Source organism: Pipistrellus kuhlii, unplaced genomic scaffold (assembly GCF_014108245.1).
Source record: "Pipistrellus kuhlii isolate mPipKuh1 unplaced genomic scaffold, mPipKuh1.p scaffold_m20_p_6, whole genome shotgun sequence".
In the NCBI taxonomy this organism is placed as follows: Eukaryota; Metazoa; Chordata; class Mammalia; order Chiroptera; family Vespertilionidae; genus Pipistrellus; species Pipistrellus kuhlii.
In genome coordinates, this window is record NW_023425562.1 from 59,339,673 (window position 1) to 59,411,761 (window position 72,089).

At 42.1% G+C, this 72,089-nt stretch overlaps 1 protein-coding gene across 4 annotated transcripts; it reads right to left on the bottom strand.

The window, feature by feature from the left end:
* Positions 1 to 13,324: 13,324 nt before the first annotated feature.
* FERMT1 (FERM domain containing kindlin 1) lies at positions 13,325 to 50,043 on the bottom strand. Of its 4 annotated transcripts, none has more exons than XM_036419493.2 (15): positions 50,026 to 50,043; positions 46,121 to 46,323; positions 44,468 to 44,701; positions 39,986 to 40,132; positions 38,534 to 38,747; positions 36,560 to 36,662; positions 32,313 to 32,420; positions 31,775 to 31,906; positions 29,698 to 29,747; positions 23,785 to 23,909; positions 22,903 to 23,009; positions 20,748 to 20,969; positions 19,466 to 19,590; positions 18,141 to 18,282; positions 13,325 to 16,115 (listed from the first exon to the last, which is right to left on the bottom strand). In XM_036419493.2, exons 2-15 carry the CDS (start codon positions 46,269 to 46,271, stop codon positions 15,942 to 15,944), a joined length of 2,034 nt encoding a protein of 677 aa, XP_036275386.1. In that variant the 5' UTR covers positions 46,272 to 46,323; positions 50,026 to 50,043; the 3' UTR covers positions 13,325 to 15,941. The 4 variants fall into 4 exon arrangements, with proteins under 4 accessions (XP_036275386.1, XP_036275388.1, XP_036275385.1 ...); XM_036419495.2 differs by lacking the exon at positions 50,026 to 50,043 and adding an exon at positions 49,284 to 49,444 and having other exon boundaries at positions 46,121 to 46,289; XM_036419492.2 differs by lacking the exon at positions 50,026 to 50,043 and adding an exon at positions 49,284 to 49,444.
* Positions 50,044 to 72,089: the final 22,046 nt, after the last annotated feature.

Here is a 72,089-nt window from a genome sequence, read left to right on the forward strand (position 1 = left end):
GGCTCAGTGAAAGTGATTTCAAAATCTCTAATAGTCCTAGCCAGTTGATAGAGGCTCAGTGGATAGAGACTCGGCCTGTGAACTGCAGGATCCTGGGTTTGATTCCGGTCAAGGGCATGTACCTTGGTTGCAGGCCGAATCCCCATGAGGAGGTAACCAATCAATGTGTCTCGCACATTGATGTTTCTCTCTCTGTCTCTCCCCCTCTTTTCCACTTTTTAAAAATCAATGGAAAAATATCCTCCAGTGAAGATTAAAAAACCACACAAAACAAAACTCTGAGAGAATAAATGTTTACTCTTGTTTTAATTGTGGCAAAACATACATAACATAATATTTAACCATTCATTAAGTTGACAATTCAGTGGTATGAAAAACATTTACAATATTTGTAAAAATCACCATTATCAATGCCTAAAATATTTTCATCATCTGCAACAAAAACTCTGTACCCAATAAATAATAACTCCCCATACCCATATCCCACCCTCAACTCCTGGTAACCTCTATTCTTCATTGTCTCTATTTTTGTGTATTGTAGGTACCTTTTAAGAGTGGAATCATATGAGATTTGTCCATCTGTGTCTGGCTTACTTCACTAAGCATAATGCATTCAAAGTTCACCAAATATCATTTCATTCCTTCTTATGGCTGACTAATATTGTATGTTGTTTTAATTGTATGTGACCAAATTGTGGTAATTTTGTTACAGCAGCCATAGGAAACTAATACACAAGGGAAGAGAAAAAAGAAAATCTCAAGGATATCCCTAGGCTCTTGGGCCTGAGAACTGGATAGATGGAGATGCCATTTACTAGGGTAGAAAAGTCTAAGAAAGCAACAGATTTGAGGTAGGAAAAGCACAGGCTCTGCTTTGGCTATTTTAAGTGTAGGTGCCTTTAAGCCTCCAAAGGAGATGTTGAAGAGACAACTGGTTATCAAACTCTGGAATTCTGGGGAGAGGTCAGAGCTGGAGAGCTACATTTGGAGGCATCACCATGTAGATGGCGCTTAAAATCAATAGATTGGTTAAGGACATTTAGGGAAAGTGTGTAGAGAGAGAAGAGAAAGGTCTGAAATCAACATTTGAAGGTGAAGCAGAGGAGAAGGAATCAGTCTAGCAGGCTGAGAAGGAGTAGCCAGGGAGGTAGGAGAAAACCAGGAAAGTCTGGAGTCATGAAAGTTGAGAAGTTGAGAGAGAATGGTATTTCATTAAGGAAGGTACAGGTTTCAAGAGGCTAAATAATGGAGGATATTTATGACCTGGACAAAAGTAGGGTCTAGTGATGGGTCGGGACAGAACCAGGAATGAGTGAGTTAAGGATTGGAGAAAGTATGTCTTATAGCTTCTTAACTCTTTGAAGAAATTTTACTATAAGAACGAGCAGAAAAATAGACTAAGGCGGTTTAAAATCTTTTTTAAGGTGGGAGATATTGCTGTAGTTATTTATGTAGTTATTAGAGGCCTGATCATGAAGATTCATGCAAGAATAGGCCTTCCTTCCCCTGGCTGCTGGCACCGCCTTTGCTCTGGCTCAGAGCTGCCTTTCTGCCTTCCCACACTGCCCAGAAGCCCCAAGCGGCTGGGACAGTGCAGGACGCCTGCGTCATTGCCATGGCCGTTTGTTGCCTGCATATGCAAATTAACCCACCATCTTTGTTGGGTTAATTTAAATACTTACTCCTAATTGGCTGGTGGGTGTCACAAAAGTACTCTCAAGTTGCATTTTTCTCTTTTATTAGTGTAGATCATGTGGCTCAGAACTTAGTGGCTTAAAGCAACAGTCATTAGATTCTATTTTTAATTTTGTGGGTTAGGAATTTGGTCAGAGCTGGGAAGAAAGACTGTGAGGACAGATGCAGAGTGAAAAGATAAGGCTGTTCCCATCCGCTGACTTCACTCTGCTCAGTAATGTACAGGTGAGCTCTTCAGCCGAGGGCAGGTGTTGAGGAGGGTTAAGAAAAAAAGAAGATACAACAGAGTGATTTCAGAGACTTGGAATGTTAAGTATTTTTTTTTTTTTAAAGTAGGTTTTATCCTGGCCAGTGTGGCTCAGTGGTTGAGCATCGACTTATGAACCAAGAGGTTGCAGTTTGATTCCAGGTCAGCACACATGCCCGGGTTGTGAACTCTATCCCCAGTGTGGGGCGTGCAGAGGCAGCTGCAATGATTCTCTCTCATCATTGATGTTTCTATCTCTCTCTCTCCCTTTCCCTTCCTCTCTGAAATCAAATTTTAAAAAAAAGAAAAATTTTAACAGTATGGCTTTCTGTCATTACTGAAAATAACAGATTTAGGAGTACATGGTTATTAATCCTTAGTAATATATGAAGAGCAAAAATACTTTATTAATGATTATTAATTCGTAGTATTTATGGAACCTATAAGAGAGACTCTAAATTCTAGGACATTGCTAACCAATTTTTGTTTACTATGCTCCTTTTATGTTATATTTCCAGTTTATTTCTGGAGGAAACTAAGATTAGTTTCACAAAGTAAGTCTGAGGAAGAATCCAGAATGAGAACTCCGAGACCATTTCCTTTTTTAGGCATATTGAGAACATGAACAATACCTGTATATTTTTCCTGAGAGGACATTTGAATCACTAACCCTGAAAGTAATTTACAAAAAATTATCTGGCAAGAGTTGGTGTTGAGCAAAGTTCCTTGGTAGGTGATCTCCTTTTGCAAACTAAGTTTTTAGTGTTGAAAATATGCTTGTAATTCTTGTTCTGGAATTACTTACTGGAAGGAGTTTATGATTCACACACACATACATACACAGAAAACAATTACATACACAGAAAACAAGATTAGTTATTTATGAAATCATTTACCACAAGATTTTATTTATCACAGTCTCATGACTCACTGTATTTAGCCTTGAATATTTCAAAAGAATTGAATCCCCGTGATAGTAATAAAGATTTAACAATAAGGATATCCAAAATAAAGTGCATCAGTGTTTGCCAAGAATTTCCTAAGGGGAGTTCTCAGGATGTTTTGAGCAGCACTACTGCAAAGATCTACACATGCTTCATAGAATCACATCATGTCAGGAGTGATTGCTGATGTATTGCCAGGCATCACTTCCACATTCAAGGCAGAACGAATGCAGAAGGGGGAAGAGGAAACACATCCCTTTTGTCAGGATAGAAAAATCTTCCCCAGAAATCTTCATAGCCTACTCCCCCTTAGGCCTCATTGGTCAAAACTGGGTCACATGGCCACCCTTACCTGCAAAGGAAGTGGGATGTTGGGGAATAGGATTGTCATGATTGGTGTAAACCATAACGAGATATCACTGGAGCCAAAATCAAGTTCTGTTAGCAAGGAAGAAGGGTTTGGTAAACAATAGTGTTAGCCACAATCACCAACTCTGCTGATTCTAGTTATGAGAGAGCCCTCTATTTGCCCTGCCTCTCTATCCATTGGCTTAGCTCCAGTCCTCAAGTCTTGTAACTCAGTTGCCACAGCGGTCTCTAATCTGACCCTCTAACTTCCAGTGTGGCCTTCATCTATCCTCCATAAGCTACCAGACTCATATTTCTAAAATGTACATCTGATCATGGCACCTCATGGCTTTCTCTCTATTAATGGCCCCTCTGCCAAGCTTGACTTAATTCTCAACCTTCTCCCCACTTGGCAAACCCTTACACATCCTTTAAGGCCAAACCTAAATGTTTCCTCCTAATTCTAACAAAATCACTTATTATTTTTTGGTTGTTGTTCTCATATTTATTTATTAATATATCAAGAATAATACTGCCTGCATGGCTCAGTGGTTGAGCATTGACCTATGAATCAGAAGGTCACAGTTCGATTTATGGTCTGGGCAGATGCCTAGGTTTCAGGCTTGATCCCCAGTATTGGGCATGCAGGAGGCAGATAATATTAATGATTCTCTCTCATAATTGACGTTTCTTTCTCTCCCTTTCTCTCCCTCTCTGAAATCAATAAAAATATGTTTTTAAAAAGAATACTTATCATGTAGCATTATAGAGTTATTTGCTTAGATGTCTGTCTCTTGCTTGATTAAAAACTCTGTTCAACATATATTATACTTAGAAACTAACATAATGCCTGGCACATAGCAAGTGGTTATGCCTGCAGGCATGCTTGTCTCCCAATATCTATTCTCACCCTCTATATCACTAAAAGAACCTTGGTTTTTAGTTGAGCCCATGGCTACTTTGAATGAAGACTAACTATTTCAACCTCCCTTGTAGTTATTTGAAGCCATGTAGTTCATTGGAGACATAATGCCTGAAGCTAAAGCAGCCATGTTGGACCATGAGTTGGCTTGTGAGTAGAAATCATGCATGGCTGAGTGAAAGATAAAAGGATATGGGTTCCTGACATTATATATACAGATGCCTTATTGGCATAGGCTTGCCTTAGGAGTTTTGAGCGGAAGAAAGAAAAACCTCTCTTCTTTGAGCCTCTATTATCTTTTATTTTCTCTCTTGTAGCTAAGCAATTCTAATTGATAGAAATCTCTATATGTATATATTTAATTTATATAACATACTTAAGTACTATAAATTATATAATATGCAATATAAATTACATATATTTATCTGATATAAATTATCATATCATAGAAAAATATTATATATAATATATATGTAAATATGGTTGAGTTATAATTGGCTGAACCCTAGCATGGCTTTATAACTGTAGGTCCATAGGCTACATTAAGTCCTAAGATATATTTATATGCACATACATTTAAATATGTGACTACTAGGCAGGGCATGCCTCATAAACCCCTGTGCCCTTATGTCTGACCAACTGTGCCCATGTACATCACCTACTCCTGGATGCATTTGTGTTTGCAGCTTTTTATCCTAGAGTGAACTTTGCTCAGGTTATAAGCAGTGAATTATTTAACAACTTCTTGCCAACTTCTTGGCTGTCTATTTGCTCCCCTAATGTCTACCTGATTCAAAGGACCATTTATTTATAAAGGGAGAAAAAGGTCAGAATAAGAACATTTCACTCAGAGTCTAAAAAAAGAGCTTAGTCCATGAAGAAAAGTCACCTCTCTGGTGAAATCAACATTAATCATTTATATGCAATAGCAAGACTAGGCCAACCAGTTATGGGGTGAATGGGGATGTCTCTGGCCATAGTCTGGTGTCTGCTCTGTTGGGCAGAAGGCAGAACTCTTTCCTCCCCTCATGAATTCCACCTCTGACCCAGATTTGGAATCAAATGTCATATTTAGACAAGTGGGCCAGCAGTTGGGATCTGAAGATTTTTGTAGTAGAAATTTTTACTCCTTGGGCCTTTGAAATCTGGTATAATATAATTGGAGGCCAAATCTTTGGTAGTCCTTACCCAAATATGTTCTGTGAAAAATCAACTCCAAGGTATTATCAGAAATAAAGACAACTCAGGGCTCTTAGCTCAAGAGCCCCTGCCGTTCATGTGGCACTGTCAAGTGCAGTGTTAAAGAGCATAGCTCAGGTCAGAAGGTCTAAGTTCAAATCCTCACTTCCCACATCCTAGTCTGGTGACCTTGACAAGTTGTTGACTTTTCTGTACACAATTCCGGTGTGTGCTAAAGTTGGCTTGTCCCTGTCAAGCCAGGGCTTGTCCCAGTCAGGCTGGGTGTGTGTTTTTTTGTTTTGTTTTTTTTTTGTTGGTTTTTTTTAAAAAATATATTTTAATTGATATTTCACAGAGAGGAGGAAGGGAGATAGAGAGCTAGAAACGTCAATGAGAGAGAAATATCCACCAGCTGCCAATGTACATGCCCTTGACTGGAATTGAACCTGGGACCTTTCAGTCCGCAGACCAATGCTCTACCATTGAGCCAAACTGGCTTTGGCCAGGCTGGATGTTTTTAATCTCTTTCCAGTTCTGTGTTCTCTGATGGCATGTCAGCTGTGGTGGGAGTATTTATACCAAGGAAAGTGGCAAATTGGTGCACCCGTCCACCAATTTTTATATATATATATATATATATATATATATATATATATATATATATATGCAACTGTTATGACTGAACAACGGAACAAACAGAACTACTGGTTGACCAGTCGCTATGACATGTGCTGACCATTAGGTGGTGATCAGTGGGCTCCCACAGCCAACCTCTCACAGCCCTCAGCCAGCCCCCTGATAGGCCCCAACCTCTCATGGCCCCCCTACCCCTATGCTGGCCAACCTCCCTCAATCCCTCCCCCCAGCTGGATGGCCCTCGATAGGCCTCAATTACTAGTCAGGCCAAGGGACCTCACCTGTGCACAAATTTGTGCACTGGGCTTCTAGTAGCATTATGAAACATTAACCAGCACAGCACTGCATTTTCTTAATTTGTACAATGATACCTACCTTACCCTCAGTTGAGTTGAGAGAACTCATAGAAAGTACAAGTGCTAGATCTTAATACGTTAGCATTCTGATTCTTTTAGCTATGTAACATTAGCTCTATTGTAAGACTGCTCTTTGGGGAGGCAGAAGCCTGATTTCACTTGCTCTAACATTGGTTGGCATGGTCATTTAACCACTTAGTATCTTTTTTACCCCTGGGGCATATTTGAGCGCCTTGGCATCCCGCCAACCTGCCCTAAAATGAAAGTTATAGAACTATGGGGCCTGACTCAGATAGTGTTGCTGAGTTGGTAGAGTGAGGGCAGATTTGGAAGAAAAGCACATACATGGTGTAAAGACCTGGATTGTTATATCCAAGTGGAGAATGTACCTGGATGTACCTGATTGTGGGGCAAATGGACCATAATCAAAGAATGTTGGCATACAAAGGGCTACAAGAAACCATACAACCCAAACCCTTGCTTTGCAGATGAGGAGACACTTACTCTCAAACTGGGGCTTGGATTTTACTCTACTGTTGTTTCAATTTATTTTTGACCAGACTAATGTGCTTAGGTTTGGGCTATGGTGAAAACATGATCAGTTTTAGGATCAATAAGAGAATTTACTAGATTGGGTTAGAAAAACAAGCAAGAAAATATCTTAAAATGGGGATGTAAACTGGTGCAGCCACTATGGAAAACAGTAGAGTGGTTCTTCAAAAAATTATAGAGTTACCAAATGATGCAGCAATTCCACTTCTCGGTACTTATAGAAGGAAATAAAACAATCATCTTGAAGTGGTATCCGCGCCCCCATGTTCATTACCTCATCATTCACTATAGCCGAGACATCCAACCAACCTAAGTGGTCATCAATGGATGAGTGGATAAAGAAAATTCGGTATACATGACAATGCAATATTGTAAAAAAGAAGGAAATCTTGCCATTTGAAGCAACGTGGATGGACCTTGAGGGAATTATACTAAGTGAAATAAGACAGACAGAAAAAAAACAAATAGTCTATAATTCACTTACATGTGGGATCTAAAAAAAACAAATTCATAGAAATGGAGAACAAACTATGTTTGACAGAAATGAGGGCAGCTGATGGGATAAGTGGGTGGAGGTAGGAAAAAAGAAAAAGAAAGAAAATACCTTAAAAGATGTAGCATCATATTATACATCAGAAGTTTTAAGATGCCTTAGGGCAGGATCACAGCCCCATACTTTGTATTCAGCCAGCACTCAAATAGATACTCCCCTCCCCATGGATTAATTAATGAATATTTTATGAATTAATTAATATTCCTGAATCTGAAATGACTTAATGGATATCATATTAAAAGACAAAAACAGCCCAGTTGGCGTGCCTCACTGGTTGAACATCAGCCTATGAACCAGGAGGTCACTGTTTGATTCCTGGTTAGGGCACATGCCCGGGTTATGAGCTGGATCCCCACTGTGAGGTGTGCAGGAGGCAGCCCATGAATGATTATCTCTCATGCTTGATGTTTATATCTCTTTCTCCCTTTCCCTTCCTCTCTGAAATCAATAACAATACAAAAACAAAAACCAGGATACAAGATAGTTCAAAGACTAGAAAGACACACTCCAAAATGCAGACAGTGTGTGTCTTTGAATAGTGTTTGTGTGAATAGATTTTCCCACCCTACTTTTGGTAATATTTTATCATGTGTTAGTCAGCTATTCCACAATAATGCTGCTTAATAAACTATCCTCAAATTCAATGGCTTTCAATGGTAAGAATTTACTGCCATACTAAAAGTCTTCGAGCCAGTTGATCCAGCTAGACTTGCTCCAGGCTGCGGACTGGGTTCAGATCTGCCGCATGTGTCTTATTCTGTGCCCCTGTGTTACCTGGGGACCCTGTTTTCACAGTAATGGCAGGAGTACAAGACGCCAGCCTAACTGTACTAGCACATTGGAGGCCTCTGCTCACATCATACCCACTAGCATCCCACTGGCCAAAGGGAGTCATGTGGCCATGACCACATCAGTGGGGCAGGAATATACACTACGCACAGTGGGAGGGGTGCAAGTATTTGCTGAACAATAATCCCAACTATCACACAACTATAAAAAACTATCATATTTATTTAAAACAACTACAAAAATACTTTTATGTTATCATTCAAAATAAAAATACATTTGTATTACAGTTTATAGTTTTTTTAAAAAGATATTTTTATTGATTTCAGAGAGGAAGGGAGAGGGACAGAGACTTAGAAACATCAATGATAGGAGAGAATCATTGATGGCTGCCTCCCGCACAACCCACATGGGGGATTGAGCCCACAACCTGGACATGTGCCCTGACCAGGAACTGAACCATGACTTCCTGGTTCATAGGTCAACACTCAGCTGGCTGGGCTTGCATTTTATCATTTTAAAAACATCTTTGTACCATTCCCTTAAGTATTTTCCCCAATAGCCCAGTGCCATGGTGGGGAAGGCAGCATCCCCATTTTGAAAATGGTTGTGTGGGCTTTATAACTCCTAGGAAGAAACTCTGATTCTGCTACCTTTATTAAGATAGCATAGGTTATGTGGGCTGGCCTGGTTATTTGGGAACATTTGAGGAAGTTGGGGATAACACAGAGATTCAGAGCTTTTTTTTAAATCCTCACCCAAGGATTTTTTTCCATTGATTTTTTTTTTTAAGATGGAGAGAGAGAGAGAGAGAGAGAGAGAGAGAGAGAGAGAGAGAGAGAGAGAGAGAGAGAGAGATATGATATGATATGTGTGTAAGAGAGAAATGATGTGAGAGAGGCACATCGATTGGTTGCCTCCTGAACGTGCCTGGACAAGGGCCAGGGATGAAGCCTGCAACTGAGGTACGTGTCCTTGATCAGGAATTGACCCTTTAACCCTTTGGTCCGCTAGATGACATTCTAACCACTGAGAAAACTGGTCAGGGCTCCAGGGCTCCTTTGTAAACATTTCATCAGACCTCCATCCTCAAACCTAGTTCCTGGAATACTCTATTGCAGCACTGGCTCCCTGACCTTCCACAGCATTGCCTGGAAGTGTCCTTGCTCTCTCTTTCCTGATAGCCATAGTGGGCACGAGTGGGATGTTCTTTACCAGTCCAAACCAGGTACCCCATCTCCAACACTTGTGCCTATGTGCAGAGCCCTACTCTTTACACACACACACACACACACACACTCCTATATATAGTTTCTACAAATTAATTATTTTTTTGCAGAGAGGAAGGGAGAGAGATAGAGAGCTAGAAACGTCGATGAGAGAGAAACATCGACCAGCTGCCTCCTGCACACTCCCTACCGGGGATGTGCCTGCAACCAATGTACATGCCCTTGACTGGAATCGAACCTGGGACCCTTCAGTACAAGTTATTTATTTTTTTTTTTTGCAACCTCACTTGCCTTCCTGTCCTGGGCCCTGTTCCGGTCACTAAGGCTCCGAATCACAATGTGGGCTGTGAACCCTCCCTCCCTTGAGACTCTGGGCTCTTCTCAAATGATGGTGCCTCCTCCGCAGGGCACACTTTTGCATCCCAGGGATCTCAAGGAGCAGCCAAAGGCCTTCCCCCCTCACCTTTCACTGGCAGAAGAATAGAACTTCTGGTTTTTATTAGCAAAAAACTGAATCAGGTACGATTTGACATCATCATCATTATTGAAATTTTTACCATTCAAGGAGTTTTGTAAAGATCGAAACAAAAAGTAATCAGATGGTGCAAGGTCAGGACTATATGGTGGATGTGGCAAAACATCCCAACCAAGCTCCATTAATTTTTGCCGAGTGACCAAAGATGTGTGTGGCCTTGCATTGTCATGATGGAATACAACACCTTTTCGATTTGTCAATTTGGGCCGCTTTTCTTCAACTGCATTGTTTAATTTCATTAGTTGTTCAATGTAGACATCAGAATTGATCGTTCGGTTGGGTGGTAAGAGTTCAAAGTAGACAATTCCTTTGTAATCCCACCAAACTGATAACAAAACCTTCTTTTGATGAATATCAGCTTTTGATATTGTTTGAGTTGGTTCACCTGGCCTGCTCCACGATCTTTTCCGCTTGATATTGTTGTAAACAACCCATTTTTCATCGCCAGTTATCAGTCGTTTTAAAAATGGATCATTTTCATTACGTTTCTTTAGCAAATCGCAGCTGCTAATGAGTTGCGTTAACTGTGATTCTTTCAGTTCGTGAGGAACCCATGTATCGAGTTTTTGAACATAGCCAAGTTGTTTTAAGTGATTTTCAATGCATGTATGTGATACATGAAGCTTCTCTGCAATCTCACGTGTTGTACTGTGACAGTCCGAATTGATTATTGCTTTGATTAGGGCGTCATCAACTTCAACTGGACAACCAGAGCGTTTTTCATCTTTGAGTGAAAAATCACCAGAACGAAATTTGGCAAACCAATTTTGACACTGCCGTTCTTTTAAGGCTTCGTCACCATAAACAGCACATAACTTTTTATGAGCTTGCGATGCGTTTTTCCCTTTGTGGAAATAAAAAATCAAAATATGACGAAAATGTTCCTTTTGATTTTCCATTTTTCAACGAACGCCAAACGAAAACTACAAAACAGATCAAAAAACTTTTTTTACTGATTAACAGCTGAATAGCCAACTATCAAATAACAAAATGTGTTTTACATTTTTACTACGTCTGCAAACCTAAAAATTCAACTGAAGCCATATATGTGTGAAACCCGCAATTACTTACTTGCCGACCCAATAATATCCTAAGTTTCCAGTCAACATTCATCATTCGAAGATCCCCTGAAGGAAAGTGGTTCTCGGATTTTCCCTCTTTGACAACTGAAGAAACTGAGGCACAAAGGGGAATCATGGGTCTTCAAGGTCACAGAGGAAGGAAGGCTTAGTGAAAAGAATCTTCCCACAGTTGTTAGTGGGGAGCATTAGTGAGCCTACAGATAAACCTTTAATTGCCATTATTTTTGTGTGTTTTAATTCATAGGGGCCCTTCTGAGGTAACTGAGTTGTGATGTGTCATGGGATATGTGGGCAAATGTGGGGAAACTTTTTCTAAATCACCTAATCTGGCATTATCCTGAGTGGCTCCCATGGAACTCTGGGCTCATGGTGGCTTACTAGATCCTGTCCTTCATGCAGCAAGAAGGGTTTGCTTTAAGGAAGTCTGAGAACCTATCATCCCAAGGACAGAGGGACTTCAGGGTCCACACAGGCATTGGTGAGGACAGAGAATGAGAGCAGGCTGGTGTTCTGTCTCTCCTGACAGCACTCAGTGTTTCCACAGCTCCGGTGAGTTCCAGGTGTTGAGAGAGGGGATGGGGACACTTCAACACAAGAAAAGGCCAGGTGCTGTCATTTAGTTTTTCCATCCATGATTTCCAGGGCTCAAAAGCCCCTGGAGGCAGGAAGCTTAAAGAGAAAAGAGGGTGAAATAGCAAAGAGGAATGCTCCCTCCCTCTCTGGCCTTTCTCCAGAGTTTCGGGGTGGAAGAGGAATAGGGGGAACATGAAAATCACAACTGTGTGGGAAAATAATGAAAATGAACGAGATGTTAAATGTACTGAAGTGAAAAAGAACTTATAATTTAAAAAGCTTTTAATGATTTATTTAAAAAAATATTTTTATTGTTTTCACAGAAAGGAGAGGGAGAGATAGATAGGAACGTCAATGATGGGAAAGAATCATGGATCAGCTGCCTCCTGCATGCCCCACACTGGGGATTGAGCCCACAACTTGTGCCCTGACCGGGAATTGAACTGTGACTTCCCGGTCCATAGGTTGGCGATCAACCCCAATTGAACCACTCTGGCAGGGCAAGATTTTAATGATTTTAGAAAAATAAATATTGCCAGATGTCTTGGCTTCTAGTGCCTACAAATAAAAGATGAGTTTTCAAATGAAAGACTCATTAGCTTCCCTTTTTGACCTTGGGATTGAAAACCAAACTTGCCCAGAATCATAAATAAAATACTCTCTAGGGAACTCACTTTTCTGGCTTCCAGACCTTTCTGATCCACCTCCCATTAACTTTGGGGTCAGCCAATCCCCAACACCCAGTGCTTTCTCCTACCAGTGAGGGCCCTGGGGACTGACTCAGAGGAAGCCGGCATGGGGGCTGGGGCTGGGTGCAGGCATTTCAAGGCTGAGCAGTGCTGGGAATGGAAGGGTAGGGTTCCTGGTTTACACTTAGTGGTTTTGGGAGTTAAGCAAACCTGGATTTGAATCAGTTTTACTGCTTGGCAGAAGTCACTGTGGACTGATGAACTGGTGGTTTTCCTTGGGTAAAGTTACTTCACTGTTATTGTTTTTTTTCAATTATAGTTAGCATTCAATATTACCTGTTTCAGGTATAGTGGTTAGACATTTATATAACTTATGAAGGAACCTGCTCCCTCATAAGTCTAGTACCCCCCACCCCCACACACACATGATACAACTGTTATATTATTGACTATATTCCCTGTGCTGTACATTCCCATGACTATTTTGTTCCTGCCAATTTGTACTTCTTAGTTCCTTTACCTTTTCCCTCACTGTACCCCACTCCACCCCCAACCTGGCTGAGCCTGTGTTCTCCTTTGTGAAATAAGAAGGCAAACTGTTCCTGCCCCCTATGGCTTGATGTGAGAAGTTGCATGAAGAGGCCCATGGGCCATATGAACCATCTATTAATGCATCAAAGAAATGCCCTTGACATTTGGTCATCCAATCAGAGGCCCTCTGATGCTCCCCTGCCTCTGGGTATTTCCTTGCTCTCTGGTGCTGTTTCCAAGAGGCAGAGCCAGAACGAAAGAGCCCGGGACATGTCAGATCTGGTGAAGGTCAATGAGAATGGAGTTGAAGCCAACGGATTTCGAAGTCAGTCCCACTGGGGGGAACGAGCTCAAATCTCAGAATTGTGAGGAGAATCACGTTAAACCTGAAAGTTGCACTCCTTTTTCGTAACAGAGAAAAATATTTGTTAGAGACAGCAGACTGGAGAGAACACATGAGACCATACTCAAATCCATATAAACCATTTAATTAGAAAAGTCATAAAAACAAGGGCAGATTTCCCAATGTAGTGTAGATAAGAAAGCAAACGGAGTTGAAAGGCACACATTAATTTAACGTTTTGTCATAAGCAGTCAGATGACGTTTTGTGCCCAAAGCGGGGGGGGGGGATGTCCTCTTTGGAATAGCAGCAGCATTTAAGGTTTTCATGTCACACTTGGTTATTCCTTTAGGATGTGGCTGTGTAATCGTGGGAGAAATGTTCCCCGAAAGTTTGGTTGAAACAGGTTCTTTCAGCGTTTCCATGGCAATGTCTGACAAGCCTGGGGAGCTAAGGAAGAGGGCTGTACTGCAGGTCTGGCCTTGGTAAGTGAGGCAGAGCTGCCCTGGGCTGCAGGCAGGTGACATGTCACATCAAGGAGCATTCTTTTCTTTTTATTTTTTTTGTTAATCCTCTCCCGAGGTTATTTTTTCCATTGACTGTCAGAGAGAGAGAGTGGAAGGCAGGGGGAGGCACAGAGAAACATCAACGTGAGAGAGACACATCGACTGCTTGCCTGCCACATGTGTCCCAACCTTGGCCAGGGGTTGAGCCTGCAACCAAGGTACGTGCCCTTGTCGGAATTCAAACGCGAGACCCTTCAGTCTGCAGGCTGACACTCCATCCACTGAGCCAAACCGGCCAGGGCAAGGAGCATTCTCTTAATGTAGGGCCCACCATCATCTTAAAGACCTCTCTAAGTTCTAAAATAATAGAGCCCAGGACTCTCCAGAAATGACCTACACCAAGCGTAACACAGCACGCGTTTGTATAGAAAACATTTCAAATGAAGTTCTTTTTAAGCACCTAAGCCACCTCGGAGCTTTGCAGGCAGCCCTCAGAGATGAGAAAGAAGCTGCTTGGCAGGAGATGGCCCCAGAGCAGAAGCCTTCAGATGGTGCTCATTCCCGTTCCTCTCTAAAGAGAGGCTGAATTTCCAGTGACAGGACTGGTGTTCCCTATCCAAGGCTGTCTCACTGTGGCTCCTGGAATCCTGTACATCTCTTTTCAAATGGCTGTAGTGGCATCCTGCTGCCATGGCTCAGTGGTTGAGCATTGACCTATGAACCAGGAGGTCCGTGGTTCCATTCCAGGTCAGGGCATATGCCTGGGTTGCGGGCTAGGTCTCATCATTGATGTTTCTATCTCTACCTTCCTCTCTGAAAATAATAATAAAAAAAGGTTGTGCTGGGAAATACAGCAATAGCTGGCTGATATATTCTGGTATCTGAACTCTGGCCAGGCCCTCTGGAGTGAGCATCTTAGCGAATTTCAAAATGGAAACGGAGCCTCTGCCTTCTGTTGGCAACCCAAGTCCTTTGTGTGACTGAAGAACGTTACAGAAAACTAATAAAATACTACCTGATATTTCCCTCTCCCCTTGGTATTGCTTTTTACCTTCTCAAAACCCACTTCTCCCAGTGCTGACAAACCAAACCAGAAAATGACAACTGAGGCAGCTGTTAATGGGCCTACACTCATTTCTTAAGGAGAGAGAAAAGAAGTCTATAATTGGCTTTTGATTTAAGAAAGCCACGGCCCTTAAGGGGAAAGGCCAGAGTCATACAAACAGACACCAAATCCAGGAGGACACTGTGAATGACAAGGGCAAGGCTCCCCTGCCCCCAAGACCAGAAAAGCTGTGCAGGTGGAAGCCAGTGGCCAGGCCTGTGTCCCGCCCTTCTCTGTGACCAGGTGTGTGGGGACCTCACTGGAAGCCCGAATGTGGGGAGGTGGCTTATGAACAGAGAGATTTGGGCCTGTCTTCCTGAGCCTCAACCCAGAGTAGAAGCAGTGGGGACATGGGGCCGAGTTGAGGAATAGGTTCCCTGTACCCGTCACCCATGTCATCAAGGACATAGAGGTGGTCGAGGGAGCCTTAGATTGGAATGGGACTTGTGGGACACAGCAGTAATCTGAGAGGACCAATGTCCAAACCAGATGGGTCAGTGGTCACCTTGGCAGAAGTCACTGTGGACTGAGGGCCACTATTTTGACCCCTTGTCACCAACTGGTATCAGAAATCCTACTCCCATCCCCCATCCCCTCCATGCCTTGACCTTCATGGAAAATGTGTATGTGTGGATTTCCTCCACCCCAAGATGGGAGCTAAAAGCAGGACGACCTATTTCCTTTCACACCTGAGTTTGTGGGATAGATTTGCTCTTGCTACACGTGCTTTTAAAGTTTGCTTTCTACCCTGACTTAGCGATGGAGCAGATAAGCACAGGAACAACTTCTGGCCACTCACTTGCAGGTTCTGTAAGGCACAGAGCTGAAGCTATAGGCTGGGCCTTAGAGTAATCTTAGATTGCTACCCTTTCTCTCACCCTCCCATTTTACAGAAAAGGCAACTGAGGCTCCTCCCACTGCTCATAGCACAGGGCAAAGCAAGCAAAGTTGGGGGGTGGGGTGGTGCTAGGCACTGTGTTTGAAACGAGGTCAGGATCTGAGTGACTGGTGGTGAATAGACGTTGTCTGTCAGTCTGGAATCTATACACAGTGCAAGCCACGGATCCCACCGTCCGGGGAGGACCGCCTTTGGCTCGCCCTCGGTGTGTATGCACAGCAGGCCGGCTTTGCTTCATTCCTGACCGCCGGTCAACTTGTGGAACAGGTCCTCGTCTAGTGTTTCATTCTGGCCCTTGGAGCGGGTGGACAGGAAAATGTAGCCACCGATGTATTCGTGCACCACCTTGCAATCTGCACTCAGGCAGGTGAACGCAATGGAGACGTTCTGGTCAAACTCGATCGCCACCTGGAAGAGAAAGCACAGGGAAGCTTAACCTCTGACAAGGAAAGATGAGAAAGAAGCTGCTTTGCAGGAGATGGCCCCAGAGCAGAAGCCTACTGAGATAGCTGATAGATGGATTTCTCCCAAAAGCCTACAAAAAAACCACTTCCCCTTACAGAAAACATCCTTGCTCTCTGCGCCCTCTTGTGGTGTCAACTTTTGCTGTGAACCTGGCAAAACACTTCTTTTTTTTTTTTTTTTTTAATGTTTTTATTTATTTCAGAGAGGAAAAGAGAGGGAGAGATAGAAACATCAATGATGAGAGAGAATCGTTGATCAGCTTCCCTCCCTTTTACTGGGGATCAAGCCCACAACCTGAGCACATATGGCCTTAACTGGAATTGAACCCGGGACCCTTCAGTCCGCAGGCCAATGCTCTATCCACAGGGCAAAACCAGGTAGGGTGCAAAACACTCTAACTCTCAACACACACACATACTTTCTGTCTGTCTCTTGTTTAGATGTAGGACTTTCTAAGCACGCCTGATGTCAAAGGGAAGGTATTTTACAGACGTTTTAATGGAGAGTAAAAGGTCCACCTGAAATTTCCTCCAGCCCCTGGCCCTCACCCGTTCCCCGCTGAAAATCATAAACTCTTAGCACTAGAACAGCAGTCGGCAAACTGTGGCTCTCGAGCAATATGCACCTCTTTGGCTCCTTGAGTTTTTAGCAAAGGCCAGCTTAGGAGTACTCTAAGTTAATAACAATGTACCTACCTATACAATTTAAGTTTAAAAATTTTGGCTCTCAAAAGAAATTTCAATCGTTGTACCGTTGATATTTGGCTCTGCTGACTAATGAGTTTGCCGACTACTGCATTAGAAGAAACATAAAACCTTTGTAATAGTATGAGCAATAAAGATTGATTTAAGAAAAAAAAAAAGAAGAAGAAACATAAAGAGTTCTCAACCGTAGAGTCCCATTGCAATCACCGGAGGCCCTTTAAAAAGTATTGCTGCCCAGCTACTGCCCTAGACATGCAGCTTTAATTGGTCTTGGGAGTGGCCTGGGCAGTGGTATTTGGCCTGGGCAGTGGTATTTTAAAACTCCCAGGCAATCCTAATATGTAACTCCATTTTAGTGCCACTCCCAAGGAAGTCATCTAATCTCAGACCTTCACGAGTGCCCAGTCAACAATTCTGCTGACAGGAATCCATAACTCTTAAAAAAAAAAAAAAAAAAGTGTGAGTTTCTGAGTATCTATCTCAGTTGGTTTGAGTATCATCCTGATATGCCAAGGTTGTGGGTTCAATCTCCTGTCAGGGCACGTACAAGAAGCAACCAGTGAACGCATAAATAACAAATTGATCTTTCTCTCTCTGTCTCTTTCTCTCCTCAAAAAAAAAAAGTGTGAGTCTTTTACCATATCTCCACATTGAATGTTTTCTGCTGGAAAAATGAGGAAAGGAGGGAAGAGAGATTCCATACCAGCAGGATGCTAAGGTGCTCTAACTTCACCTAGCATTTCCCACGATATAGCCGTGGCCAGAACTTAGCTCCTAGGTGCGGATGATGGGGTGCTGAGAGTTGGAGAATTCCTAAACTTGCTTCTCTAGCAGTTTTTCCCTTTTGGGGCTGGAATGCTCTCCAGGTGGGGAATGGAGCCGCCGAGCCCTCCACCAGTTAGGCATTTTGGCAGCCGGTCAGAGTTTTGGGTTTATTTTGGGTGACAGTTACATCTCATGTAGTTTCTGCTAAGTCTTCTATAATCCCATGGTGAGTTGAAGGAAATGAATCAAACTGCTCAGCAATTTTAGAATCTGTATGGAGACTAAGCCAACTAGTGGGGTAATTCAAAAGCATTTTTGATCTGTACTTGTTAGGAAACTGCCCAGAATTGCCTGTGGTTATTTTAGCAGACAATGGCCACATGCTTGTGGTTTCTGAGTTCTAAATATAAGAACAGCTTTTAAAATCAGAATAATCTGCAATTTTGAGGGCACACATTTATAGGCTCAACACCATATATACTCGAAGCTTTCACTTTACCTGCCGGATTTCCCAATTTACATTCCACTGTTTCATGTTGGCAAATCTCCATGTTGTAATTGGGACCCCAGTGGCTGCATCGATTCTAATCAGCCTATTATATGAAACTCCCAGGATGTCATCTTTCTTGCTTCCTTTAAACCTGAAAAAAAAAAAAATAAGAGAAGTAACTGCTTCTTGTAATATGCTGTTTATTCACAAACAACTTCTTAAAGATAAATAATACCAACATTTCTAAATCATCTATAAAGAATGAACAATGAAGGGTTATCTTTCTACAGAAGGGCATTTTTATTGTAATATAGAGAATATGACAGAATTAAGACTGTCTCAAAGGCATTCTTTTTTAAAAAAATATATTTAATCAATTTTTTTAATATTATACATATGATTTATTGATTGATTGATTGATTTTTTACAGAGAGGAAGGGAGGGAGATAGAGAGCTAGAAATGTCGATGAGAGAGAAACATCAATCAGCTGCCTCTTGCACACCCCCTACTGGGGATATGCCCACAACCAAGGTACATGACCTTGCCCAGAATCGAGCCGGGACCTTTCAGTCCGCAGGCTGACACTCTATCCACTGAGCCAAACCAGTCTCGGCTCAAAGGCATTCTTTAAGTGAAATTGACTTTAGAGGAAAGCAAAATAAAAGGGGGTCAAATTAATTAATTCAAAATTAGCACCAACTGTGTATGCCAGGCACCCTTTTAGGCACTGAGACAATAGCAGTGACCTAAATGGATGGAAAATCCCTGACTTCATGGAGCTTATGTCTAGTGGGGGAAACTTGACCAGAAAGGAGGTCACAGGTTTCATAAAAATCAATGGGTGATTTCTCTCTCTGGTTTTGCAAATATTGTTATTCTAAAAGGACCAAATTTGCTTTCCTACCTTTTCTAGGATTCACAGGTATTGGCACCTTGGGCAGAGGTACAGAAGCTCTTTTTGAGCAGCCAAAAGTTTGGGGCTATTTGTGAAAGGACAGGATTCTAAAAATAAAAAGAGTTCTACACCCTAGATCAGTGGTCGGCAAACCACGGCTCTAGAGCCACCTGTGGCACTTTGGCCCCTTGAGTGCGGCTCTTCCACAAAATACCACGACCTGGGCGAGTCTATTTTGAAGGAGTGGCGATAGAAGAAGTTTAAGTTTAAAAAATTTGGCTCTCATAAGAAATTTCAGTCGTTGTACTGTTGATATTTGGCTCTGTTGACTAATGAGTTTGCCGACTACTGCCCTAGATTAAGTGAGAATGGACAGTTCCAAGAAAACCACTTAAAATGGAAAGGAAAGTGAGAGAAGCAAGTGAACATTGTAATCACCTGACAAGGTAATAGGTGAGGCCGAATTCGGGTAGAGACTGCCATGCCTGAATGAACCGCAGCTTGGCTTCAACCAGGGACATCTGGGCCACGTTCTGGTGGGCCTCCATAATTCGAGCTGCCAGCTAAACAGAGACAAGAGACATCAAACTCACCTTAGCATGCACTGACTGCTCTATAACCATCCGATTAGTTTCAGATTACTAAGAGAAAATAAAAGGGAGATCCACCTGCAGCATTTCAAATATGAGTAATTCTCATTCATATTCTCTCCTCTGCGCGCTCTCTCTCTTTCTCTCTCTCTCTCTCTCTCTCTCTCTCTCTCTCTCTCTCTCTCTCGCACACACACACACACACACACACACACACACACTCAAATCCCCAGGGAGAAGCTGAAACTAGATCAACCAACACAAGAGCTTCTAAGGCTCATGGAGATAGAGAGTTCTGGATTCCTCTTTCTGGGGTAGTGGTGTATCTGTGGACAATGGGTCTACTTGATTAAGTTTATCTGTTTGACTTTTTAACCCATGTTTATGGAAGCATAATTTAAAAATTTTATTTGCAGGGACTAAATAATTGTATTTATTTATTTAAAATATTTTTATTGATTTCAGAGAGGAAGGGAGAGGGAGAGAGTCGGAAACATCAATGATGAGAGAGAATAATTGAGCAGCTGCCTCCTTGATACTGGGGATCAAGCCCGCAACTTCGGGCATGTGCCCTTTACCAGAATCAAACCTGAGACCCTTCAGTTAGCAGGCCGACGCTCTATTCACCAAGCCAAACCAGCTAGGACTAGGGCCTTATTTTTAATTAGACTATATCAGGATATAATGATATATTCAATTAGCAGTACAGTTACTTCTAACATAATTAACACTAATTTCTTTTTTCTTCTTTTAAAAAAATATATTTTATTGATTTTTTTTACACAGAGGAAGGGAGAGATATAGAGAGCTAGAAACATCGATGAGAGAGAAACATCGACCAGCTGCCTCTTGCACACCCCCTATTGGGGATGTGCCCGCAACCCAGGTACATGCCCTTGACCAGAATCGAACCTGGGACCTTTTAGTCCACAGACTGACGCTCTACCACTGAGCCAAACCGGTTTCGGCTAACAATAATTTCTTAATATCATCTAATACCCAGTCTGTAGTCAAATTTGCCCATCAACTGATTTTTCATGATGACGGCCTCAATTATTTTAATTCCTCATTTTATTTCAGGAAAAGACAGAATACACTGCAAACCATTACCCCAACAAGGTCAGCAGTACCTGTTTAGACTTGTGTTTTTTTGCACACCGGGGAGACACAAAACATTCCGGGTTCATGTCCATGTTTTCAGGACTGGAGGCTAAGGAAGACGCTGAGTTCCGGTTTTTCATCCTCAGAAATGAAAGAATGTTGAGGACTTCTGGCTGGTAGGAGCTATCTGCCATGGTTTTGCCCTTCGATGCCAAGATACAGGCAGCCATCCACTGGGCATATTGATTCTCCTGCAGCAAACACAGGAGGGCAGAGAAGCAAGGTCAGGTCCTGGGACTATCATACAAAATTGTCACCTTCCAAGCTTGGAAAGATTACAGTGGCATATGTTCTGAGTGGCCATTATTCACCTAACTTAACACCCAACAAGGGCCTTTGATTCTTGTTGAGTGTCTAGTTAAGGGGCTAGCGAACAGCAATGTCAGTCTTGCTAAATTCCACAAATTTAAAGATGAACCAAGGATGTGTGCTATGGAGCACAGACAGCTGAAACCCTCAAGTACCAGGCAGCCTTCCTGGATAGGGATTTCCATTTTCAGATCACATCTGATCTCTCTGACAGAACAAGAAAAAAAAAAAAATCATGAACTGATTTCCTATATTATCATTAATAAAGACTCTAGTCCAGGCGTCTTCAAACTTTTTAAAGTGGGGGCCAGATCACGGTCCCTCAGAAAGCTGGAGGGCCGGACTATATGAACTACTAATTCCTACTGTAACACCTCGGCTGCGCTCACTGCCCAAAAAACCTGGCGGGCCGGATCAGACTCCTCTTCGGGCCGCATGTGGCCCGCGGGCCGTAGTTTGAAGACGCCTGCCTAGTCCACAGTAGGAATCAGGTCCATGGATGAGCTCTGAACCAGAGAGGGGTGCCTCCTATCTGTCTGCATTTTCCTAACCTGGGGGAGTAAAGAGGAGTGGTCCCAGAAGCTGAGTGGATGCAGCTGAAGAGTGAAATTCTTCACAGCAACAGTAGGTGTGGTCCATTGACTTACTGGCCTCAATCTCCACTCCCTTTGCCATGTCCCTCCCACAACAACCAGAGTGTAATTAACCCCTCTTGATGTTGGGCCCAGCCATGAGGCTTGCTTTTGTTAGTGGGAATTTTTGAGCATGCTTCCAGAGAGGCCGTGGACTATGCCCCAGATAGAGTTATCAGTGTGACACCAGGCCAGGCCTTGAGATGGGGTCTCATGGCCCCTTCCCAGTACGTAGGCCTTCGTTTATAGATCACTGTCAGCTTTCTGAAGAACAGGATGATCCTATAAGTAACATGATCGTCAATGGCATGATCCTGACGTAGCTTAGGAAAAACTGTTTTGTCTTGGGTTACTTGTTCTGCAAAAACAGGATGTGATTAATGTGCTTAAAAGTGGTCCTGCATGCTGAAACTGGTTTGGCTCAGTGAATAGAGTGCCGGCCTGCAGACTCAAGGGTCCCAGGTTCGATTCCAGTCAAGGGCATGTACCTTGGTTGTGGGCACATCCCCAGTAGGGGTTGTGCAAGAGGCAGCTGATAGATGATTCTCTCTCATCAATGTTTCTAACTCTCTATCCCTCTCTCTTCCTCTCTGTAAAAAAATTAATTAAAAAAAAAAGTGGTCCTGCACAGAGTTGGGACTGCTCTCTTGTCTCCCTGTGTGGAGAAAGGCAGAGTAGTTGCTGGTTGGCTGGCTGGCAGGCCGGCTAATAAAGGCTCCCTAAATTTTAATTTGGTCTGGGCTCCAGTGGTCTTTACTTGAGTTTGTTCCACAACACTTTGGCCAATTGAATAAGGGTGGAAAGGACCAATCGCAAGCCTACGTGTGGAGAGGCCTCATCTGCTTCCAGTTGCTTTCTAGCATTCCTGCCATCATTGTGAGAAGAGCTACCCCAGGCAGCTCAGGACTCAGAATAAATTAAATGAGCTCAAACTGCAGTGAACAGCCAGGCTCAGCCAGATATTCCCTGCTGATGCCAGCCTGCTTCCTCCACCCCAGCCTACCTGCAGATGTCTCAGAAACAAGTGTTTATCAGTATATGTCATTGCGACTTTTGTGGTTGTTTGTTACAAAACAATAGCTAACTGGTACAATAGTATTCTCATTTGAGAAAATACCTCAGATGGTGTGTCCTTAGGTTTAATAAAGGTGAAATGACTGAATGTTTGTATGGTTTTACTTACATGGTCACATCTCAGATACACTTCATTCATACCATCAGCAACAGGGATTAGTAACTTGATTCCAAATTTTCTTCCTGCTACATTCACATCTGGCACAACTTCACAGCCTGAATAACAAAAGGCAGGGTCCCAGCTGAGTTGTGGAGAATGTATTAGATAAATATCAGGTGTGCAACTAAAAGGAAGACTTTGAAAGAAGCCTCTTAAATTTTGTTCTCTTATGAAAAATGGAGGAGCAAGCTGATAATATTAATTAAAGGCTAAGTAGATAAGACTTACAATTCACATGAATAGAGAAAAATATTTTTTTATTATTTAAAAAATATATCAGCAATTGAATTCGGTTTTAAGATTGATTTGGCTATCCCAACTTATAAAAACCATTATGAACGTGAAGTAACCCATAGGAACAATTATGAATATGACCTTCAAAATAAATCAAAACCCAGGAAATTCTCTGATTGCCACAGCGATAAGGGAATTGAGTGTACGGGTTAATAAAATATTTCAACTAATAGAGTTACCAGGACACTTACAGTCACTTTCAGGACTTAGAATAGGCATTAAAGCAACACTGAATTAAACATAACTGTTCTAGAATTCAGAAAGCTTCTCAGGAGTATTATACTTATTAAGTACAATGTATTATACTTATGACACCAATGACCACCACTGCATAGATTTGGGAAAGAAGAAACAGCAGACTATAAATGACCATGTTTACTAAACCACACTCCAGGCCCAGGTGCCGGGGGGCGGAGCTGCAGGCCGGGCCTTGGAGCACAGGGACGCACTGGCAGTCAGCCTCGCTTCCCGGGAGAAGGGGGGCTTTCCTCTGCCTGCTGGGTCACGACAAGCCACAGCCAAGTAGAGCCCACTTACCTCTAAGATTTAACTTTTCTACCGGTTCTCCTTCTTCAAGTTCCTTGTGTTTAAAGTAGGTGATAGACGTGTCTTTAAAGACGAACCAATATTGTTTGAAAGCTTTTAATATTAGCTTCTTGGGCCTGCAAATGAAAAGTACGGGAAACGTTCAAACAACATCCAGAAATGTAGGAAACATTGCAAATTTCAAGCACATTAAGACGCTTTTTCAAACAACATACGCTTCATTTCTAAAAATGACGAATGGGGTTTGCTCTGAGATGTAGAGGTTAATAATAGGTGCTAAATAATAATAATATAAATAATAAATATAATAATAATTATTATAATGGTAATAATTATTATTTGTGAGAAACATCCATGGATCTGTGACATATAAAATTTCCATACACTTCTTAGATCTGAAGAAACTGCCATTGTGAACAGCATGACCTTCAAGTTGTCAGACATAAATATCAGATATGAAAACAGGTAACCTCTTCTGTGGTTTCCTCTTGAGCCTTAAGAGAAACCACTAGAGAATTCCCAGGGAGCCATGGAAAGCACTAAAATCTACAGCTAGCCTTTATAGACTCTATTTTGGGTGAAGAAAACATTGCTCACTGGGCTACACTTAAAAAGTCTTGTGGCACACTGGTTGAGAATTGCTGCCTTAACATATTTACAATTGCGTATTTGTGATTTAAAAAAAATATATTTTATTGGTTTTTTTACAGAGAGGAAGAGAGAGGGATATAGAGAGTTAGAAACATCAATGAGAGAGAATCATCGATCAGCTGCCTCTAGCACACCCCCTACTGGGGATGTGTCTGCAACCAAGGTACATGCCCTTGACTGGAATCGAACCAGGGACCTTTAAAAGTCCGCAGGCTGACACTCTATCCACTGAGCCAAACTGGTTTTGGCTATTTGTGATATTTATATAGAGGTATGGGCAAAATCAGGTTTACAGTTGTAATACAAATAAATAATACAATAATAATAAAATAATATCAGAATATACTGGTTTTTAAAAATATACATTTTTATTGATTTCAGAGAGGAAGGGAGAGGAAGAGAGAGATAGAAACATCAATGATAAGAGAGAATCATTGATCAGCTGCCTCTTGCATGCTCCCCATTGGGGATCGAGCCCACAACCCAGGCAAGTGCCTTGACTGGGCATCAAATCCTAAACCTTCGGTGTATGAGACAGTGTTCTAACCAACGGAGCCACCTAACCAGGGCATCATTGTTTTTTATTAAATATGTAATTTACTAGTAGGATTATATCTTGTCTGGTTTATACTTAGGGATTTTCAAAAAAGTATAATCTTGAAAAATTGGTTAGGCAGAAAATTCCAGATTGATTGTGATTTTCTCTTGGCACTTTCAAGATATCTCCCAGCCATGAGAAGTGTGCTGCCCACCTGTTTTTCTTTGTAGAAAATCTGTCTTCGCCATCTGACTTAAAATACTTTCACACTGGTTTATTTTATTGGGGTCTGCAATTCTTGAATTTAAGGATTTTTATCTTCAATAATTATATAACATTTTTAAGCACTCTCTTTTAAGTGCTTGGTTCTTCCCATATTTTCTTCTGGAACTCCCAGCTGATTCTTCTCATTCTATTTACATCATGTTTCCCGTTTCTACTTGACTGTAGTTCTCTCTTCAGCTGTGTTTTTAGACTTGATGGTTAATGCACCTATTCAATTTTAAATCTCTGTATGTTTTCTTTTCATTTCTAGAATTTCTATTTGATTTCATTTCAATATTGCTGTTCTCCTTCATTATAATTATCTTTTAATTTACTTAATGATTCTCAACATACTCATTTTATGGTTTCTTCAGATTGTTCCATTATTTGAAATTATTGAAACTGTTAATCCTGTTGTTGGCTGGGTCTGATGTTTTTCCTGTATGGTGGTTTATTGATTCAAACGGTTAGTAATTTTTATTGGAAGTTTTTGTTTTGTTTTGTTTTTTAAGAGAGTTATTGTTTTCTGTAGAAGGCCCATGCATGCCAGATTGTGGATATTTCCCTACAAGGTTTTTAAAATTACATTTGTTAGGGCTTCATAGATTTTTGTGGTCCTGATCCAGTTTCTATTTAATTTTTTCAGGATTCTTTTATCATTTAAATTTAGATCTATATCAGTGTGTGGCACAGACCTTGGCTCTGATTTCTTGAGAGAGACTTTTCATAACCCCACACAGCACCCTATGCTAGAATAAACTTCCTCACAGCTTCCTTTGGTTGATGGGTAGTTTTTTTACTCCCTGTTAAGTAGAGAAGGAAGCCGTTGCAGGTTTCTACCCTTAGGCAGGGCCTTCAGTCCTGGCTCCCTGCCTCATATGAAGCACACCCCACCTTAAAGCCTCATCTTTGATCCCTGCACGAGGCCGCAAGAGAATTGATGTTCATGGACCAACTCCCTCTGTGTGGCTGAGGCTCCATTGGTAGATCTAGGGTCCCTCTTTATTTCCTGGAGTTGGGGTTTCTTAGTCCCTCTTTAAGATCAATTTTTAAAAAATATATATTTTATTGATTTTTACACAGAGAGGAATTGAGAGGGATAGAGAGTTAGAAACATCGATGAGAGAGATACATCTACCAGCTGCCTCCTGCACACCCCCCCACTGGGGAAGTGCCCGCAACCAAGGTACGTGCCCTGGACCGGAATTGAACCCGGGACCTTTCAGTCTGTAGGCCGACGCTCTATCCACTGAGCCAAACCGGTTTTGGCAAGATCAATTTTTTAACTTACAATTCTTTTGTTTTATTTTATCCAGCATTCATATGTGTTTATGGTAACATTGGGATTTGCATTAGGTCAAATGCCAAACTGCTGGAATTTGAAATCCACTATTTATATAGTGAGCTCAACTGAATTTGTTTAGGGGAGAAAAAAAACTTCACTGTCAATAAACACACCAAAAATCCAAGGGTTAGTTCAATGCTTTTCTACTGATAAGGAAAAGAGGCCCAGGGAAATGAAGGACCTATTCAAGATCACACACCCATTAGGAACAGAACTCCATTCTCCTTTCTCCCTTCTCTTCTCCCCTTTTCTTTGCTTCTTCTCTCTTCCCTTCCTCCTTCACTTCTCTCTTCGTGAACTATATTATATATTAAATTCAGTGTCTTGAGACCTTTGATAAAGTGCCCACTGGCCAAACATGAGAATGATTTTGTGAGTCTAAACATATCAATCCATTAAAGTGATGTGGATGTGGGCTTTACTCCAGGATGTCTTCTCCTTCACCTAAAACATCTACCGGGAGGCCTTGCCAGCATGACTCAGTGGTGGAACATTGACCTATGAATCGGGAGGTCATGGTTCGATTTCTAGTCAGGGCATATGCCTGGGTTGCGGGCTCAATCCCCAAAGTGGGGCGTGCAGGAGGCAGTCAATCAATGATCCTCTCTCATCACTGATGTTTCTATCTCTTCCTCTCCGAAATCAAGAAAAAATATATTTAAAAAAATAAAACATCTGTTGGGAGGAAATCATTATTGGTTTTTTAAAAAACCGGAATTGCTCTATACAGAGAACAGGGCAACCTACTTTCTTTGTAGAACAATGATTAATAACTAGAGGCCCAGTGCATGATTTTTGTGCACCAGTGGGGTCTCTTGGCCTGGCCTGTGGGATTGGGCTGAAACCGGCTTTCCAACATCCCCCAAGGGGTCCTTGATTGTGAGAGGGTGAAGGTCAGGCCAAGGGACCCACTGGTGCACAATCAGGACCAGGAAGGTATGCAGGAGTTTGGCTAGCTGGGGAAGGATCTCGGGGAGGGGGGAGGGGGAGAGGACTTCAGGAAGTATTTGGCCCATCTAGCTTAGTCCCTGTTTGCTGGACCCCAGCAGCTAGCTAACCTACCAGTCAGAGCATCTGCCCCCCAGCGGTCAGTGCACAACATAGCGAAGGTTGAGCAGCCTTAGCATATTATTAACATACTAGTGGCCTAATGCACGAATTTGTGTATAGGTGGGGTCTGGCTGGCCCGACCTTAATCAGGGCCAATTGGGGCTGGGCCTGTTGGTATGAGGAGATGATAGGTGGTTGCCCCGATAGGGGCCTGATCAGGGCTGAGCTGGCTGGGGACGGAAGAGCTATGGGTGATTGGCCTGCAAGCCTTGCCCCCAATTGGGGTTGGGGGGACAATTGAGGGTGGGACTGGCCATAGGGAGGGGTTGTGGGCAGTGGGCTTTATATATATAAAGCTTTATATATATATATATATAAAGCTTTGATTGGTTAAATGAACAACTGGATGACTGGACACTTAGCATATTAGGCTTTTATTATATAGGATTTATGAAGATGTATTTGTGGATTTAAATTATTACTGTTTTTCTATAGCTCTGTCTATCACAATATGCATGGTTGCACCTATTAATGACCCTTTTGTTTGAGACCACATCCTAAGACCACATTTTAAAAAGAAAACATCCTGTAAAACAAGCATGTCAAACTTGAGGCCTGCGGGCTGCATGTGGTCCACAACGAATATTTTTGCAACCCAGTCAATATAACGGCATGTAAGAAACATTTTAATAAAAATTTCATAACTTAATTTTTATAATATCCTGTTATACATAATTATTAATAACAAACTACAATGTTCGCTAATGACTGGTTACTATAATTGTGTGGCATTTATTTCCCTTTCACTCCTTACATGCAGGCACACCATTTCTCTCAACTAATACTAGCACCAAGTATTTTAGCAGCTGATTGCCACATCATTAGTCTTGGACTAACTTGTTTGGTGTGTGCAACAGGAAATATTTTGCTTTTAGAGAACAAGAAAAATCAGTTTATTTGCATTATGCTTATTAATTTGTGCAGTTATTCAGTGTCTGGTAAGTTAATGTTCAAGAAAAAAAATAATTTTTTATTAAAATGATATATTATTTTAAGTTAACGATTACTCATTTATTTCAGCCCATTGTATTCAGCATGTCTCTATTGAAATAAACCTACGTTTCTATAAAAATTGAAGCTTTTGTTATTTTTTTGTGGCCCACATAAACTTAAACCTTGTTTATGTGGCCCATATTAACCTTTGAGTTTGACATGCTTGCTGTAGAAACCCAGGGACAAACCTTTGGATTCTTTTTTCTCATTTATACCTGATTGATTCATTTTCATTCTTTCTAAGTCTTTCTTTGCATTCTGTATTACCAAAAGCAACTGGTTTCCTTTCAAGCCAATGACCCAGTGAAGTGTTGGTTTGTTAAAAGTCAACAAACCATAAAGTGACACAGTAACTGATAGAACTTCAAAGGGACCTTTTCCCTTTCATCCTAACGCACCTTGGCACCATCACAAATATGTCAGTCCTTTTTCTCCCCATGAAATAAAAAATTTTCTGCCTTTTTAACAGTTTCTGATTGACATGAGGTGACTGGGTATAAGTAATATCCCTCTATAATAAGTAATATCCCTCTATAAGCCCGAGATCCAAGTTCTAGTGACAACTGCTTTTCAAACTGTGAAAGAACAGGGAAATGGTGTCAGAGTTGAGCCTCCCAGACGGACGGTCACAGAAACTCCAGTCTGACATACATGTTCGTTCTGCCTGACCCTGGCCATGTTTACACCACCATGTACTAAGAGCCAGGCCCCATGCTCAGTGTTTCATATGTGTTATTTAATCTTCTCAACAAACTCAGGAGGAGGTATATCCTCATTTTATAGATCAGGAAACTGAGGCTCAGAGACAAAAGGACAGCCCCCAGGGTCACCCAGGGAGCTTGTGCTGTGGAGCAGTATGGCCCATTGTCTGTCTGATGCCAAAGCTCACGCTCTTATCTTTCAACCATGAATCTGCTTAGTGGTTCTTCAATTTAAACTCCTGGATTTTTTACCTATAAGGCTTTGTTATGAGTAATCCCTTGTCCCTTTAAGGATGACTTACCTAAATAATTTGAGATTATCTGCAAGTTTAGGGATATCAGTGATGTCCTCCTAAGAAAACACAGATAATATTTCATAAGCAGTGATTAGACACGTGGTGCTGATACTTTATACCTGCACTGCCCAACACTATAGCCACTCATCACATGTAGCCATTTAAACTTGAATTAATTACAATGATATAAAACAGCGATTCTCAACCTGTGGGTCTCGACCCCTTTGGGGGTCGAATGACTCACACGGGTTGCCTAAGACCATTGGAAAACAGATATTTACATTAGGATTCATTAACAGCAGCATAATTACAGTTATGAAGTAGCAACGAAAATAATTTTATGGTTGGGGGTCACCACAACATGAGGAACTGTATTAAAGGGTTGCAGCATAAGGAAGGTTGAGAACCACTGATATAAAAAGACAACTCAGTTCCTCAGTCACACTAGCCACACATCCAGAAGTTGCCTTAGGGTGAGGAATGGGGTGGGGCAGGGTTGGGAGTGGGATGGGCACATGCAGGAATTCTGTAGTGGCTGGCCAAGTTCTGGTTATTGGTTTGGTGGTGACTTAGGAGATAATTTAATACTCCTTTGATAGGCTGTACATTTTTGTTTTTCATTTTTCTGTACTAGTATATGTCACATATCACACAAATGAAAAAAAGAGATTAAAAATTTGACCAAGCATGCTCTGTGCCTACCATTCCAGTGAAACACTTGAATTAGAAACAACTATTTTACGTACAAACAAAAGTATTTTACAACTTGGGCATCAGAGTGAGTAGCGTAGGTACACCTGTTTACTGATTAAACGTTTGAAAGGTACCTGGCTCAAAGTTCATTCTACAGCCGTAGGTTGGTGCTTTTCAAACTGAAAAGCCTATTGTTTGACATCAGAAAGCCTTGACAGAAAATATCTTGAGGGCGGGAGGAGGGAAACTTTCATCTATTCTAGGAAGGAACACTTTCCTTTTGTATGTACTTAGTGGTGGAAGTAGACAAAAAAGAACTCCAATTTCATGGGGCGGCTGTCTCCTATACATGTGTGGAGGCTCTGACTCTCTACAGTGCCTTGGCTTTGAGTTCATTTCAGGTATTTAGTTTTACATGAACCAGTTCCCTATTTTAAGGAATTTAATCATCAGTGAACACATACTAAATACATAAGAACACAGTGACTCATTTTTATCAATTACTTTAAAAAAATCTAATTACAATGGATCCACCTCTCTGAATCAATGTGATTAAGCCACTCCCATGGTTAAAGAAGTTAAACAAAAGTGTGGCACCCAACCAATGCATCCAGCTGCAGGGGCATTCCAACGATAAAGCTGACATTGGGCCACGTTTCATGGGTAAGGAGCAAAAGCTGTTTTGCTAAAGTCAAAAGAGTTCAGGAAATTTTTATCGTGTTCCAGAAAAAGGCCCTCACTTCGGTCAGCCTTGCCCAGTGGAAAGGTAATCAGGGGTAGGGACCATCTGGCCCACGAAATCACTTGGTCTGGTGCTGCCAAGCCATTAGGGGTAAATGTTTGACCAAATGTAGCGGGCTAATTTTTAAGTTAATAATTTTGTTTGGCCTGTGAATAATGTTGTAAATATCTAAATGGCCCTTGGCCAAAAAAAAAAAAATAAAAATAAAAAAAAAATGTTCCCTGCCCTTAAGGTAAATAGATAACAAGGCTTTGTTACCTGTAAGGCATTTTCTGTATTTCCACAGCTACCCTGTACAATAGACTGAGGGTTCTTTCTAGACTTAAGGAACCAATTCCATGTTCCATGTAGTGAAATGGAGTCCTCTGCAGTCATTCTCTCCTCCCAGGCCAACTCATCCCAAAGAAGACATGTGATGTGATAGTATTGTCATTAGTGCAATGAGAACACTTACAGAGCTGACAGAGCTGACCTGGGAAAGCTGGTCAGTTCTAGCTAGGTTTAAGCTGACCTAGCTAGATGACCAGCATGTTTTCTTTCCTCAAATTTAGACAAAATATTCTCTTATTTCTGATAAAAAACAAAATGTCACCCACATTGGTCAGTCAGAACAAAGCCACAATTCGGAGTTATCAGAAAAGTCCATACCAAAGCGTTGTCCGCTTTTCCACCTTCTAGAGTCACTTCCAAATTAGAAAGTGCTGCTTCCACTTCATCGACCTCAGACTCACTTGTGAAGTCCTGTATTTCAGCGGACGACGACAATTTGCTGATGTGATACTGCAAAGAAACAAGTTTTAGAAATGGTAGAAGCACAATAAATCCATTAGCCAGTTCTTTTTTGGGAGACAATTCTCCTGTAATACCAAACATCTCCACAGAGATCTCCCTCCTGTGCAGAGAAAATGACATTTTAATCTGAATAATTCTGAGATCCAAAGCTGGTCATGTTCAGACTCGGCTCTTCTCCATCACTGGCTGAGTTTGTATTGGGGAAGAGGGAAGAATTGCAAGACTGATACTTTATATAAGTTATACATATGTGTTTACAAGGAGCATTTAAAATTTTAATCACTGGCCTCATTTTTAGTGCTTTCTTCCAAGAAAAGGCCAGTATGAATACAATGAAACTTGAGCAAAACTTGCTTTGTCTCCTTCCACAGAGAAGGTTCTGAAGTTCCCATACCTGCAGTGCTGCAAAGATCAACATTTCTTCCTCTGTGCAGTCAATTTCTTCTAAGACAATGGCCCACCTGGCTTGTTCATAGAGCTGGTTTATTCGGACAGCATCGTACTAGAGGAAGAAAAAGTTATGTGTGTGTGGGCAGTGGTGGTGATGTAGGGGCCGCATTCATATTCCACAATACAAGATTCTGGAATGACAGGCCATTCCTTGTTAGGCAGATGCACTAAACTTTAGTTCATGTAACTAAAGGGACACACTGCCCCAGCTCGTTTTACTTCTGAATTTAGAATTTTCTCAAAATATTTCCCAGAGTTTCTTCAAGGGGCCCAACTACTAACCCATGTTAGATTCCATTACTTCACCTCCCTTTTATCACATTCCTATTGGTATGAAAAGCAGATAGTAAAATTAGTTTCTGTGATAACCAATAAAAGGAGAAGGGATTCCCCACACCATCTGCAAACTCAGTGCAATCTAATCAGAATCTGATAGGGATTTTTATTCATTTTAGTGATTTTTATTTTTATTTATTTTATTTATTTTTATTTATTTAAAAAAATATATTTTATTGATATTTCACAGAGAGGAGGAAGGGAGAGAGATAGAGAGCTAGAAACGTCAATGAGAGAGAAACATCGACCAGCTGCCTCTTGCACACCCTCTACCGGGGATGTGCTCGCAACCAATGTACATGCCCTTGACCGGAATCAAACCTGGGACCTTTCAGTCCGCAGACCGACGCTCTACCACTGAGCCAAACCGGCTTCGGCTCATTTTATTGATTTTTAGAGAGAAAAAGTCAGAGGGAGAGAGAGAAATATCAATGCCAGAGCGTAACATTGATTGGCTGCCTCCTGCATATCCCTCACTGGGAATTAAGCCCAAAACCCTGGGCATGTGCCCTGACTAGAAATTAAACCATGCACAGGACAGGACGATGCCCAACCAACTTAGCCATACCAGCCAGGGCTGTTAGGGATAACTTTATACAAGCTAATTTTTAAGTTAAGCTAGAAAAAAACCCCAATTCTAGAAAACAAAAAAACCCCAAAGAGGTAACATTCTATATAATAATTAGACTGGATGGTGGAATGACCTTCCTGACTGACCAGTGGACGGGGCCGCAGGACCACAGGGGCCACAAGGCAGCGGGGGGTGCGAGGGCCAAACCCTTTGCACGAATTTCGTGCATCGGGCCTCTAGCGTTCAAATACCATGAAGAACATTTTGAAAAAAACAAAAAACAAAACAATATTGGGAAGACACCTATCCTCCCAGACATTAAAACATATTATAAAGCTGCAGCAACTAAAATGGTGTCGTATTCATATAGTGATAGACAAAATGTCAATAACACAGTATCTAGAAACAGACCTATATATGTATATAAGTTTAATATAAAATAAAAATGGCATTTTATAGCAGCAGGGGAAGAAATAATTCAACACTATAGTGTTAACAATGCTGTGCCATTTGGAAAATAAAAATCCAAATTAAAAAAACCAATCTCTCATCATCCAAAAAATATTAATTACAGACAGACAACGAGATACCACTTCACACTCACTAGGCTCAAAGGCAAAAGACAGATCATATCAAATGTTACTGAAGGTGTGGAGAAATTGGAATCCTTATTCATGCTGGTGAGACTATAAAATGGAGCAGCTTCTATGGGAAATAGTTTGGTAGTTCCTCAAAATGTTAAACATAGAGTATGACCCAGCAATTCCATTAGTAAGTATATAGTGAAAAAAGAAAAGAAAAAGATGTACTATAGCTTTTTGCTCGAATAAATCTTGCCACTGTCACTTAAAAAAAAAAAGAAAGAAAAGAAAAAGAGGGACTCAGACAGATACTTGTACACCAGTGCTCATCACAGCATTATTCACAATAACCAAAAGGTAGAAACAACCCCAATGCCCATAAATGGATGAATAAGTAAACACAATATTGTATATACACACAATGGGATATCATTCAGCCTTCAGTAGGAATGAAATTCTCATGCACATTACAACTATAAGACTTTGAAATAAGCCAGACATAAAAGGACAAATAGTGTGTGATTCCACTTTTATGAAGTACCTACAATAGGCAAATTCATAGAGGTAGGAAGTAGAATAGAGGTTACAGGGCTGGAGGAAGGGCTAAATGGGGAGTTATTGTTTAATGGGTGCAGAGTTTTTGTATAGGATGATGAAAAATGTTCTGGAAATGGACAATGGTGGTAGCTTCATAACATTATAAATGTACTTTAAAAAAAAAATATATATATATTTTATTGATTTTGTACAGAGAGGAAGGGAGAGAGATAGAGAGCTAGAAACATCGATGAGAGAGAGTCATCGATCAGCCGCCTCCCGCACACCCCCCACTGGGGATATGCCTGCAACCAAGGTACATGCCCCCTACCGGAATTGAACCCGGGACCTTTCAGTCCCCAAGCCGACGCTCTATCCATTGAGCCAAACCGGTCTCGGCTATAAATGTACTTAATGCCACTGAATTGTGGACCTAAAAATGGTTAAAATGGCCCTAGCTGGTGTGGTTCTGTGGATAGAGCATCAGCCTGCAGACTGAAGGGTCCCAAGTTCGATTCTGGTCAAGGGCACATGACTGGGTTGCGCGCTGATCCCGCATGAGGCAGCCGATCAATGATTCGCTCTCATCATGATGGTTCTCTCTTTCCCTCCCTCTCCCTTCCTCTCTAAAAATCAAGTAAAGATAAGCTATTGACTGGGAGAAAATCTTTAAAAATTAATTAAAAAATGGTTAAAATGGCAATTGTTATGTATGTTTTACCACAATGAAAAGAATCAAAAACACACAAAAAAATCCCCCAAACCCCAACCTGTACACGAATGTTCTTAGCAGCATTATTCATAATAGTCCCAAAGTAGAATCATTCCAAATGTCCATCAACTGATGAATAGGTAAATAAAATGTGGCACATACATTCAATGGGATATTATCCTATGTAATAAAGAAGTAATATGCAAATTGACCCTCACACCCTCACACAAGATGGCCAACCCCATGTGGTCAAAGATGGCCACCACAAGATGGTTGGCAGGGGAAGGCAATTGGGGGGGGGGGGGGGGAAGGGACCAGGCCTGCAAGGAAGGGCAGTTGGGGCAACAGGCCTGCAGGGGAGGGCAGTTGGGGGGTTACTGGGCCAGCAGGGGAGGGCAGTTGGGGGCGATCAGGTCAGCAGGGGAGCAGTTAGGTGTCAATCAGGCTAGCAGGCAAGTGAGTGGTTGGGAGCCAGCAGTTCTGGATTGTGAGAGGGATGTCTGCTGCTGGTTTAGACACAATCACAGGGATCGGTCCTAAACTGGCAGTCAGACACCCCCTAGGGATCCCAGATTGGAGAGGGTGCAGGCTGGGCTGAGGGATCCCTCCCCTCTCCCCAGTGCATGAATTTCATGCACCAGGCCTCTAGTTTGACAATAAAAAGAAACGAATATCGGTACATGGCACAATATAAATTAATCTTTAAAATATTATGCTAAAGAAAGAAACTAGTCACAAAGTACCATATATTATACAACCCCATTTATATGAAATGTCCAGGATAGGCAAATCCATAGGGACAGAAAGAAGATTGACTGGTGCTTGCCTATGGCAGGAGGTTGGGAGGGAGGGAGAGTGGCTCCCAGTGGATGAGTTTCTTGTTAGGATGGCAAAGGGGTTCTGAAATGAGAAGGGGGTGATAGTTGCACAACTCAGTGAATATACTAAAAACCATTCACCTGTACCGAGTAAATGGGTGAAATGTATGATATGTGAATTATATCTCAAATGACTTAAAAAAAATCTAAACATAACCACTAAACCTATTAGTAGGAAACATGAAGAGAACACTTTTGTAATCTCTGAGTGAGGACGGCCTGTTCATGGAGGAAATGACGGAGGGGAAGGCTGTGCTACCAGGGGCGGTGACACTGCTGTGGGTGAGAAAGGGACTGTGTGGGACAGGTGGCCTGAAGCAAGCCCGTCGAACACGTGCCTGGCGGTAAGGACATGGATAGAGCAGCACCAAACACCAAGCTGGACGGGAACAGTACGATGAATCGCCCTGTGCACTCAGAGAAGCAGTGACCCGTTTATATTTTCTACATTTGGCCATTTATCTGCTGACTCACACCTGCACAAAAGGGCTAACTTTTACGACTAAATGACTTAATTGTATACTTCCATGGATTCACATTTTCAAAAAGACAGAGAATAGAGAAAGAGTATCTTACTTTGGGATTCAAGTCAAAGAAGGTGTAGTATTTAAATCGTAACAGCAGCTGCTCATCCTCCTGGATGCCCTGCTCCATGAGGGAACGTGAGGAGTCCAGCCAACTGCAAAACAGCAGGATGTTATAAAAGCCGATCAGCTTTATACATGTATGTTACAGCATTATAGAATACGTTTACATGTTATCCATGCTATGTGTAATATATGCATCATGTAATGTATGTTATATATACTTACATCATATACACATGCATACACATATCTCCTTGAACAAAATCTGAATAATATGACCAAAAACCAGTAAGGGAGAGGACTTGAAACTAGCTTATATCTATATTTTATCTTATAGCTTTCCCAATGCTATGTATCTGTGTGTATATATATATATATATATTTAGATTTTATTTATTTATTTATTTATTTATTTATTTATTTATTTATTTATCTCATTGACACTTTAAAGTAACCCAGTGAAAAAGCCTGAGCAGTTTTCACTTTCTCAGTTTTATAGATGATAAAGCAGTCTCAGTGACATTCAGTGATATGCTAAATTAAGGTCCTGCGTCTCGTGGTGGAGCCAGAATGAGAATCTGCACTTGCTGACTGCCCGCACAGCCTCTCCCCTACCCCAGGTGACTGCCCGCACAGCCTCTCCCCTACCCCAGGTGACTGCCCGCACAGCCTCTCCCCTACCCCAGGTGACTGCCCGCACAGCCTCTCCCCTACCCCAGGTGACTGCCCGCACAGCCTCTCCCCTACCCCAGGTGGTCTGACCCAAAGCTGGCTCTATCTTATTGTCTAGAACTTTCTGTAATTACAACAACATTCTGTATGGCCCTGTCCAATAGAGTAGCCACTAGCCACATGTGGCTACTGAAGATTTACATGTGGCTAGTGCCACATTTCAATTTTAATTAAATTCAAACTTAGATGTAAATATCCACATGTGGCTAGTGGCTCCTATACTAGATAGTTTAGTCCTACACACACAATGGGTAATGGTGAGAGGTGGAGGGATGGAGATTAAACATTAACCACAAAACCAAGTGGGCATGAATGTAACACTGAATGAAAATGGCTTGAACTTTTATTAAATTAGCCCCCAAGATGCAATCTCCAGCCCAAAGGTCTTGGTCCAGGGGGAGAGACCATGCCTTCTAATAAAGGAAGAGAGTGACGCTGGGCAAGCCAAGTATGAGAACAGAGCTATAGAGAAGTGACCGATCTTGAATGGTGACATCTACAAAGGAGAGAGTGTGTGACTGGGCCTTAAAGGATAAGCAGGGGCTGACTGGAGAGCAGGAGAGGAGGAGAGTCCTGGGGTGCACCATGGGGGCGGGGTACACAGTAGGACAGGAAGACAGTGCTGGGCCAGATAGCACAGGCAGTGGAATGCTGCCCACAAAGCTGATTTTATCTGGTGAACAATGGGGAGTGAAAAGAACCAGTGGTCTGAGACGTAGTTTGAGTGTGTCTTCTGAGCCCATTTGAAGCAAAACTGAAGGACTTGCTCTACTAAGTTCTACAAGTTTTCTAATTCATCAGAAACATAATACATGCAATTAACATGATGAGCTATAATGCCTGAGGAGAGAAGCGGCATTCTACAAGGCAATATGGGCAGGTCCCCGCTTGGGTCTCCCCCCTGACCCAGGGTTCCAACCCACTTAGGAACTGCTCGACCTCCCATAAAATACACTTTGCATACTTCAGGGGGAAAGAATTCCTATTCACATATGGTAAACCATTGGGTTACCCAAACACATAAGGGACGTCACACTTTATATGTACTGAAATGACCAAAGGCCTTATTTTTTCCTTTCTGTTGCTACAATCAGTCCTGACTTTTGCTAACGGTGTGCAATCCCCGGGCTCTCTAATTTAAAAAATAAACAACCTCTCCCCATCTCGGTGGCATCTCTCTTACCACGCCAGTGTCAGTTCACAGAGAAGCGACATGGAGCCACATCCTTACCCTGCGTTAAGCTTGGTTTTATCGACCAGAGACCGAGACTGGTACATCTCAGCCAGCGCCTCCGGGGACCGTGGGGGTTGGCTGAAGGCGAGGATGTTGCAGTTTTGTTCGGTCAAAGGGCTGTCACTGAACCACGTCATGGTGGATGACACCGGCGTTCCGTTGACGGGGTCATACGTGGGAGTCATGGTTTTACTGTACAAGCCGGGACTTACTATAAGGCAAAGGGGAACACACACTAGGATATGAGATTCAGGGAGCAGAAACGTCTGGGAAAATATAAGTACACATTGATGACACTGAAATAGGTTTTGAATTTACATAGTTGTAACATTTAAAATAATCAGAGAAGTCATGACCGATGGGGGAGGAGTTATACACAGGTAAAGCGCTTGCCTGAAGGGTTAGCTACTGAGAAATTGGGAACTGACAGGCTGCAAAAGCTTCCACAGTCAACCCACGTAAGTGTGGGAGACTACATCCTCCTCAACAATTCAAAATTCCTCTGCTTTAGCTGTGAGTTTTCACGCTATTAGAGAACCAGAGATCTCACAGAATGTATGAACAGACTAGATTTTGGGCAAGTTCTTTAAAGAAATAGCAGCACTTGCCAATTTTAAGAACCCAGCTAATTAATGGTCTATATATCATCTGCCTTTATGTTGCATATGAAAAATGCAAATAGTTCCTTTTATTCTTTGCACTGGAATATACTATGTAAGCAAACCCTCAAATGTTGGAAACAAGCCAGCTTCTTATATTTTTATATAAAAAGAAAAGAATGAAGCCTTTCTAGAATTTTTACCTTTACATGTCCAGTGCAAAATTTAAATGGGATTCATAAAAAAATCACATGAAGATTGCACTAGGAAAACAGAAGTATATTTGAGTGATCCAAATAATCTGTTTCCTCCCTCAAATTCACAGCCAGTTCTACTACATAATACATGCAATTAACATAATGAGCTATAAAGCATATCTTGTCAAAAAAAATTCTGTTAGTTCTAAAATTAATTGGATATCCTTTCCTCATCAAAGGACTCTTGCAATTTTAGCCCTTCTTTGTTTGGAGGAAAAAGGAGAAGGGAGGGACGAGAAGAAAGAGCAGAGGGGAGGAGAGTTCCTGGGATGTAAAAATTGAAGTAACTCTTGTCCTGGCTGGTTTGCTCAGTGGTTAGAGAGTTGGCTCGAGGACCTAAGGGCCTCAGGTTCAATTCCCAGGACAGGAGTGGGAGGCAACCAATCAATGTGTCTCTCTCCCATCGATGTTTCTCTCTCACTCTGTTTCTTTCTCTCTTTCCCTCCTACCCCTCCCTCTTTCCTCCATCCCTTCAACTATGTCTAAAAATCAATGAAAAAAATAATCTTGAGTGAGGATTAAAAAAATAAAAATAAAAAACTCTTGGCTTTCAGAATAAATTAAAACAACAAAGCACCTGTCACAGTTCTTACCTGGTGGCCCAGAAGTTGTTGGAGAACTCTCCAGGTTTAAAACATCTTCAATTAAGGGCTCCTTATTATTCTTGTCTTTCTTCTTCTTCTTTTTAAAATAGTCACTAGAAGGTTTCAACAAGGAAAGTTCTTCTGGTCTCCTAATATCTAACAAATAAGTATAAAAAAGAAATAAGAAAAACTGAAAACAAAACAAACAAACAAACAAAAAAACCTGTTGGGCACTTGAAACCATTTCTCAGGAAATTCCGGAGAAGTAATAGAACTATCGATAGATTGCACTCCTTTTTAAAGAAACAGAAAGAAATGAGACACCCGCCCCCCAAAACCTATAAGGGTACAGGGAGGTCAAATCGTTGAGGGAGATTCAATCTAGTAAAAATTCCATTTTCTTTTTTGATTTATTGTGAAAATATTTCAAATGTATCTAAAGCAAAGGGAATAGTATAATGGTCCATCCATGGATTCATCACCCAACCTCAACTAGAATTTTGCTATTCTTATGTCACCTACTTATCACCAATTTCCCCTCCCTCCTTTCGTTGCTTCCTTCCTTCTTTCTCCCCTTCCTTTCTCCGCTCTGCCCTCCCTCTCTCTTCCTCCTTATCTTTTTATTCAGTTTTTTAAACAACAGCCGAGGGCCCCACCTTTTTTCTTCATGGATCACAGTCCCAAAAGGCCCTTTTCTTACACGATGCCCAGCTGCCACTTTCATCCCGGTGGCAGACATCCTTGGCACCTGCCCACCTCTTCTTGGCCTCACCCTTTCAGTGCACTCTGACCTGACTACTAACGGCAGCTGGGGACATGTGTCTGCCCATGGGCTTGCTCTGAACACCGGAGGCTACACTGCTCAGATACAGTGCAACGAGCCACAGAGTTCAGAGAATGAAAGCTCTCCAAGAGCAGCCCCGGTGACTGGTGCGTGGCGTGTTAACACCCAGCTGCCTCGGCCCTTGGGTGGGATGGCTCTGAGGCATGTCTCTGCTGGGACAGTCTCTCTCTCTCTCCTCTCTCTCTCTCTCTCTAAAGTAGAGAGGCAGTTCCATTTTATTTTATTTTTTAAAATATATTTTATTGATTTTTCACAGAGAAGAAGGGAGAGGGACAGAGAGCTAGAAACATCAATGAGAGAGAATCATCGACCAGCCGCCTCCTGTACACCCCCAATTGGAAATGTGCCCGCAATCAATGTACATGCCCTTGACTGGAATCGAACCTGGGACCTTTCAGTCCGCAGACCGACGCTCTCTCCACTGAGCCAAACCGGTTTCGGCTGGGACAATCTCTTATTGGTGGCCTTCTCTGACTAGTCTCATGTCTCCATTCGTAATCAGTGTTTCCCATCTCCCCTTTTACACCCCCTCTCCCCCAAATAAACAGATATTTGCACTGGAATCCTTAACTCAGGGTCTGCTTCTGCAGAACTGAAACTAAGAAGGTTATCCCATTTCCCTCCATTAATGAAATACATTTATCATTGCCGTTAACCGCACTGAGCTGCTTCGACCCCAGCGAAAAGCCAGGGGATGTAATGTCAGTCTCTGGGCAGCTCTCCCAGAGGTAAGTGAACTGATTCCTCCCACTTCTCAGTTCAAACGCTGCTTCGTGCTGAGGCTGAGGCTGGTAGTTCAGCTCGATTCTCTCCCCAGTAACCAAGGATGTCTGATCATCAGGATGCAGCATGCACCTGTGACCACTTGAAATGCATAAGTTATACACAAAACCTAGAGATGAATCAAGATGCCCAGTGGTAAACATTAGAAACAAAACAAAACACCAAATCAAAACAAACAAACCGAATCTCCAAGCCTAATTATTTGCCTTTTCTTTTCCTTGAGGGAAAACCCTCCATTTTGGTGAATTTTATCTACCTTCTATTGATCAGTTAGAAAGAAGTTAGTAAGCCGGGACCGGTTTGGCTCAATGGATAGAGCGTCGGCTTGGGGACTGGGGGGACCCGGGTTCGATTCCGGTCAAGGGCATGTACCGTGGTTGCGGGCATATCCCCAGTAGGGGGTGTGCAAGAGGAGGCTGATCGATGACTCTCTCTCATCGATGTTTCTAACTCTCTATCTCTCTCCCTCCTCTCTGTACAAAATCAATAAAATATATTAAAAAAAAAAAAAAGAAAAAAAGAAAAAAGAAAGAAAGAAGTTAGTAAAAATGCCAGTTGGGCCTTTTAGAACCACCACGAAGATGTATAATCTGGAAAAGAGAAGAACATCTGACGGTTTCCATTTACTTCAAAACCTCAAGTGTTTGGTTCCAGGTATGATGTGTGCTTCCAGTCTCCTGTGAAATTTGGTCTAATTTAATCATTCATTAAGTCCCACAAAAAGGAAATGATTTTCAAATCCTCAATAGAATGTTACTGAAAACAAGGTGCCTGGTGTTTGCCACTTGCTCACCATGCAGCAGGGGCACTATGGAACTTTTTTCTTTTCTTTTCTTTTCTTTCTTTCTTTTTTTTTTAATTGATTTTTTACAGGGAGGAAGAGAGAGAGATAGAGAGCTAGAAACGTCAATGAGAGAGAAACATCGACCAGCTGCCTCTTGCACACCCACTACTGGGGATGTGCCCGCAACCAATGTACATGCCCTTGACCGGAATCAAACCTGGGACCTTTCAGTCCGCAGACCGATGCTCTACCACTGAGCCAAACCGGTTTCGGCTAGAACTTATATTTCTTAATGGGAGGTTCCATTCGCTTGTCACTCACATTATTCAACAGCTAATGTGTGCAGACATTGTGCTGGGCGTGCTCAAAAAAATAAAAAAAAAATAAAAATAAAGGTTTCTCTCTTCATCCTGTTAAATACCATACCAGCCTCCAATGCCCAATACTGGCATTCCCAAGCCTATATATACTATTATACTTTTTCCTTTCCCCCTGCTATTTCCTTTTAACATCTTACTTTTTACATTTATTATTTATTTTCTGATTCTGTAAGCTAAAATGTAAGCTTCAGGAGGGAAGAGATTTTGGGCTACTTTTCATGACTTACCTATCCTTAGCATTCACCACAATGCTTGCCTAATTAATGCATGTTTGTTGAAGGAATGAATGAGCAGTTGATAGCTTCCTGGGGAAGACAGATCACTCATGTATACATTGTATAGATTGTTTTCAAATGCTGCATCTTAGCCTTGGGACAAAGGAATTTACCTATACCCTTTAAAAAAAAAATCTCTCTCTATAAAACCCTAAGTGACCGGGTGACCGCTTGACCAGTCGCTATGATGCGCACTGACCTTTAGGGGGCAGACACCCAACGAAGGAGCTGCCCCCTGGTGGTCATTGTGCTCCCACAGTGGGAGCACCACTCTGCTGACTGGTGCCAGATGCCAGGCTCACAGCTGGCGAGCACAGCTGTGGTGGCTCAAGCCTCTCCTGCCTCCGTGGCAGTGGCAGCAGGCACAGTGGGGCCAGGATGAGCAGGAGTGGTGTGGCACCGGGCCGGGCTTGAGCTCCTCCCCCGCCACTTGCCACTTCACTCACTACTACACCCCTTGGGGGATGTTGGACTGCTAGATTGGCTGAAACCAGAGGTGTCCCGGATTGTGAGAGAGCACAGGGCCAGGCTAAGGGACACCAATGGTGCACGAATCCTTGCACAGGGCCTCTAGTATAAAATAAGAACACCCTCACAAGGCAAGGTTTACTACCACTAAGGAAGTCCCACAAAAAAAGAAAGGGTTTGGGTGATTGGATGATGCTGTCCTTAATGGCTGTTAAACTTATGTTATGGTATCCATTTAAAAAAAAAATTATTGATTTTTTACAGAGAGGAAGAGAGAGGGATAGAGAGTTAGAAACATCGATGAGAGAGAATCATCGATCAGCTGCCTCTTGTACACTCCCTTCTGGGGATGTGCCTGCAACCAAGGTACATGCCCTTGACCGGAATCAAACCTGGGACCTTTCAGCCCGCAGGCTGACACTCTATCTACTGAGCCAAACCGGTTTTGGCAATGGTATCCATTTGTTTCAATTTATAATTAAGTGTACTTTTTTGCATAGGGTTTTTGTGGATAGGGCTATTGGAGCCAAGTGTTAGAGAAGCAATGAAGACATTATTCCACCATCCTCTCAAAACTAATAAGGGTGCATTGGCTCCAAGGTGATAATGATTTAATGGAACTCTGTTTTTGTTTGTCTTAAATATAATGATGATTTACTCTGGCTAAGAGAAATGAATTTGGGGGATTGTAATGGGTTTCTTTCTTCTGAGTATAAATCTCTTTTGAAGCAGTGTTAAGTTTTGTGGAAATGAATCTAAAGTATCTCAATAATGTCCCAGTGGGATTAACTCCACTTCAGTGGCTCACATCCTCAGAACTGGGTTTGAAAAGTGCTTCCTAAGGAGGGCAGTACTCTGGAAAGCCAGCCACTCGAGGCAGGCAGGGAGCACATGGCATTTTCCTGCCCTCCTTGGCCAAAAGTCCAAAGGGCATCGGGGCCCCTCCTGGGTACTCACTCAGGGCTTTGCAGATATCACTGACCGCTTTAAACACCACAGCCGAGAAGCTGACTCGCAATCTCACCGTCTTCACGTTGGGCAGGCGCAGGCGAAGCATTTTGTGCTGAGGGGTGAAGACAAGCTTTGCATCTGCCTGGACTCCGCATTTGTCCAGGGTCCAGTGCGTTTTCAGGAGCCAGCAACACTTTTGTTCCCACCAAAGGGCAAAGTCTGACCAGTCTTGGGCTATGTCTGCAAAGATAGAAAACACAGCGAAGTAAAATGAGAGGGAGGGCACTCCAGACAATCCCACGTGTGCAGAAATGGAAACCAAAGGGCCGGTCTTCAGCGCCCCATCTCCCGGTGGAACCCAAGGCTCAACAATTTTTGGCTTCTCCTCAAAGAGTCTAAGGCGGGACAGGTAGAAAACAGACTGAATCTTACTATCACTGATACTTAAAAATACCGTGGAAGGAGCAGAAATACACAAATTCTGTTCATATTGAAATGCTGAAGTTCTCTTCCTTCAATCTCCCAGTGCCATGGATGGTCCCTTCTGGGAAGGCCAGGAGCACTTTGCTTTGTTTAATCAAGATAATTTCTCCACTTGACATGCATCCTTCTCCCTTGCCCCTCATCACAAGGGAATATCCACAGTGCCCAATCAGAGCCCGCATGGAAGTTGTATAAAGCTGACACGCCACTCGTCTCAGTAATGCCCAGCTCTTTTAGCAGAACCGTCATATTCCCAGTTTCCAAAGTGTCTACACTGACATCAGAGCTGAATATTTTCTGAGTGTTAGCATCAACATGGAAACTGCCCCTTTCTTCAATTTTGGCATCCAAGTTGAATCGTTTCCCCACATCAATGTTGGAGTCAATAGTCAGTGTTTAATTTGCTAACTGAAGAGCCACCTGTGTTGTTATTTACTTTGTAAAAATTGATTTCTCTCTCTTTCCCTCTCTCTTTTTAACTTAGTGGCTACCTTTGGCGGGGCAGTGACAAGGAGGGGGTCAGGTGCGGGACTGGGGTGGGGGAACAAGTAATGTTCTATTTCTTGACCTGTGTGGTGGTTACATGACTTTGAAAATTCAGTGAACTTCCTTTCTCTAGTGTCAACGAAGAGCCCACAACCATGGCCTTAGAAGATAAAAATAAATACAAAGCAAACAGAACATTATTAAGCTCTAGGTTGATCGTGTTGACTCCTGATGTGAAACTCGGACCCTGAGGATTTCTCTTTCTCTGTTTCAGAAGAGAGAGTAGCAGATGGTGGACATGTGTGAAAAGACAAATTAGCACCAAGTTGACTTTATCACTGAGCAATCAGGCATTAACAGGAGTCCAGCACCTTTGAAAAAGCCTGCGGTCACCCTAGATATCACTGGTAGAATGGGCTCATTCCTGTGGAAATATGGCATTTTATCTACTCGGAAGCTTTAGTTTGTCACCAGGGACTCAGATTTTTACAAGGGATGTTTGGAGCGGGTTAGTTTGAGATTCTTGTAGGGCTCCTTAGTTCTCTTCTTCTTGGGGGAAGGGTGCTTGCTTTCTGGGCCATAACCAAATAAATGATCAGAAAAATGTAGGTGATCAGACAACTTAGATCAGTGATGATGCAACAGAGAGGGTTTCAAATGTAGAGACTCCAGAACAAAACAGGAACTTACTGATCTGTTCTACTAACTTGAGCATCACTCCCCCAATGTGCAGGTCTCCGGACACTCTCAGAGTGACGTCCCTCTGCTCCTCTTCATCTGGATGGTCCACTCGGACCACGAGCTCCCAAGAAGCAGATGCAAAGTCATTGGCTGAGAGCATCGTGGCAAATGCAGGTGTCTGCTGACAGAGATCAGAACATGAGAAGGAGACCCTGCAGAGCAAAATGTTTTTATGCTTATTTTTTATGTTGGCCTCATCTTGAAAAAAAAAATCTGCAGCATTCTCAGTACCCCAGGTATTAAATTCCACATCTTAATTTTAAAGACAAGAAAGTATTATGCCAAGGGTCTCAAGCCTTCTAAATTTATCTTTCATTTCTCCCAAGACCACTTGGCTTTTTATTTTCTGTGCCTGCCCAATGCGTCAACCTTCATTTTCCCTCTCTACTGACTTTTCTTGACCTTCTCTGAACTATTCTAGTAACCTGCAACAAGTCATGGCAATCCTTGATGATACCTTTAAAAAGAATCCATTTTATTAAGTATAATTTGCATACAATAAAACACACAGATTTTAAATGTACCATTGAATACATTTTGTTGTATGAAAATTATACCTTAATAAAGCTGATTTTAAAAGGATGCCATTAAAATCTTTATGCATTATTATATTCCTCCTATAAATATTACATTATTATATTCCTCCTATAAATATTAATGACATCTTCCAGTATGAAAATTAAAAAACTAAAAATATAGCAAAATAGTGTCTATTTCAGCTAAGCAGTCTCAAGGGGGTAATTAGGAACACTGGAATGCAGTTTTGGCAGAACTGAAAATATTAGCTCTCTGTTAGTTTTAAGTATGTTTTTATTGATCTTAGGAAAGAGGAAGGGAGAGGGAGAGAGATAGAAACATCAATGATAAAAGAGAAACACCAGTTAGCTGCCTCCTCCGCACCCCCTACTGGGGATAAAGCCCACAACCTAGACATAAGCTCTGACCGGGAACCGAACCTATGACCTCTTGATTCATGGGTTGACTGGCTCAACCACTGAGCCACATTGGCTGGGCTCTCTGTTACTTGTAAACAGAAAGCGAATGATAATATGTCTCCTGGCTATCTAAAGATCTTAAATCAAAATCAGTCATGTACATGATAACAAATCTTTTTCACTTGGCTAGGTAAAGACAGCTTATGAGAAATCCATGTTTTCATAAGGCCTGTTGCACTCAAATTCCTAAGAAAGGGCTGATAAAACAGAAAGTGCCCAGGAATCCCTTCTGGATCTCACGAACATGCAAGTTCTATCCAGCAGGTCTCGGTGGACCCTGCATGCATCACCAACTCTATGTGATGCCAGTCTGTGGCTCACCCTTTTGAGTTGAAACAGCTCAGTGAAACATTAGCTCCAGGTCCAGTTCCTCCCTCCACCTACCCAAATCAAGATCAAGCCAGGGACTATAGTGACCTTTGAGAAACACTGTTTTTAATAATAATAAGCAATAATTAATCCACCAGGGTCACACCGGTTTGGTGTTTATTTGAAACTGCTCATAATTGTAAGCCTCAGAGAACCTCGAAATACACAACGCAATTCTGAATAGGCACAGGACAGATTTTTATTTGTTTGAATCAATTCAGAAGTTCAGAAGTAGCTCCTACTGTTTTTATGACCAGAAGGATGCCAGTGATATAATAATGCTTGCTCCTCCCAGAGCAGATACTCGCATATGCAGACCCCCTGCTGGGGCACTGCCCTGCCGTGGGTATATCAGTCTTAACTACCCCCTTCCTCCTCATCAGCCTCAAGTACTGCTTATTATATGCTTACTGGGTGGTGTATTCTGTGTTAACTACTATTCTTGTGTTGTCTCCGCCCTGTCAGCAATCCCATTTAGAAACGAGGAAACCCGGGATCCGAGAAGCTAGGCAACGTGCCAGAAAGCACACAGCGAGTTAGATGGTAGAGCACAGACAAAAATCTACGTCTTTCTAACTTTAAACTCTTAACCACTACCCTGGGACACATCCTTGATACTGCTGCGACACCAATATGAAATAAAACTCTTAAGAACACGTGAGCTAAACTCTCCGTAGCCTTTACTCAGCATTTCTTCTCACCTAAATATTTATTCCCCAGTGAGGAGACAAGCCAGATATCACCTTCACAGACAAACTCATATCAGGGCATTGAGCGGTTTGACGTTAACAGCTTTACAATTTCTAAAATGCTATGACTTGGAGTTTAGTTATTTAAAAACGTTTTGTCCATAAAGAAAACAACCTTTCTTTTAAGGCGAGTCCATGAGCAATCACACATAAAGGTCTTTTCTTTTCTTACCTGGGCAATCAAAAACACTTCGCATTGAGGCAACAGATGGTGCGATTCCCTCACAACAAACCCAGGCTAAAATTAGACAATCTGGTTTTCCCACATTCCTACCCTATCTTCCCGCGCCTTCATTTTTACTGAATTTCTCATCTGCAGCAAGCTGCTACTTGTGGAGCGGAGCAGCCAACTTCAGCCGTGAAAGGGCATCTTTGAGACCAGAACAAGAGGCAAGGCCACCTGCAGAAGTGCCTGCTGAGGTGCAGCCCAGCTGCCTACCTCCTCCTGTCCTCCAGAGAAAACGCAGGAACGAAAGTGAGACGAGGGACAAGGGGGGTAGGCAGAAACAAACAAACAAACAAACAAACAAACAAACAAAGAAAACAAGGAAGGCAGACAGACCAGAAAACGAGACAAAGGATAATAGATTGATTAGACAGACAGATGATAGATAGGTAGAGAGAGCCTCCATGCTCCCCGTGGAAGATCAGAGTGTGAGTTTCGGAAGGCCTATCTTTTGTCAATTCTGCAGGGTCCGGGTCCCGGGTGGATAGTGGGTAGGTGGAAACCCCCCACCCCTTTTCAACCCCCCCCCCCCCCCCACACACACACACACCATGAAGGCAGCACCCGGGCTGGACAGTTTACTTTGCGTGGCGCGCTGTGCCAGGCTGCAGAAGGTTGCCGCACCCCAAGGACCTTATTTTTAATTCAACAGCCATTGAAGTGAAAGCGCGCTGGAGAGAGTAGGGGGCCAGGGGTCCGAGGGATCGGCGTGGCCCACCCTCCCCTCTCCACCGACCTCCCGCCCTCTCTCGCCCCAGACCCTGGGCACCCACCTTCTTCCTCGGAGCCAGCGGCGTGCAGCCCGGCAGACCCGCACGTGGAGGGGGCGCCCCTAGAGGCCGAGACAGAGGCCACCCGGGCGGAGTCGGGGGCGGGCTCCGGGGGCGCACGGCGACGGGGCGGCTGCGGCTCCGCGGGGCTGTGGCGGCCGGGGCGGCTCGCGGGCGCCGGGGGAGGATGCACGGGCCGGGGCCGCTCGCGGGCGCCGGGGGAGGCGGGCGCACGTCCCCGCCCCGCGGCCTCGGGGGCGCTGCGGCCGGCGCCCGGCGGGGCGGGCAGGCGCGGGCACGCTCAGCGCCGGGCCTGCCGGGTCTCGCTCCCGGGGGAGGAGGCGCGCTCCGCAGCCTTTTTAAGGGCAAAGGGTGGTCCAAGGGCTGCAACGCGGCGGGAGGGCGGCGGGGCTGGGGTGGTGGTGGTGGTGTGTGTGCGAAAGGGGAGCCTGGGGCACACGCTGACTCCCTGCTCCGATCAGGCCACCTTTACCCCGTCCCCCTAGACCGCTTTCCGTTCTCCCGTTCCCCGGGCTCCTTCCGGGCGAGCACAGGCTATGAAAGTCCGGCCCCACTCCCCTGCGCTCCAGGGACACCCGTCACTCCCACACCGGAGACTCCCCACCCCGGGCTGGAAACCCCCTAAGAGCGTGTGATCGCAGGTGGGAGAAACGAGAGCGGGGCGTCTCTGAGTCAGAGGGTGATGTAACCCCCCCTCCCCACCTCCCAGGAGGGTGAGGCGCACCATGGAAGACCCCGGGCACCCTAAGGGCGCGCCCCAAGCGGAAGTCTGGGGTGGCTCACCCCAGATTCACCACCCAGCCCGCCGCCGCCGGCTGGTCACCTTCCTGTCGGATTCACTTCCCCAGGGAGCAGGAAGGGTGGGTGACCTCGGGGAATTCACACAGCCTCTCCACGCCTTCTTCGTTCACGTTATACACATTGGTTGAGTGTTTATTTTGTGCCAGGCCTTGAGCTGAGAGCGCAGAGGATACTCTGTTTTGAAAGCAGACATGGAAATCACAGTGAACTCACCTTTGAAATGGGTGGAGGGATGGATGGACTTCCAATCCATGGAGAATCTCATGTGGTTTAATAACAGGCTTTCGTGATTCACATCAAGTACATAGAGCTGCCACAACGTAAATACAAATGTAAAATGTGGTGAAATTTAGAATTGGAATCTCCTTATGTTTTGCTTGTACCTCATCATAGTCATTATTGTCGTTTTGAAAGTATTTTACAAGGTTATTTGAACACCTGTCAGCACATAATGAAAATCTGAAAATGGAATTAAAAAAAATATATATATATATTTTTGGTGCAGCGTGTGCACCAAGGCAGTTGCCTTGGTGTGGAGCAGGCAGGCCCTACAGAAAGCAGAGAACCATGGGGAGAGGGCCTAAACCATCAGTAAGACATCCCCTGAGGGCTCCTGGATTGGAGAGGGTGCAGGTCAGGCTGAGGGACACCTCTCCCCACCCGCACGGATTTCGTGCACCAGGCCTCTAGTTATATATATGAAAGAGCACATATTCTGAATATACAGCTGATGAACTTTCATGTAATGAACAAATTTGTATATCGTTTTTAAAGTGTTTAATTGAAATATATGTATTTATTATATATTATACTAGAGGCTCAGTGCAGGAAATTCATGCACAGGGGTGGGGATGGGGGTGGGGGTGGGGATGGAGGTGGGGGTGGGGGTGGGGGAGAGTCCTTTAGCCCGGGCTGCACCCTTTCACAATCTGGGACCACTGGCTCCTAACTGCTCACCTGCCTGCCTGCCTCATCATCCCTAACCACTCTGCCTGCCTCGTCTCATCATCCCAAACTGCTCACCTGCCTGCCTGATTGCCCCTAACTGCCTCTACCTTGGCCCCTGCCACCGTGATTTTGTCTGGAAGGATGTCTGGAATGATGTTCAGAAAGTTGTTTGGCTGTCTGGTCTAATTAGCATAATTTTTATTTTATTATTATAGATATTTATTTATGAAAGAGCACAAATCATGAATATATAGCTGATGAATTTTTACAAACTGTGTATTGAGTGTCCAGATCAAGACACAGGACATTACCAGTCCCCAGAAGTCTAGTTCCTCTTCTAGTTACTGCCATCTCCCATCAAGAGTAACCATCATCTTGACTTCTAACTCCCTAGAAGGGTTTTGCCAATCTTTGTGCCATATATAAATGCCATCCATCGGATGACATGTATTATTTTGTGTCTGGTTTCTTTTGTTCAATGTTATGTTTTTGAATTTCATCCATATTGTGTGCTCTTGGATTTTTTTTTTTTTTTAAACTTTCTACCTGTGAAACAGGTAAAATCCATCCATTTCCTAGGGTCTCAGGTTAGAAGTAGATTAAGAAATGTATTCTGGACTTCAAAATTGCATATATATATATATATATATATATATATATACATATATATATATATGCAACACTCATCTTTTTTTTTTCATCTTAAAAAACAAGTACAACCAATACTTAGAGTCAGTTATTTAATTAATCTATACATACAAATCAAGCAATGAACTAGGTTATTTATTCACTCAGCCATTATTTTCCCATGAAATAGACAGCACACTATGCACTGAAAACGTTAAGATGAACTAGCACAGAGTTTATCTTCAGATCATAACTCTGATGCTAAGGAATTCAGAAGTGGGACATCTTCTTTCTGCAGGTGTGCGGACTGGTGAGGAGTATGACAAAAGGCTTCAGAAAGGAGGTGATTAAAAATAAAAAGATAAACCTTATTTACTTATTTATAGAAAGGAGGGAGAGGGATAGAGAAATAGAAACATCGATGGAAGAGGAGCATTGTTGATTGGCTGCCTCCTGCACACACCCCTACTGGGGACTGAGTCCACAACCTGGCCCAAATCAAACAGGTGACCTCTTGGTTCCTGGGTCAATGCTCAACTGCTGAGCCACACCAGCAGGGCAAGGAGGTGATTTTTTGAGATGGAATTTGAAGTGTTGGCGAACAGCTTGATAGTTGCCTGTAACAACCTGTAGTCTCTAGAAAACTGTTAGGTATTATTCCGTCTCAGTTAGCAGAGGTGGAGGATAAAGAGAAGCTATATTTCTTGACCTCAAAGTTTTACATGTGCAAATATTAAAACAATAACTATTATCAGATACCCATATCCTAGAAAACTGACCTGATAGTATCCTCAAAAGATAAGTTAGTCATGTTTGCATTATTATATGGGATGTGAGTAGATAGGGCTGGACAAGAGCCATAGCCATGTTCTTTATTCAATGGACAGAAAGGGGAAATAGACAAGGAGAGGGACTTGAAAGTCCCAGTTACTTTATTTGTTAAACACAAGCGACTTCCTGTAACACCTTCCCAGTTCCACTGGACGCACCCTCAGAATTTAAAAAATTCTGCATTAGAAAAAGCTTCTGGGAGGCAAAAAGAGGAGGAGTTTTTTTTTTTTTTTTTTAAATTGATGTTTTTGTTTGACAAAGCAGCATTATCCGATATAAGTTTTTAAACTGAATATTTAGCTTATAAACACACCGAAAGTTTGGCAACTAAGAAATGGCAGTGCTTGCGCTTGTGTTTGTGGAGAACATGTTGCGTTCAGTGCAAAGAAGCAGAATGTGCCTATTATAGCTCCACCCTCCTTTCCAGCTGGGTGGATAACAAGCACTTTCTATGCCGAGGCAAGTTCTATAATTTTCTGCTTGCGATGGTGGAGAGAGTGTGTCTTGATGTATCTATCCACACTAGATGAAGAGGGGTGAAGAAGAGCAAAGAAAAGTGAGAAGGCCTTGCTGGAGGCCATGGTGCTGGTGTCACCGTTGAGAATGAGAGGAGGAAAAAAAAAAAAAAAAAAAAAAGGTCTCTCTCTCCCCTCTTTCTCTCTCCTTCCTTTGCATCCATCTCCATCAAAGGGTACAAAGGATCATACCTGGTATAGGATATAAACACTGATAATTAAGTCTTCCACCTCTCTTGATTATAAAGTTTCCTTTCTTGGAGAAATCTGTCATCATTTTCCTTTGAAACCTTCCAGAGAGTTTATGCATATAGACTAATTATGCAGGGGATAGTATTTTATAGATACTATCTTGCCTTTTGCTTTTCTCACTTTAAAATACCTTGGTAATTGTAGTGGATATCAGTCATATTTGTGGCTGCCTACTATCTTTGAAAAGTCCCAGTCTTAAATCTGAGCTCCAATTCCCAAGATTTCTTATAGCCAGGACAAGGGCCTACCTCCTAGATTTTGTTGCTTAGATACACTCAGGCACGGCTTTAATTTGGAAGTGAATGAAATGTGGAGAGAGGATGTACTTAAAGTTTCTATCCAATAATCATAGGCAAGAACCACTGATGAATTTTAAAATTAGTGAGTAAAAATATGATGAGAAACAGCACATTTGTAGCCTCAAAATATCTCCCTGCTAAGTATTTGTCAATTATACAGGGAAAGATAGTAACAAGAACGTGGAGGGAAAAAAAAAAAAAAAAAAAAAAAAGAACGTGGAGGAAAATGCAGATATCACCTTAAACAAGTGATCAAAATGAACATACATCATCTGGAATAATGCATATTGACTTCACACACTTCTTGATATGAAACACTGAGAAGGACAATAGCATTACTTCCATGTTGTTCCTGCCCAAATTATATAACCTCAATTTAATTGTAAGAAAATATCAGACAAACCTATATTGGAGGACATCCTATAAAATAAAAGCCTAATATGCTAAGTGTCCAACTGATGGTTTGATTGTTCAAACAGTGGCTATGATGCACACTGACCACCAGGGGGCAGACACTCTGACCGGTAGGTTAGCTTGCTGCTGTGGTCCAGCCTATCAGGATTGGGCAAGACAGGCCTGACATGCCCTGGAGCCCTACTGCGATCCCTCCCTGGCCTCTAAAATATTTCTTCTAATTTATTTCCTTTAGTGTGCATGACTCCATGCTCCAGGCCTCTAGTTCTACAAAATAAATTTCTAATACTCATCATAAGTGTCAAGGTCATGAGAGACAGAAAAACTGAGGAACTGTCTCAGATCAGAAGAGACTAAAAGACATGAATACTAAATGCCATGTGAGATCCTGTACTGAATACTGGAACAGAGAAAGGACTTCAGTGGGAAAGTCTATGAAATTTGAATAGGGCAGTAATTTAGTTAACAATATTCTATTAACATTAATTTCCTAGTTTCTATCATTGTAATGTGGTTATGTATGATGTTAACAAGAGGAAGCTGGGTGTAGATTCTTTGTGTACGATTTTTACAATTTTTCTGTAAGTTTAAAATTATTTAAAACAGGAGGTTGGGAAGGAGGGGGGAGGAGAAGGAAGGGAATAGGAGCATATCCTAACCCCGAAGCAGCTCACCTAGAAGATAAGGAGGTTTGGAGGCTCTGGAGCCAGCCATGACCTTCCAATGAGTGGAGGGAGGGAAGACCATGTACAGCTGATTGTTCTTGTAACCCACATTTTTCAAACTGTGTGGGCACTATTCTTACCCCTGGCAATGACTACATAACATCATGTTTTCAAGTTTTGCGGGCTAATGAATCTGTGTACACCTGCTGGTACTGCTGACACTTAATAGATCAGAGGTCTTGGGCATGTTTTAGTTTGGTTTTGCTCCTATAAAGTAGGGATAATAATACCCACCTCATAAGGTCCTATGAAATGAGATCATGTTTGTTTGTAAAGCTCTTAGGACAGAGCCTGAAACATGGTAAGTGTTCAGTAAATAGCAGAGTAATAAATACATAAGAAACAGTGGGGAGTATTCTCATCTGATAAAGAGGAGGAATTAGAGACTCCTAGAACGTTGCTTCTCATGACAGGGAGGTAGAACTGCACTCACCTGTCCTCCTAGCTTGCTCACAGGTAAGGGACTTACTTATAGGAATTAATTTACTTTCTCAGAATGCACCCAAGGGAAAAATGTGATAGTTTATACCCATGTTAGTGGGAAAAAGGAACTTTCTAAGTGACTTCCTGCTAAAAAAAATCCAGAATGCTGAGAGTGATAATGGTTGCATTCCTTTATTTTTCTGAATCTAATTTAGTCTATTGATTTTTAGTTAAAGATGGTTGGCCAGCTACTCATATTTATCTCTTCTCTCTAATTGAGTCCCTGATAAAAATAATAGTATAGGAACAAAAGTATATAAACTTACAGTGACAAAGGTAACAGGAGAAAGGCCATCAGCCAATGAGAGATTTTAAGAGTTTTCTAGAAGCTAGAAAATTGAATAAGGAGTGGTTAGTAATGACGCAGGACAGTGAAATTCATAGTCTAGGAGTATGTGAAAACGGGGGTGTAACTGAGGCTTTTTAGAACGTTTTCAGAGAAACTCAGGACTTGAAAATGCCAGGTAAGACAGAAAGCGGAAATGAGCTGTGTTGTCAAAAATAATGGAATGGATAGAGTTTCTATACAGAACACAATTCTCCCATCCCCCCATCATATGTAGGGTGAGTGTGTAGCTGCCTCCACCCAGCTAGCTAAAATCCAGCGGGCTCTACTCTGTGGAAGTTAAATTTTTCTTTTGAAAAGGTAACTTTTATATAAAGGGCAGCTCCCCACCACTTACCCTAAAACAAAGCTTACTAGTAAAACCTTGGACACTGAGCTCCCAAACAAATTTAAAAACAACAACAACAGCTCCTCATTATCAAACTTTTGCAGAAATTCTCTACTATGTGAGGCAAAATTAAAAACAATTATTTGATTTATATTTTCCAGTTTTATTGAGATATAATTAACAGGCACAATTTAATAAAGAAGAAAATGAGTTAAAAAGTTAAGAAACCTAGAGGATCAATATAAGAGAAAAGCAAAAACAGAATGGAATAAATTATCACAGGAATATGAAAAACCACCTAGAGATGAGGAACATGAATCTCCAGTTTAAAGAGTGATTTAATATCCACCAAATGAATAAGAAATAACTACACCATTGTACAGCATTGTGAAATGTAAGATCACCATAGAAAAATAATATCTAAATGCTTTAAGTGAGAAAAAAAAGGTTTCTCCAAAGGAACCCAAATCTACATTCTATACCAAGCAAGAATCAACCAAGATATTTTCAGACATGCTAGGACTCAGATATTTATTGATAGTTCTTACATATCCTGTCTTAGAAACATTCTCAATGATGAGCTGCGAAGCAAGAGACTATAAAAAAGTAAGTATAACTTTTCCAAGTTCAAAAATTAATAAGTAACCAAAGCAAATAAGTCTAATTGTGGTTATGAGACTGAAAGCAAACATTGTGAATGTGGTATAACAGGAAAGGTGTTTGTTTTCTCCTGGTTCCTTAGTTTCAGGAGTGATAAGGGTGACAGAAGTGTCTTTTGTTCTAATGTGGTGACTATTGACAGGCTCCTAGATAGCTTCAGGATGGAGGCTGGTCTCTTGGAAGACGGGCTTGATTAAAATCTTGGACTTGCAGCACCACCCTATATTCTATAGTGAGGTGAGAGAGGCTGGAGTTAATCACTGACTTCCACAATCATGCCAGCAGAAGGAAACCTCTTTAAAAACCCTTAATGGGTTTTGGAGAGCTCCTGAACTGGTGAACACACCTATATGCTAGGAAGATGGTTCACCCTATGTCTTAGATTTCAGCAAGCTCTGCACGTGAGACAACTTTGAACCTCACCCTAAGATCCTCATCATCTGCTTGTTCATTGGTTTTCTTTATAGTTAAGTGATATAGTAAGTACAGCGTTTTTCTGAGTTCTGTGAATTGCTGGAGCAAATTATTGAGCCTTGAGGGAGGGGGATTTTGGGAACTCCTGACTTTGTAGCCAAATAAGACAGAAGTTTGAGTAACCTGGGGTCCTAATTCAAATGCAATTGGCATCTGAAGTGAGGGCAGTCTTGTCAAATTGCATTCTTAAACTATGGGGTCTATCACTGACTCCAGGGAGGTAATGTCATAACTGAATTGAATAGAATTGAGTGAACTTGAAGGGCATCCAGTTGGTGTCAGAGAATCAGAATTGGTTGGAGAGAAAAAATCCTGTAGTCACAGTGTCAAAATAAAGGTATAGTGACAGAATTTGAGGTGGAAGAAAGGGGAAAAGATATTAGCAAGTGTTAGCGGTGCTAAGACACCCATATTACAATATGGGGTACCAAGAGATATGGTTGATAAACAAGTAATCAAAATGTTAGTATACTACTTGAAGTAACAAAATTAACCAAGAGAAGAACTAGATATACCTATATTAGTATATGAATCTAGATATACCTACATTAGGAGGGAAGAATTGAATACTCATTTGTTATAGCTGGAAGTCCATAGATTATGTAAATTAAGAATTGGCAGTAGAGCCGAAACCGGTTTGGCTCAGTGGATAGAGTGTCGGCCTGGGGACTGAAAGGTCCTGGGTTCGATTCCGGTCAAGGGCATATACCTTGGTTGCGGGCACATTCCCAGTGGGAGGTGTGCAAGAGGCAGCCGATCGATGATTCTCTCTCATCGATGTTTCTAGCTCTCTATCCCTCTCTCCTCCTCTCTGTAAAAAAATCAATAAAATATATTAAAAAAAGAAAAAGAATTGGCAGTAGAGACATACTATATGTAGCCAATTCTCATTATTCATGGGAGTATGTTCCATAAAGTAGCCATAAAAACTGAATTAGCTAATGTTGATGCTATGGAAAATATGTATACACATAACATATCTCACATAGATTACAACCTTAAATCTAAACACAACCTTAAATCTACAACTCATGCTAGTAGATTCTATATTTTAAAAAATTCCGAGGTTCAGAAGTGTTAAGTGGTTGACCTGAAGCCACCCCATTAATAGATGCTAGAATTGCGATTCAAACTCCTGTCTACGTGGCATTGCCCGCTGGTCACCATCCTCTGGTTATCTCTGTGAGAGCTGAAACAAGAAGGTGGAGTATTGCTCTAGCCAGTTTGGCTTGGATAAAGTGTTGGTCCAAGGACTTAAGGGCCCTGGGTTTGATTCCAGTCAAGGGCACATACCTTGGTTGCAGGCTTGATTCCTGATGTGTCTCTCTTACGTCGATGCTTCTCTCTGTCTCTCCCTCTCCCTTTCACTCTCTAAAAATCAATGGAGGGAACTCAATACCAGATATCAAGCTGTATTATAAAGCCACTGATCTCAAAACTGCCTGGTACTGGCACAAGAACAGAAATATAAACCAATGGAATTAAATAGAGAAACCAGAAATTGACCCAAATCACTATGCTCAATTAACATTTGACAAAGGAGGCAAGAGCATACAATGGAGTCAAGACAGTCTCTTCAACAAACAGATACATGCAAAAAAAACAAAACTAGACCACCAAACTTACACCATACACAAAAAATAAACTCAAAATGGATAAAGGACTTAAACATAAGATGGGAAACCATAAAAATTTTAGAGGAATCCATAGGCAGCAAAATCTCAGACATATGCCGAAGCAATATTTTCACCAGTACAGCTCTTAGGGCAATGGAAAATAAAGAGAAAAGAAACAAATGGGACTACATCAAAATAAAAAGCTTCTGCACAGCAAAAGAAACCATCAACAAAACAGCAAGAAAGCCCATTGCATGGGAGAACATATTTGCCAATGTTATTTACAATAAGGGTTTAATATCCAACATATACAGAGAACTCATACAACTTATTAAAAGGAAGGTAAACAACCCAATCAAAAAATGGGCAAAGGACCTAAATAGACACTTTTTGAAAGAGGACATACAGAAGGCCCAGAGACATATTAAAACATGCTCAAAGTCACTAATCATCTGAGAGATGCAAATCAAAATAACAATGAGGTACCATCTCACACCTGTCAGAGTGGTTATCATCAACAAATCAACAAATGACAAGTGCTGGCAAGGATGTGGAGAAAAAGGAACCCTCTTGAACTGCTGGTGGGAACGAAGGCTGGTGCACCCACTATGAAAGACAATATGGCATTTCCTCAAAAAATTAAAAATGGAACTTCCATTTGACCCAGTAATCCCACTTCTAAGAATATATCCCAGCCCTAATCGGTTTGGCTCAGTGGATAGAGCGTCAGCCTGCAGACTGAGAGTTCCCAGGTTTGATGTACCTTGGTTGTGAGCACATCCCCAGTAGGAGGTGTGCAGGAGGCAGCTGATTGATTTTTCTCTCTCATTGATGTTTCTAACTCTCTATCCCTCTCACTTCCTTTCTGTAAAAAAAAAAAAAAATCAATAAAATATATTTAAAGAATATTATATCCCAAGAAATAAGAAACACCAATCAGAAAGAATATATGCATCCCTATGTTCATAGCAGCACACTTTACAATAGCTAAGATTTGGAAACAGCCTAAGTGCCCAACAGCAGATGAGTGGAATAAAAAACAGTGGTACATCTACATAAGAGAATATAATGCTGCTGTAAAAAGGAAGGAATTCTTACCATTTGCAACAGCATGGATGGTCCTGGAGAGTATTATGCTAGGTGAAATGAGCCAGTCAGAGAAAGATAAATATCACATAATCTCACTCATTTGTGGAATATAATGAACAACATAAACTGATGAGCAAAAACAGATCCAGCCGAAACCGGTTTAGCTCAGTGGTAGAGCGTCGGTCTGCGGACTGAAGGGTCCCAGGTTCGATTCCGGTCAAGGGCATGTAGATTGGTTGCGGGCACATCTCTGGTGGAGGATGCGCAAGAAGCAGCTGGTCGATGTTTCTCTCTCATCGATGTTTCTAGCTCTCTAGCTCTCTCCCTTCCTCCTCTCTGTAAAATATCAATAAAATATATATATAAAAAAAACAAAAACCAAAAAAACAGATCCAGAGACAGAAGCATTGATCAGATGCTCAAACCTCAGAGGGAAGATAAGGGAAACTAGGGGTAAGGGGGCGAGATCAACCAAAGGACTTGTATACAAGCATATAAGCATAACCAATGAACATAGACACCAAGGGGCTGAGGACATGAGTGGGGGGTGGGGTGGAGGGGCAATGGGAGGAAAATGACACATATGTAGTACCTTAATCAATAAAGAAGGAAAAAGAAATAGAAAAATAACCTTGAGTGAGGATTAACAACACAAAGGTGGAGTGTTGTTCCATCTCAGAAGCTGGGCACGAGCATGTCAGAATTGACCCGGATATTTTTGCTGCACACCATGAAAGTGCCACAAGCATTGATTTTGTAGTTACAAATAAATTAGCGGGTGGGGGAACTCACAAACAGAGAATCTGTGAATATTGAGGCTCAACTCTAGAGATAAAGATCTAACAACCAGAGAAAGAGCTGAAAGAACAAGAACTGGTTGCCTCTGGTGAACAGAGTGCTGTATGCAAGGAGCAGGATATGGAACTGTAGAGAAACATCAATCCATCGCCTTTCATATGAGCCCTAATCAGGGACTGAACCTGCAACTCAGGTATGTGCCCCAACCAGGGATCAAACCGGCAGCCTTTCAGGGCATAGGAAGACACTCAACCAACTGAGACACACACTGGTTGGGCAAAATATTTAAAAATTGGCCGACCTATACAGACAATAGGGTGGTGAAGGCCTGGGGCAGAGGGCAGGGGCAGACAGATTAGAAGGGGTCAATGAGGGGAAAAAAGGGGACATGCAATACTTTCAACAATAAAGATTAAAAAACAAAAGAAAGAAAATTACCCATATAAAAGTAAAAAAGAAAATTGCCTGACCAGTGTGGCTTAGTGGTTGAGCATTGACCTATAAACCAGGTCACGGTTCTAATCCCAGTCAGGGCACATGATCGGGTTGCTGGCTTGATTCTCAGTGGGGGGCGTGCAAGAGGCAGCCTATTGATGATTCTCTCTCATCATTGATGTTTCTCTCTGTCACTCTCCCACCCTCTGAAATCAGTAAAAAATAATATTAAAACATTTTAAAAAATCATTCCCTCTCCCAGGTCTCCTTTCTCCGCCTCGGGCTGCTGGGAGATCTAATCTGTCATTATTGGGGTTTGCTATGGTGTTGTAAATGGTGCTGTAAATGAATAGTTCAGATGAGAGGCCCAGGCAGCGGGAGCTGTGGGTTTCAATGCAGGAGGCCCCCTGCTGATCCCAGGGGCTGGGGAAGGCTCCTGGGAGAGGCGAACCTTTGAAATAGGAGCCATAAAGTCTCCATTTGGAAATAAGTTGCTATCCATATCTTTCATTAGCTTCAAGAATAACAAAAGGAAAATGTTCATTGCAAGCAAGGAAACCCATTACAAACCAGCTCAGGGAGAAAGGACTTTATTGGTCATAACTGAGAAGAATGGCTGAATCCAGGGTTTCACCAGAACCCTGCCTTGATCTCGCTGTCTCTTGGCTAATTTCCTCTGGGATAGCACCATTTTCAGGCTGACTCAACATGGTGAGAAGGATGACCTTCACCATGCTCACTGGAGACGCTGAGGAATTCTAACAATGTCTTGGAAAGCCTCCCCACCAGCCTGGCCTGGAGCATGTCCCTGCTCTTGGGAGGGTGGAACCACCTTCAAGGGAATGAATTGGACTGAGGAAGATTTCTATGGAATGGAATGGAAGTGGAAAGGGTTCTCCAAAAACAGACCAAAAAAAGAAAGAAAAAGAAAAGAAAAGAACCTTGAGTAGAGACAAAATATGTCTGCCATCAAAGTGTGGTCCAGAAATATTTAAACAGTTGGTTCAGTCATGCCAATGGCCTCCTCTGGCACGTCCATCTCCCTGGTTGAGGAGTCCACGGGGCTAAGAGAAGTGTCCACCTGTAGTCTACCTAGACCTTAGTTTACTCTGAATAAATATCAGAGACTCAGGAATTCCCTGCACCAATGGCTCCAAACATATTTCTGGAACGTGCATGGGCCTCTTCTCCAGTCACTGGGTTCTGACCACCCATGTTCCAGTGGGTTCTCAACTGACCTGGAGGTGTAGGACCTCAGGACAGAGAAGAACAGTGTCCGGGACTATCCTTCCTCTGCACGGTGGACCCACCACAAGTGTGTGCACCTAAGGTCCGACGGTGGTCAGGGGACTCTCACCTTCTTGCAAAATTGTCCCTCTTACTTCTTCCCCTTCCCTTCTTCTCGCATGGTCCTTGTACTGACTCTAAGGCATGTTGGGTATGGAAGGAAAGGAAGGAAAGGAATGACCCAGGTGGGAGAGAGCATGGAAGTAGTTTGTGGAGGAATCAAATACCCCACCTCCAGGCCTCCAATATCATAAGCTACAGCAGCCCAGTTTTTCCTTGTTCCCACAGACAAATATTTCTCGGCTAGAATTGGTCATCTCCTACCTGCGTGGGCTTTTACTTTGGCGCAGAATATCCAGTCATTCTGTTTTAGAAAGATCGGATTAGCCAGAATCATTTTCTTTACCTGCTCTGTATCTGGGACTTGGCTTGGGTGTGTACCCATGAGGCCATTATGATGTGAAATGGAGCCAGGGAAGGAAAGAAACATGAGTGGGCTCCCAGCCTGGGCTAAGGAGGAGTTAATCTATAATAGGTATTCAATAAATGTTTAATGAATGAGGCTCTCTACGTTTGTTATCTGCAGTGTTTTCCTGGTAGAAACTTGAGCTGTTTTACCACAGAATTCCCACTAGATGTCACTATTGTCATGTTTGCAAATCCTGTATCCCTCATTTCCTCCTACCCTTCCCCCACCTTGGTTTAATTTCATTAGATTTGGAACACAAATATGTACATTTTTAAGTTACAGGGCATATTTTCTTCTATAAACTATCAGAATCCTTGCTTTATTTCCAGGTTGTCACTGACTTTCCATTACTTTTGTTGTTATCCTTGCCTGTATTTGGTATTTGAAGGTCCCTATATGTACTAGGTGCTTAATAAAATTTGAAATGAATTGAAAAGGGGGGGCTTTATTGGGATTTGAGAAGAATAATGTCCTTTTACTGTAACTTATTGCAGTACTATTTATTTATTTTTTAAATAAGCAAATGCCTTGATTCTACTGAGTTCCTTACCAAATTCAGTGTGTTTGAAAAGGAAAAAAACCTATTAACCGCTAAGAGAAAAGGAGCATTTCCTTTGGTTCTAAGCGTAGGCAACAAACCACAGAGGCAGAATTACCTGGGCCTATGTTACCCATAGAAATCACAACTTTTATACCACATTATTGCAGGTAATTTTGAAATATCATAAACAATCATCTCCACTTTGAAATTAGATTACTAGATTCACTGTTAGAGCTTATGTGTTAAAAGAGAAGCACATATATTACTCTATCACAATGTGAAAAACATCTTATTCAGTGGAATTCATATAGTCACATGATGTTCTTGAATGCATTTAAAAACGTTACCCTGAGAGGGGTCCATAGGTTTCACCAGAATAACTGCGGTGGGCTCCTCAAAGCTGTCCATGTCCGGATCCCCAGAACATGTGCTATGTTATACTACATGCAAAGAAGAATTAAGGATGCAGATAGAATTAAGGTGGATAATCAGCTGACCTTGAAATGGGGACATGATTTTGGAGAATCCTGGTGGGCCCAATGTAATCATAGGGTCTTTATACATGAAAGAGGGGGTCAGGATCAGAATAAGGGGAGGTGTGTGATATCCGAAGGAGGTGGGACTGATGTGCTTGCTGGTTTGACCGTGGCTGGGGTCCACAAGCAGAGGAATGTGGTAGCCTCTAGGAACTCTAAGGAAACATTCTCTCCCTGAGCCTCCAGGAGGAAACAGCTCTACTGACAGGGCTGACACCTTGATCTTAGCCCCTTAAGATCCATTCGAACTTCTGATCTCCAGAACTGTAAGAGAATAAATTGGTGTTGTTTTAAGTCACTAAATTTATGGTAATTTGTTACAGCAGCAATAGCAAACTAGTACACTGACAAAGTTAGGAGCCCCTGTATCTAGACCAATTCTCAAATCCCAATAAAGCCCCCCCTTTTCAATTCATTTCAAATCTATCTTGGGACAGGTGGCTCAAACCATAGCAGCTTGAACAAATACACATTCATTATCTTACAGTTTCTTTGGGTCAGGAATTGGGAAGTGACTTAGCTGTGTGGTCTTTGGCTCTGGGTCACTCCTGAGTCTGTGATTGGATGAAGGCTATACTCAGAGATCTGCTTCTGAGGGTGGCATTCATGTCGCTGTAAGCAGGACATCTCAGCTCCTCACCACACGGACCTCTTCCCAGGACTGCTTGAAGGTCCTCACACTGGTGGCTGGCTTCCTCGAGAGTGGGTGATCTAAGAGAAAGAGCAAGGCAGAAGCCACATGCCTCTTATAATCCAGCCTGAAGTCACACATCACACCTGTCACATTCTATTCCTTAGAAGTAAAGAAGAGGAATTGGGCTTCCCTTCCAGTATCAAAGAATCTGTGGACATATTTAAAACTATGCCCAGCCAGAGTGGCTCAGTGGTTGAGTGCTGACACCATGAACCAGAAGGTCATGGTTCCATTCCCGGCCCAGGTTGCAGGCTTGATCCTCAATGTGGGGTGTGCAGGAGGTAGCCAGTCAATGATTCTCTTTTATCATTGATGTTTCTATCTCTCCCTCTCCTTTCCTCTCTGAAGTCAATACAAATGTATTAAAAATAAATAAATAAAATGACCATACTATTTTTCTCTTTGTTCCTTTTTAAAATTTCCATGAACAAATCTGTACCAAGAGCTGAAGCCAAGAAAATGTGGATAAAGAGTGTAAATGACTGACAAGACTATATATAGAAAATTTCATTTTAATTCAATTTATATAATTTATTACAGCCTTAATTTAATCAAATTAGTTGAAATCTTAAGCCAAAGAAATGAAATCCTTCCTTGTAGAAATTCTGTCATTACCAACTTGGCCTAGAATAGTATGCTTTTTTTTTTTTTTTAAATGAAGTTTTTATTTTGGAATACTTTTAGAATTACAGAAAAATTGCCAAGATAGTACAGAGATCTCATATGCTCTGTAACCAGTTTTCCCCATTGTTAATATCTTACATAGTTGCTAGGGTAAATTTGTCACAACTAATGAACCAATATTGATTCACTATTAGAAATAAAAGTCTATACTTTTTTTTAAAAGATTTTCTTAGTTTTTAACTAAATCCTTATTTCTCTGAGCAGTAAATATTTAGAGTACATTTCTTCTATGTGTCTCAGGCAACAAAAACAAGTAGGTATGAGGAGAGGACAAAAACTCCAAAGATGGATAGGGGTTTAAATCTCACCGGCATCACTTGTTAGTTGAGGGCCCCTAATCAGAATACTTCTTCACCTCAGTTTCCTCATCTGGAAAATGGGAATGATAATACATCATAGGAATGCTGTGAAGGTTAAACAAATGCATATATGCAAACGACTTTGGGTAATAGTGTATATTAGCCATTAGGGGGTAGCTATGACCACTGTTATTGAATTCAGGGTTTTGTGAGGTAGCCAGACCCAGAAAAATATCTTTTCCATACAACATGACAGGTGCAGGGCCCTCATCAGTATCTGGAGATGGTTCTGAGACCTCCTGCTGAAGTGGCATAAATGGAGTCTTGATAAATGGAGGGGGTTTGGTGGGGGAAGGACCCAAGAGATGGGAAGAAAGTGTCCAGTCTAATCAGCGGTGTGGGGTGTGAATCAGCCCAGAAGTTTGGGAAAAGGCAAGCAGCTTGGCATGTGAGGCGGTGTGGCCAGGAGCCGGGTCGAGGGAGCTGTGGTGGGGAACTTGCATTTCCCCTCTCCTGTGGCAATGGGGAGCCACTGAAGGGTTTTTAACAGGCAGATGACTCAGGTCAGATTAAGATTTTGTAGAAATGAATTTGATGGGGAAGCAAATCAGAGATGGGCCATTTAGTTTGGAGGCTTTTGCAACACAACATGTGAAAGGTGGTGAGGGACTGGTCAGGGGTAGTGAATGGAGACACATTAAAGATGTGGTTAGTGGGTAAAATTAGCCAGACTTGGTGAATGCAGGAAGTGATGCAGAGGGAGGCTCTCTTAGTTTCCTGGGGCAACCATAACAATGACCATGAACTTGGTGGTCTAAAACAACGAAGTCTCTTCTGTCTCAGTTCTGGAGGCTAGAGGTCTGAAGGCAAGAGGTCAGCAGGGCCACAGTTTCTAGGGAAGAATTCTTCCTTGCCTTTCCCAGCCTCTGGTGGTTGTTGGTGTCCCATAGTGGCAGCATAATGCCAGCCTCTGCCCCATCTTCTTTTCTGTCTCTCTTTGTCCTTTCCTCTTCTTATAAGGACCCTAGTCATTAGATTTAGGGCTCATCCTAAATCCAGATGATTTCACCTAAGACCTTTAGCTAATTACATCTGCAGTGACCCTGTTGCAAGTATGATCATCATATTTAGTTGAGGCTCTGGGTGAACACAAGTTCTTGAGGGACACTATTCAACCCACTACAGAGGCATTTAGGATGATCATTTATAAGAATCCTAAAAGGAAGGTTGTAACAGAACCATTCACAGATGAGTGAAGAGTGAATGACATAGAGACAGAGTCTAATGTGGCAACGACCGCGTAGCTGCTTCCTATACTCTAATTCTCCTCTCCTGAGCATGAAGCCAGGCTACAGTTCCCAACATCCCTTGCAGTTGAATGTGGATATGTGATTGATTTCCAGCCAATGCAAGGTAGGTAGAGCAATGTGTGCTACTATGAGGCCTGCATCACTTCCTAGGTATCACCATGTTCTTTTTCCCCTCCCAGAAAGCTGGCTGGAATGAAGACAATCCCTGGAGAACTTTTAGGGGCTAGAAGTTGAAAATTGCAGCAATGGAGGTGGCTGACCTCCTATCCCCTGCCCTTGAGTCATTACTTAGGGGAGAGACACTCAATGAAAGGCAACACTTGGTTTGCAAAATATATTGTGTTAGGGCACTGATATATATACATTTATTGTAAATCATTAAAACATTTTTAGATTACAGTTAACATACATTATTATATTTGTTTTTGGTTTACACTCCAGTGATTAGACACTACACAACTTACTAAGTGATTATTCTTATAAATTTTGCACCCATCTGACACCATACATAGTTATTAGAATATTATTGACTATATTCCCTATGCTCTACTTTATGTCCAACCAATTTGTACTATATATATATATATATATATATATATATATATATATTTTTTTTTTACAGAGAGGAAGGAAGAGGAATATAGAGTTAGAAACATCAATGAGAGAGAGTCATCGATCAGTTGCCTCTTGCACACCCCTTACTGGGGATGTGCCCACAACCAAGGTATATGCCCTTGACTGGAATCGAATCTGGGACCTTTCAGTCCGCAGGCTGACGCTCTATCCACTGAGCCAAACCGGTTTCAGCCAATTAGTACTTTTTTAAAAAGAATTTTTAAATTAATTTTTAGGGAGAGGCCGGGATAGGGCGAGGGAGAGAGAGAGAGAGAAACATCAATCTGAGAGTGAACATCTAATATCAATAAGCTGCCTCCTGCATGCCCCTTGCTGGGGTTTGAGCTCTCATCACTGGCAAACACCCTGACTGGGAATTTAACTGTCAGCCTTTCAGTGCAGGGGACAGTGCCCAACCAACTGAGCCACATTATACAGGGCCAGTTTTCACTTCTTAATTCCTTCACCTTTTCACCCATCCCATCAATCCCCCTTCCATCTGACAACCATCAACATGTTTACTGTATCTAGGAGTCTGTTTCTGTTCTGCTACTTTGGAAGGGTAACTTCACTGGATAGACAATATTGATTAGTAATACACCTCCTCTCCCCCAGCAAATGTAAAGATTTCACATTTTTCTTTCTCATCCTTTTGGTGAGAAGTACACTGTAATTCTTCTCCATATTTTTCTATAGGTTAGGTTTTTGTTTTACCCTTTGTCTTCCTTCAAGATTTTCTCATTGTCTTTGGTTTTTCTGTAGATGTTATAGAATAGAATAGATAATTTTTATTTTGTAGTTATCCTATGTGGTGTTTGCTGAGCTTCCTAGATCTATGGTTTAGTGTCTATTATTAATTTTGGAAAGTACTTGACATTACTTTAAATATTTCTCCTGTTTCATTCTCTCTATTTTCCCTCTTTCTGGCATTCCAATTATGTATATACCTTTTGAAATGGTCCCATAGTCATTGGATGTTTTGTGTGTTTTTTTCCATTTTTTTTTTTTCCTCTTTGCATGTCAGCTTGAGAAGTTTCTACTGACCTATCTTCAAGTTCACTGATTCCTTCCTTGGCCCGGTTAAATCTACTGATGATACTGTCAAAGACACTCTTTATTTTTGATACTGTGTATTTTCTTTCGACTTTTTCTTAAAGAGTTTCCATCTCCCTGCTTATAGTACCCATCTAGCATGTTGTCAGCATTTTCTATTACAGCCCTTAACATTTCAATCATAGTTACTTAAAATTCCCTGTCTGATAATTCCAACATCTGTGTTTTATCTGAGTCTGGTTCTCATGATTGCTTTGTTTCATCAGACTGTCTTTTTTTTTTTCTTTTCTTTTGCATGCATTGCAATTTTTTGTTTAAAGCTGGACCAATTGAGTTGGGTAATAGGAACTGAAATAAACAGGTCTACAACATGAGGTTTTGTGCTTATCAGGCTAGGATTTGGACTGTAATTAATGTTTCCTGCAGCTATAGGTACCAGAGGCTTCAAATTCTTCTATTGTCTTTGTTTTGTCTTTTCTCTTGTCTTTGGAGCTTCTTTATGTTAATTCAGAAAGAGTCTGTGTCTTGCAACTCTTTCAGCTATAACCCATTGTTTTTCTACCTTATAGTGGTAGGTTGTGGTCAGGGTAGTATCCTATAGTCTTGTGATAAAGTATTCAATTATTAGTGAGCCTGCGTCTCTGATGGTACAGCTCCCCCTCCTACTCTGTCTCCTGCTCCCTTCTATGGCTATGGTGTTCCCAAACTATTTCCTCATTGCCCCGCTGACTGTGTTTCTTCCCTCTAGATAAGACAGTAGTTGGAGGGACTGGAGTAGGAGGAAGGTTCTTCCCTCAGCTGGCGTAAGGTTCTAGCAATCTTTCCCCTTGTTATGGAGAAGGTCTTGAGTGTATTTCCCCATCATTACTTTCTCCCTACCCCTATCAAGGCCATGAGAAGATCCTTTTCAGATCTCAATATGGGTTCCTCTGGAGAAGCCTCATGAAATTGTGGGGGCACCACATGACTGAAGCCTCAGGAGTTTAGTACTCTCATGCTAGTCCATACTCAGTCTCCAGTAAATCATTAAAAATCCATTTAAATATTCATATCCGTTTCCCCCTCCAGTGGCTTCTGCATTAGATAAACAGATGCCAATTGCTATATTTCTCTGGATGTGTCTGTTTCTTCATATTTTGAGGTGGTGGTTTGCTCTGGGACCTCAGTTTTGAATGAGTATTGATTTTAAGTTTGTTTAGTTTCAGTTTGTTTTAAGAACAAGATGACGTCTTCCCAACCCTTCACATACCAGAACTAAAATCAGAGTCACATGAGGTTTGCGAAGGGCATCTGGTTAGCTGTGTAGGCCCTCAGATGAGGGTGGTCTAATGGATCGTGCTGGCACACTGTCAGAAGACTTGGGTCTGGCTGGAGGGCACAAGCGCTCATTGCCTCAAGGGCCCTCATTTCCTTATTTATTACATGGGAGCAGTTCCACCTGCCTCGGAGTGTTGTGAGAAAACAAATGTGACAGATGAGAAGTGTTACAAGGTCTTGCTGTCAGTGTTAACACAGCCACACTCTACTTCCTTGGAACCCGTGGCTCTACTGTGGCTGAAAGGACACTCAGCCTTCTGTGGAATTGGGTTTCTCTCATGTCCTTCTATGATTCTCCTGACTTGCCCCCTTGTCAAGTAATTAGCCCCACATTTATAAAGCATCAGCCTTGGACTTGGTTTCTCTTAGGCTCCTCTCTCTCTCTCTCTCTCTCTCTCTCTCTCTCTCTCTCTCTCTCTCTCTCTCTCACACACACACACACACACACACACACACACGCACACACACACACACACACACACACACACACACACACACACACGGCCCCAGCATTGGCTGGTCTCCAGTCATCTGAAACATGTATCCTGTCAGTTTAAAGGGGAGTTGACAGGAATCATTGGGAAAAACCACTCGTTCTGGGATCTGGGCTCATGGAATTTGTTCCTGCTGGACATTCCCTGGACCCGGAGCAATGCCAACACAACGCAGTGCCACCAGCCTCCCCTCTTTGCCTGACCTTTCCCTACTCCATGCCCGAGGGCCTTGGAGAGCGGCTGCAGAAGACTGATTGACCTCCAAAGTCAGCTCCTGAGGGCTGGCTGCCAGGGAATTCTCTCGAATGGGGCCTTCTAAGGGAGAAGGCCTCAAGTAGAGAAATTAGAAACAGAAAGAGACATTGAAAGATATTCTGCTCAAAATAAGCCTCCCTTCTCTCTCCAAGAGTCAAATAAAAGTCCTCTTTCATTTGGGTGTATTTTGTTTTTAAAAGTTCAATTTAACAGGTTTTAAAAACAAAGTGGGATAGGTCAGAAATTTGTAAAAAACAAAAACAAACAAACAAAAAACCCTACTGGAATTTTCTCTTTTTTACAGGCCCCTCCTAGTGAGGCTGCTTCTTACAGGGAGTTTCTTACCACTCTGCTTGGGTCACCTTCCCAAAGCAATGACCTTTTAGGCCAGCAGGTAACCCAATCACCCCATCTCCTTTATTCTCTGGATTTGTGTCATTTTCCCTCCTCTGCCCCTTCAAGGCAGGAAAAGGCTGTAGGATATTCCACCTGATGACCTTTAGGTGAACAGCAGACTCCCTTCAGGCCTAGGCAACAATATAAGGTAGCACCACCCTGTAGTTCGGGAATAGGTTTAGCTTCTACAAGGTATTCAAGTTTTGGGAAAGTCTTGACCAACTTCCTGGGAGGAGTTGGGATAAGAACAGATCCTATGACTGCTGATCTGATTCACCCACATTCTGGATCTCACCCAGATCCAGGGTGAGATCCAGAATGTGAGTGAATCATATCAGTCATCTGAAACATGTATCCTGTCAGTTTAAAGGGGAGTTGACAGGAATCATTGGGAAAAACCACTCTGGGATCTGGGCTCATGGAATTTGTTCCTGCTGGACATTCCCTGGACCCGGAGCAATGCCAACACAACGCAGTGCCACCAGCCTCCTCTCTTTGCCTGACCTTTCCCTACTCCATGCCCTATTATTCTGGGTCTATTATTGCTTCTCCCAGAGGAAGCACCATGTGTAAGGAAATATGAATCTCTTGTCCCTCTGCTTTACATACCTGTTCTGAAAATTCTCATTGGATCTTCCTCCTTTTCAGTCACTTTGCCATTCATGGAGATGAGGTGTCTTTACATATCTATGTGATTATTTGTTTAGGGCTTATTTCTCTCTTGTTCTAGGCTCTAATGAGGGCCTCAGTCACTCATCATTACTGAATTTGTTGGACTTAGCACAGTGCCTAAGTAAACTTAAATATTTGGTGAAATCAATTTAATCTTCACAATAGCTCTATAGGTAAGCTCTATTATTATTATTATTATTATTATTATTATTATTGTTATTTTAAATTCTCACCCTCTGGCATTTTTTCAAATTGATTTTAGAGAGAGAAGAAGGGAGAGTGAGCATGTGCAAGAGAGAAACATCTATTGGTTGTCTCCTGCAGTCACCCCAACTGGGAATTGAACCTGCATCTTTTGGTGCACAGGACATTGCTCTAACCAACTGAGCAACTTGGCCAGGGCTGTAAACTCTATTATTATGCCCATTTTGCAAATGAAGAAACTGAGACTTGAAAAAACTCATTCAAGTCTCCCAACTGAAAATCCAAATCTGAGTGACTGATTCTTAGGCCCATGCTTTCTTT

What these genes read in the sequence shown, in the direction of transcription:
- FERMT1 (XM_036419493.2), bottom strand. Translation starts at nt 46,271, where the DNA reads ATGCTCTCAGCCAATGACTTTGCATCTGCTTCTTGGGAGCTCGTGGTC. An exon ending in TCTTTGACTTGAATCCCAAA is followed by an intron (nt 32,421 to 36,559) that starts GTAAGATACTCT and finishes TTCTTCCTCTAG; the next exon opens with TACGATGCTGTCCGAATAAA. An exon ending in GAAAAGCGGACAACGCTTTG is followed by an intron (nt 29,748 to 31,774) that starts GTATGGACTTTT and finishes GTGTTTTCTTAG; the next exon opens with GAGGACATCACTGATATCCC.